Source organism: Varanus komodoensis, unplaced genomic scaffold (genome assembly GCF_004798865.1).
Source record: "Varanus komodoensis strain SLA01 unplaced genomic scaffold, ASM479886v1 scaffold33, whole genome shotgun sequence".
NCBI lineage: Eukaryota > Metazoa > Chordata > Lepidosauria > Squamata > Varanidae > Varanus > Varanus komodoensis.
Window position 1 is genome coordinate 5,404,275 of NW_025335817.1, and position 72,089 is coordinate 5,476,363.

Here is a 72,089-nt window from a genome sequence, read left to right on the forward strand (position 1 = left end):
AAAAATGGAAGCATAATATAAAGCCATACTATAAAAGGATACGTGGTGTGATAATATAAACCTGTGCAAAGATATGCAAACATTTTGCATATTTAAGATAACATTTTAAAATAACATTTTAAATATGCCAGAAGCAATTCACTGCTTGGAACAATCAAATGCAAACATTTAAAATGACCAATTTAATATTCTATTAACAATAATAATAAAAATTCCAGGCCCTGTTGCGGGAACCTTATCACATAGTGTCAAATGCCTGAGGTCAGAGGAAACTCTGAACCTGCCATTTGCAATAAAGCATGCAATGTTGGCAGCAGGTCTCACTGGGGAGAGCATCCCAGAATTGGGGTGCCACCACTGAGAAGGCTCTCTGCCTTTTTGCAGACTCCCCATCTTGCTTAATTATGTGAACCTCCCGCAAGGCGGTTAAGACGTCTCTCTCTTCTTACGGCATGAAAGGGGCAGGACAGAAGCATGGAAATCGTGCTTTCGCAGGCGCCCATCAAGAAACACACAAAACCTAAAAAGCAACCAAGCATCCTTTAATAAACCACATATTTGGAAAAGCATGACAGAAATCCTATATTTATCTGGCAGAAAGATCCATGGACTCACTAGGGCTTGCTTTTTCTTTACAGGCACAACCTGTAAAGCATCCGCTTTAACAAAACAGCTGTACCTTTTGAAATGCAACCATCGACTTTGGGTTAGAAACAGTCTTGCAGAATTTCAGTGGCAACGCTGAAGTATTGGAGAAACATAACGGAGAAAAGGACATCAGTGCCCAGTCTCTGTGTAACCATTTCCCCACATCCTCCATCTTCCCTGTGCTTTACTATTACAAGCAACAGTAAACGTGAAAGCCTTGCTGTCACCGCACTCATTCATTTACACACTGCCTAACTCAGTCTTGTGTATAGAGAGCCAGGGTGGCGCAGTGGTGAAGAGCACGGGGCTGGGACTCAGGCGATCCGGGTTCGAGTCCCCGCTCAGCCATGGAGCCAACTGGGTGACTTTGGGCCACTCACAGACTCTCAGCCCAACCTACCTCACAGGGTTGTTGTTCTGGGGATAAGATGGAGGAGGAGGAGGATGTAAACTGCCTTGAGCCCTTTGTAGGAAAAAGGCAGGATACAAATCGAAGAATAAATAAATAAATAAAATATAACAAAATCCCTGAGCAACAGATGATAAAAACAGACAGACAAAAGAATCAAATTACAAAATTAAAATATTTAGAATCGAATTGTGCCAATAATGCCATGACTGGCCAGTTGAGGAAAGCTTGTTTAAATAAAAAGTGTTCCACAGATGCTCGTAAAGGCTAAACAGCCTTGGTCCCTGCGGGTTTCGCAGAGAGAGAGCACTAATGTGCAGGTGCCATTGCTCAAGGTAGACTCCAAACAGACCACAGACTCATGCAGAGAACCACCGGCAGGGCCTCATCTGATGATGGCAGTGACTGGGCAGGCTGGGAGGAGAGAAGATACGTTCAAAGTCACTTGCGAATGACCCCGGTGTTCCAGTAGATCGCTCCCTTTCTGAAGACCGTCCCTGACCATGTTCCACCACAAGCCCCCTAAGGACAGGGCTAGCGTGACTTTAGGGCTGAGAGATACGCTCACTTTGCATGGGATGGAAGTCTTGTCCAGGTCGTGTAAGAGAAGGTGGAAACAGAGGGATGGTGCACTCGCCAGCACATATGAGAAACATTACTTTCATCTTTGGCATGCACTGGAAGAAGTGTTATTCTTGGATACTCTTTACGAGTACAAAGGAGGAAGGGGTCAGTGCAAGGAGCATGGCTGACGGAGGTCTGAATCACACAAACATTTTTATGTCTCTTGGTGAGGCATGTCCGAAACATCTTGGAAGGCCTTTGACGATCTTGATGGTGACTCACCGAGTCTTGGGAAGCATTCCACCTGTGCAAGCAGGGGTGAGTCACAACCCCGGGTGGCATGAGGGAGCTTCCATAGCCAGTAATCCCGGGATCCAGCATGCATACGCTGGAGAGGAAGTGCTCACCTGATCAGCCCCAACCACGCAGTCACATGATTCTCAGATACTCTGCTGTCGTGGGGGATACTTCTTCCAGAAGGGCCCTCCTGCTGGCTGTGCCTCCGGGCTGGATTATAGGCTGCCACCTGGCGTGGACCAGGAGTCATGGCACCTGATGGCCATGGGAATCAAGGGACAGAGTGAGAGGCAAACTCAAGCACCAAGCCAGAAGGGACTGCAGAATCCTCAAGAGGACACCACCATGCTTGGGAAGGCCTTGTTGCTCAAGCGAGCAGGGGTGCCGGGGTGCCAGGGCTCTGGGGAGACAGTGCCAGCCCCGTTTCATCAGAAGGGGTGTGGATGTCCTCTCCTACCCCTCCCCTTGGAGGGAGAGAAGAATTGGAAATAGGCTGTTTTCTTTGCAATGCAAATTATTTCATGGATTGACAAACTGATGTGTGCCCTTTATATACTGCTATGAAATCCCTAAGCAGGTTCCATACAAATACTGAATAATAATTAAGATCACCTTTAAAATAGAATGTTAGAACAATTGCAACAAGAACGATGCTGACGCTGGTGCAGAGCAGTACAGGAGCAGTCCAATAAATGAGCATCGTTCAATTATGGGCTTTGAAAAGCCTGAGAGAACAAGTACATTTTCTGCCTCCCTTACGGCATGAGGGAGTTATTTCCAAGAGTGGGTGCCACCCCCAAGAGTCCCCTTTCCAGTGGAAAGGCCAGTGATCTTTCCTCTGATCTTAGTAGATGGTTGAGTGTCTGTACAAGGGAAGGCACCCCGGTATGCTGGGTCTAAGGTGCTTCGGACTTTGCATGACAATACCCTGACCTTGATCATGGCTCAGTAGCTAAGAGGCAGTCCGTGCAGTTCTTTTGGTGCTGGTCTTGGCTGGGTGTTCCAGAGGGCACCTTTACTGCCATGTTTTGCCCCAGCTGCAGGGAGTTATGCACTGCAGTGCAGTGGCCTAGTCTGGAATGGCATGAAAGACTCATGTTTGGCCTCTGCTTGCTAGCATGGCAATGCAGACTCATGATGAGCACCTGCACTTCAAATCTAATGCTACACCTCCAGGAACAAAGGTGCATTGCAGCTGGAAGCCATCTCCTGCTCATTCCTGTCCAGAAGGAGCCAAAGGTCAATGCCGACGAGCAAAGGAATTCCTGAGTACTTCTCTGAGAAGCTACCAGCTGCAGTTCTGAGATTCAGCACTAGGAGGCACTAGACCTAGTTCTCTGCGAGCCCGGATGCCTGAAGTCAAGCACTCTCTGAAGGGCAGTCCAACCAATAGCTTGAGTCGGATCTGGCTAGAATCGCCTTTAAGCTTCTTCCTACAGTGCACTGTTAGACCAGGACTAAAGAAACTTAAGTCCCACAGCAGCATACCAGTATTAGACCATATCTCTGGCTTTGCACCAAACCTACCTTGCAGGATTTATATATGTATATTTAGAATGCTGGGGGAGAATAATAGTTCCTTGGGGAGAAGGGAGGAGGAATTGGATACAAATAAAGAAAATTCCCAATATGGATCCTGGAATAACCTTTCTTCACTCATCTGGGGAGGGATCACAGCCAGAACACATTTCTGATCAACTTCTTTCCATGTCACAGAGACGAGATGAAGGCGGTGTCTAAATTCTGCCGTTCTGATATAGTCACAGCCTTCTGTTTTTGTCTCCCACCCCACGTCTACAAAGAAATAATTTCCTTTCCCATCCACCCAGATCACTGTTGTTTCAGCTGAAGCAATATGTCTCTGGTTCCCCCGCACCCCTTGCTGCTGTCTTATTTTGCAAGCTTCAGATGTGTGGCTGAAGTGATAATGTGCCTTCCTGCCGGAGGAGAGCCTCTTTCCACCCAAGCATTGAATTCCATTTTGGAGAAGCTCCGGGGAGGCAGGGTACATCCCAGTGATGGATGAATATAAAGGGGCAGGACTAAAAATACTAATATTAGCATACTGTGGCATAAAGCTCTTAGTGCCAGTATCTAAATGTTAGCAGCATTTCAAGCTCTTAGAACAGAAAAACCAAACCAGCCCTGCACCAAAGCTGGGAAACCATCCGTGGTTGGAGACAGGGGAAGTGGGAAGGGGGAAGCCCTTCTTAGGAGACCCAGAGGTCCTGGCTGGGACGTGTTGAAGGCAGCCTATGGCCTCTGGTCTTGAGGTTTTGCATCCGTTTGCTTTATGGGTGAGCAGGTTCATCCAAGATTTTCTCCCAAGAGAATGACCTTGATGGAGCTTCAGTGGCTCCTGCCCCCTGGACCCTCCTGCCCTCCTATTACCTCTTCTGTGGGATCCTCCTGTTCAGAATCCAATGCACACACAGTCTCTTGGGAAGTTGATGCCATGAGCCGAAGTTCCTCCTTCGAGCATTCAGGAGCCACAGACTGTTTCCCTTGCAAAGTGTTCTTTATTGATACAAAAGCATGAATCAGCCAGAATGAACATCTGAGCGTGCACAGATGTAGTTGTTGACTAATCCAGTATTCACCTCCAGGAACTCTCCTTATGAGCATGCCTGACCCCCATCCCTTCTAAAAGTGAGCACACCACTGCACGCCAGTCCTCTAATCTGGCCACCCTCCTCTGCTAATGGGGCCAAGAACTGTGCTTGCTTCACCTGAGCCTGAGGACTGCCCCTGCTCAAAGTTCCCTCCCGCCGGCTGAGCATCTTGGTTATTCCCAGTCCACCTGGGGAGTCTGGCCTTGAGATAACATCTCATCTCATTGTTACAAGTCCCAGGCTTCCAATTCCATCTCACTCTGTTTCGCATTCTGATTCTGAACAATCCCAGCCAGCAGTCCTTGAGAGCAAGTGCCCAAAGCAACCAGCCTTCTCACGCCCGACAGGTGGAGAGTGAGCGCCTGGACCACTCGCTACAGGCCTTGGTCTCGCTGTGGCTGCTTTTGTGCGTGTGTGACTTTCCAGTGCTGGCCTCAGGTATGCCCCAGGTTTACCTGTGTTCACTGCTTCAACTGCGAACAAGGCCCTCTCTAACTGTATGGAGAGGGAGGTGCCACCTCAGATGCTGGGAGGTGGGGGCAGGAGGATGGAGGCAGGCATGCCTTGCCTGGCTGGCCTGCACCCCAAGCTATCCTCAGGTGTGATGGAGGAATGTCTCTGCACTGGCATCACAGGGAGATTCAGTGGGCAGGGCCATCGTCTTTTGTACATGGGGTGTGAGGAAGGGTGCAACCCAGTGAAGGACGCAGGCCCCAGGACCGGCTCATTCAGCCCCAGAGAACCTGCACTGGGACTTCTCAGCGACAAGGAAGGATGACTGTGGAAGGGTGGAACTTGTGTGCCAGTGGATCCAGGGAGATGCCGCGATCCAAAGCCCTTGGACCTTCCAGCGCGCAATAGAAGACTCTCAGGAAAAGGGGGCACAGGGTGCTTCTTTGGGGCAGGACGGACAGTATCGTACCCATTGGGCACTCAGCTATTTTGTGCCCTCCTGGTCAAAGGACACACGAGTGCCCAGAGGAAGCTCCAGAAGAGGTCCTTCTTCCATGCCGTTGCCATGATTTGACTTTGCCACTTTGACTTAACTCTTCCTGCTTAATCGGTCTTTGCTTATTGTGACTGAAATCTGCTTTACTGGCCTTGATCTGACTCTACAGAAGCCATAGACTGTACCTGGCACTCTTAAGTACATAGCCGTGGAGTGGGACTGAACGGGGACGTCCCGGGGAAGAGAGCACTGTCCGTGCTGCCATGGCCAGATTTGGTGATGCCGCACTCCAGCATGGAGCCGGGTCCTCAGGTGTGTGAACAGTCGCTTCGCACAGTCGCTTGGGCAACGCACTGCTGCCTGTTCCCCACAAGTGGCACTGCATGACTGCGAGTGCCTAAATATTCTTACGGAACTTAGAACTCCTTTTTAAAGGTAATTCTTCTGATTCTTTGACCAAATGACCAAAATGTGAATTGAATAGAGGTGTGCATGACTAGAAAATTCAAGGGTCCCCAGTGATCACACAGACAACTGGTAGCCAACTCTAGGGCTGTTAATTCCATCAAGACACATGTATCCACACGCAGCAGGAGATATATATATATAACACAATGTCTGGGTATTCTTCTCTCTTCTCATGGATTAATCCCTGCTCTTGAGTAGAAATTGTTGATGATCACTATGACAATGACATTGGCGATGGCGATGCTTACGAGAACAGATGTCCCATGGCAAAGTTCAAAATAAGAATAAAAGAACTTGAGCTTGCCAGTTCTTTTTTGAAGGGAATTCTTAGTAGAACACATGGAAATACACTCTGCTTATCAACAAAGAGAAAAATTATCATATAATTAAGAAGGCACCATTGCATTTATCTTGCTCTGTTATGGGGGGGAAGTTCTATTAACTGATTTGCTGAAGTGCTCATCATCAGAGCTCACCTCATGCCTCGAAAGTGTAATTAATAATCATTTCAGTGCCACGCATATCAAAGCACTTGCTCTGACCTTGGTAAAATGCTAGAGACCTCGCATTATTATCCATGATTTGTATATTATTATTGAGGTATGTGACATTTGTGGGCTAGTGGGAGCAGAAGATAACAGTACAAGGGCTCCTTGCTTGTGGGTCAGAAAGGTTGCATCAGAAGACCCTTCCAATACAGACCCTTGGTGATTACTTGCCAGGTGCCTGGAAAAGGGTCCAAACTATCAGTGATCCAAAGGTACAAATACTTAACACTGAATGCTTGGCTTGCCAATTGGCCGGGTTTAAAAATGGCTTGGCCTGCTCTTATGCTTTCAGCATCTGAAATCAGACCAGAATATTTATTTATTTATTTATTTAAAACATTTCTATGCTGCCCCATCGCAACAAAGCCTTGGGGTGGCTCACAACACATTATTCCAGTGCTGTCTTGAGGAATACCTCTGAAGTTGGCTTGGAAGCATCACTTAGTACAAAATGCTACTGCCCCATTGTGGGATTTTCCCACTCAGACTAGGGAATGGCAGCCTGGGAAAGTGGGCTGCACCTGGGACAGAAGTGAACAGGCCTGAAGGGAAAATCCCATTGGCCAAATTTGCCATGTGGGCCAGAGGTGACCCAATCCTGAGATAGAGGATGCTTTTTGCATAGCCAGAACCATGAAGGCAATCTTTCGGAGTCCTGTTGAGTTTATTGACCTGCTCCTTGTCACAATGAAAGGATCACAGGGCTGGAAGGAACCGCCAGGAAATCATGTAGATTAATCCCAAATCTCATTGCACTATTCTTTCCCTATTTATTCCTGCCTCCATTTCACTCTTCTTTCTCTGTTGTCTCCGTTATGATTTGTAAGCTTTGCATTCTGTAAAGTGCCACAGACATGCACGGTCACATGTTAATACTATTAACAAGCTGATTGTACTAATCAGAATGTAGTGGATGAAATCTGTCTATAAGTTTGGAGGAGATCAATAAAGAAGGCCTTTATCCAATCTCAGTTGCTTTCTTTTTCAGGCCCATGTTTCAATTTCCATTGGATAAAAATGGAAATGTGGCACCAACATTTGTGGTGACAAAACTCAGAGTGTGATTAGAATCTAGATTGGCAGGCATGTGGATTCAATCTGAACACCAGACATTAATTATTGATTTTTTTTCAAACCCATAATATACGGATTGAACAGCTGCTTCCATTAATTCCCATGTATCACCACCACCATTGCTCATAAAATGAGATTACCTCAAGAGTGGAATGTAATTTTTAGAGCATTTGCACCCAGCATTAATTAGATTCCCTGCCCTGAGATATAATCAATTTGGGGACTTGGACATTCAGTAGCACCATTATGACTATCCATTATCTGAGACTCTTTATTTAAGCAGACATTTTTCAAGTGTTGGTGTGGCTGGAGAACCAGCAAATTATGTGTGTCCCAAAATTCTAAGCAGGCACTTGAGCGAGTGGTTGGTAGATGGCATTCCGTTCACTTTGGCACGATCTTTTTGAAAGAGGATCCTTCTTGCTTGATCTGTGATCTCAAGATGGTACTGCCCCCAAAGCTGGTGTGCTGACATGGTGGTGCCATTGAACCAAGTGCACAGAGTTGTGTGAGGATATCGCAAAGCCAAGTCTGAGTGAGGGCAATAGGTTCTGCCTCACTCCGAATGGGAGAACGTTTTAATTCCATTCTGTAGCCTTGTGGAAATGGAGACGTGTTTCTAAAGTTGCATGTGATATATATCCCCAACCACCACTATTTCTTGGATAAACATTCCTCCTGCATCTCAGACTGTCTGTTTTATACTACCTCCCTTCTCCCTGCAGGAAAGATGTGTGAGAAAGAAGCCTAAAGGTGGGATATCCAAGAAAGTTCTTCCTCTAGTTCACACATGGACATGCTTTCTCCTCACTATTGCCCTTTACTATTTTAGTTTGTGCAAAGTGAAAGGGAAAAGCCAGGCCAGAGAATTGTGACAATTATTTTATATATTTAAATGGCACCAACCATGTCTGTGAAGTCCTGTCACAAGGCCCTTAGAGCCCAAAGAAGACACAGGAGAAGAGCAGAGGGGATGTGGAGAATAGAGAGAAGAAGCAAAGAAGAGAAGCATATGATTATTTCAATGGCACATACTTTGCATTTGTTACAGTGGAGCAGAACATTTTTCCAGCCTGAAGAGGATGACATTCAGTTTCAGAAAAGATCTTGGGGACCATTTCCCAAGGGAAATGGGAAAGGAGCAGGGCCAAACTATCAGCATATTTGATTCAGGATTTTGCTACTAGTAACTGAGTCTTACAAGAGGCATTCCAACTTCTTTGAATGGGGAAAGTCATGCAAAACTGGGAAAAGACCCACTGATGGGTGACAAGGGAAAACGGGGAGGGCCAGGGGAAAGTGGCACGGCTATCTGGGAACCTTGGAGTGCCAGAATGGATCCCACCTGGGCTGGATTTGGTCTGTGGAAAGGCCGACTTTCAGGGGCAACTTCAAGGAAGTTGGGAGGGGATTGAGCAGGGGTGCTCTGGGAGGAAGCCCCAGGCCCAAGGGACAACCAGAGAGAAGGGGCAGAATCATTTTAGGGATCAGGAGACCTTTGGGCAGCAGGCACTGGAAGGTTGTAGAACGGATGAACTAGGATACAGGAGAAATACGTTGTGGAGGATGAGGTGTGGAAGCCAGGAAATCCTCCAAGTTTTTTCTTTATAATATTTTTTCTCATATTCAAGTTTATCCTAGTATGAACAATTACGATACATGCTACCTTCAGACCAATTAAGCTGCAATCCTGTACTCATTTACCTGAAAGTAAGCCCTAATGAAAGCAATGTGACTTCTTTCTGAGTGAACACGCACTGTACGGTTCCTTTAATTCAGTGACAGCCCTAAGAGACGGAGGAATAATCTCGGTGCATTACTCCGCATTAGGATACTTTTGGACTTGGTTGCGGTGTTACAATGGGCTTTCTTTGTTTGATTTCCCCTTGTCACAGTCCTCATCTCGCTTCCAGAATGGAAAAGACACTTGCCCAGAGGGCTGTCTTTGAACCAAGTGCAGGGGAGAGAAAGACCCCTCTACAAAGATTTTTACTGCCTTTTCTTAACCCAACATCTGACAAGACTCCTTTGAAAAAGGGTGACTTGTACAAATGAGAAGGAGCAACGCTGGAGTTGCTTGCATGCATCCATGTGTGTGTAGGAAAGAAATGCTGTTTTCAGGTCAAACATTTAAGAGGTCTTTGACAAGAGCCATAAAACAGAAAAAAGCACATTGTATATCTTGTACTAGTCTAGTCGGTTTGAAGAGTCCCATCTGGCAGTTTGCTTTTTATGCTGTACTTCTATGGAATAGAGGATTGATGTGGCAATGTAGGAGTAAGAGAAACTCTTGGATTTTGGAGGGCCCACAACAACAACTGCAGAACAAACAGGCTGCTTTGGAAGCAGCTGCATAACTTCCCAGTTGGATTATGGTAATGCGCTCTATGTGGGGCTGCCCTTGAAGATGGTCTGGGTACTTCAGTTGGTTCAGAATAGAACTGCCAGGATATTAACGGGGACTGGCAGGTGTTCACATATAACGCCAGTCCTCTATCATTTACACTGGCTGCCAATTGAAGTCTGGGCCCAGTTTAAGGTGCTGGTGATGACCTACAAAGCCCTAAACAACTTGGGATACCCAAAGGAGCACCCTCTCCCCTATGTGCCCTTCCGCCCCTTTTGTTCTGAGGCAGAGGTCCTGCTCTGGGAGCCCTCCTTGAAGGCAATCGGGAGGGGGACTATGTGGAGGAGGGCCTTCTCTGTAGTGGCACCCCGACTATGGAATACACTCCCCAGAGAGGTTTGCCTGGTGTTGATGCTTTATTCTTTTTGGTGTCAGGTGAAAACCTTTTTATTTTCCTATCATTTTATTGTTTAATTGATTTTAACTGGGGTTTTAGTATTTTACTTGTTGGATGCTGTGGTGTTTTGTTTTATTCTACTTGTTTTTATTGTAAGCCGTCCCAAGACACTAGTGGTGGATGGGGTAGAAAAGCTTTTAATAAACAAATTAACAAATAGCCGTCATCTCACGGGTAGAGATTACCCCTAGCGCCATGACTGTATGGGAAGATGGCTGAGGAAGTTCTGACATCTCCCTCTCACATGTCCCCCAAGGATCTCGGGATGGAACGCAGGGATTGGATTTCCACACCAATCTCCAGGTGGCCTGAGAGATTGTGGGCCCCACTGAGCCACTCAGCTGAGGGGAGGTTGCCTGTCTCTACAGTCAAGCTGAGCCTTCCCAACTTGCTGCCCACCTCCTGATCTCTTGACTAAAGTCCCATCAATCTCCAGCGAATCCCTCAACAAATCCAGAAGACACCTGAGGGAAGGCTGTTCCATCCACTGCACCAGTACTTCACGCTGCTTTAGTGGTAAGAATGTTGGATTGGGATGTGAGACATCAGGGTTCTAGTCCCCACTCAGCTACGGTGCTCACTGGGGGACCTGGGGCCAGTGACTCGCCCCAAGTCTCACCTAAAGGTTGTTCCAGTGAGGATAACATGGAAAAGAGGAAAACCTAGTAAGCTGCCTTGAGGTCCTTGCAGAAGAGGAAAAGCAGGGCATAAATGTAATATAAATTGACGACGACGACAACAACAACCATGATATAGCTTTGTTATGTTGAAGCAGATGGTATAATCAACTTCTGGGTTGCAGAAGAACCCTCCAAGCTCACGGGGCAGAAGCATTTGTTAGTCCTGCACCCTGGGATCCTTTCAAGTAGAAATGCCAGGGTTATGACCAGCCTTGTGATCTTCTGCATAAAACCACACAGTCCACCAATCAGCTATGGAATCTTCCCAGTTATGGAAGTTGATCCAATATGCCGAGTGGAAGCATTGGTCCATCTAGACCGGCATTGTCTCTGCTGGCCCACAGCAGCTCTCTGAGCCCCACTTCAGCCCTAATGGCTGGAGATGTCAGGGGTTGCAAACAGGGTCTACTCTTTACAATCACGAGTTGCAAAGGGAGGTGCCACCGGGATTCGTGCGGATGTCCCAGAACTCGTAGGGCAACCACTGAAGAGCCAGAGGAACACAGGAAGCTGCCTTTCATACCAAGCCTGGTCACAGTCTGTATTGTCCACTGAAGGGTGGGTGACTCATGGCTCTCCAGATGTTTTGACCTACGAATCCTTTATACCTTCATCATGGCTGTGCTGGCTAAGGGCTGGTGGGAGCTGCAGGCCAAAACATCCAGAGGGCTACAAGTCCTCCACACCACCGAGCAGAAGCTTTCCAAGATTTGGGTTGAGAAGCTTTCCCAACCCTACTTGAGGAGACTGGTGATTCAGCCTGGCATATTCTGCAGGCACAGCTGGTTCTCTGCCCCAGAGTTACAACCTGTGCTCATATAGTCATCCTATCCCCCATATCAGAAGAATGATAAAATGGCGAAATACAAGCGCTTTCCCTGTGAGCTTGAGAGCAGCTGCTTTCCATTTAAATTTGGAAACCAGAAAATGGATATTCCCATGTGTGGGCATGGATTGACTCCATAAGATAAGGCTCAGCCTTGAATTTACAAGAGCCGAGCAGGGCTGTCAAGGACAGTGCCTCTTGAGGGCTTCTGTCCATAGGTTGCCATGGTTGGAGAGGACTCGATGGCACATGACAGCGACAGCAACGCAGATGCTGCTGGACTGAACAGATGCTGCTTTCTGACCTCGATTCCAGGTCTCCTTGGCACTCATAAGCTTATTTCGGTTCTGATCTGCCACTTGGACAAGGGCAAGCAAAGATCTCCTTCCCCTCATTTCGGACTTCATATGGTTTTGGTTTGATAGATCCGTTTTATTTCATTATTCATTCATCGCAGACATGTTCATAGTGACTTGTCTCCACTGTTTCAGTTAGTGTCCTTTTGTGATTTTTTAAAACTGTTATTTATATTTTATATTGTGGTTTATTGCATGTTATCACCCAGAGAGCTTCAGCTATGGAGTGGTATAGAAATGAATATATAAATATACATGTTTGTCATGCGTGTGCATGCTTTTTTACAGTGGCTGCAGATGTCTTTTCGGTCACTTCCTCTTGGCCTCCTTGGTTTGATTTATGAAGAGTCCCCTGGCCCTTGGCTGCATCATGCCAGATCTTCTCCCAAATCCAGAACCTGGGAATGTAAAGGGGTGGGGAGCCTCAGGCCTACAGGCCAACTAGGACCCACCTGGGACCTCATCCAGTGCTCTGGGGCTCCCTGGATGACACATCCAGCTGCTCCTGGGCCTACTGGCTTCCCCGCAACTGCTGGTTGTCGAGCGCTTTCCCAGCCTTCCTGCTTTCCTTTCTTTCCCCATTTGAAAAGGTAGCAATGCATCTCCTAAAGCAGAAACATTCTTGCTAAAATACGTTGGGGTTTGTAGCCCATGCTTTCGCCTCTGGCTGGAGGAGGTTCCCCACCCTTACTAGAAACCAGTTCCGTGTATTGATTTTATGGTAAGCCATTTTCATGCTTTGGGACCAGTTAAGGAATGGAGAGCTTGGTAGAGTGCGGCATCTGTGACCTCGGATAGGAGCTCGGTGAACCACACTGGGGTGTCGTTGGGCATTTTCGTATGGCTGCAGGATCGCTGCAGGATCACAGACAGCATGCCTGGGTGCTGGGGAACATCGACAAGAAGGCACAGCTGCACAAATATTCTGTTTGTAGGCCTCCTGGAAGAGCTGGGTTGCCACTCTGGAACTAGATGGACCTGCTTGGTTTCTTTTCTTTTGGGGGCCATCCAGTTCTGCTGTTTGAGAAATCTATAGCATGGGTGAAACATTTGCCCGGGCATCCCCTCATGCCTGGGGCAGAATGGGGCTTTCTTTTTACTGAGCTCCAGTAAAAATAGGGTTACGGGCATTCGGTCCTCCAACTTACTCATTTTAGAAGTCCTCACAATGTTTTTATTTATTTATTAAAACATTTCTATGCTGCCCCTTGCCGAACAATGTTATGGAACTTTGTTAAAATTACTGGTGTTCATGGCTGCTTGGAGGAATTAGTTGTGGGTTTTTCAAGTTTCCAGTAGGGGGTGGTCACAGGGCCTTTCAACTTTGATCTGCCCTGAAACCCCCAAAGAAGGCAAAGCTTTATGGTCTTCATCAGACCCACGTGCTACAATAGCCTTATTCAAGTATTTGAAATATGCCACATGGTAAGAGGGAGGGAGGGAAGTGGTCCCTGCTTCCCACTGTCCATGGGATGATGGAGGAATCCTGGTGACTGCGATTTGGGCCCATGGGCCACCATATCATGGGAGCTGTTTCTCACACCCATTCCCTTGCCCTGCAAAGGTGCACAGAGTTGGCCATCAAACCGCCTGGCTATAGCTACTCCGAGAAGACATTTTCTGGGGGGTGGAAAAAGAACCAGTTTAGTTCCAATTAAAGGACTCAAACATGGAGGACATAAAAATGCCACGGGAGGTTTCTTTAATTCACAAGTCAACGTCTGAGTGAGATTGGATGCAGTCTATTTTTTGGGTGGGGAGGGAAAGGATGACTGTACAACAAACCCTTTAGCGCGCACGCACACACACACACACACACACACAAGCATGTGCACACAGGAGGCATTCCTGAGCAAATGAAGAGTTGGCTTCCCTGAGGAAGGAAAAGGAGGGCAGTGAATTTGCAGAGCGTCCTGACAGCCGTTAATGAGTGTCGCCAGCTGCCTGAGACTTGAGCTTGCCCAAATGTTCCATTTTATCTGGGCTATAAAAAACCCTCAGCTCTCCATGTAATGATAATTTGTGTTAACAAGGAACAGATGTTGACTGGAACGCTGATCTGCCAAAGTGCAGAAAGGAAGTAAAGTACAGTGCTCAGGGAGAAAAAGGAGGCACCCTCAGATAAGGGTAAGCAAGGGACCCCCTCCACCCCCACCCCATCTTTCGGCCCACCGGGCCTGACTGTGGATGCCTGCCATGGCCCCTTCCTGACGAGCACCATGCAGCACCTAGTGGGCCTTTGGGAGCCACTGTCTACATTTCCTACAATGCCCTTGGGCAGTGCTTCAGGAGGGGATTGTGGGAAATTAAAAGGGCAGCTCCCAGACTTCCACTGGTTGCTGCCCAATGCAAAGCAGGGCATAATAGCTGCCCCTGTGCAATCCTTCAACACAAGAGGATGGTCACTTTGTTGAGAGTAGGGATGTGAAGGAAAAAACCCCCAAAAGTTCAGAAAAAGACTCCTTTCCTTTCCTTTCCTTTCCTTTCCTTTCCTTTCCTTTCCTTTCCTTTCGCTTTTTAAGGTCAGGCCTTTTCCCCTCTGAAATAAAACAACAACAAATAAAATCCAGGAATTTCCCCAACTCCCTAGAAAAAATATGTTTTTGGAGAGATCTTCCCTCATTTTCCTGGGCCTTCACATCTCCAAGGCACCCTTGATACCTGGAGTGGTTTTGCAGGAAAGTGTCTTGCATAGTGTTTTTAAACCTGCCTTCAGGAAATTCTCTACAACTTCTCTGCTAGATGACTTCTGAGCACCTGTTGCGTGACTCCTAATTTCTGTAAAGGATTCTGGGATCTGTAGTTCATTCAGGGTTCTGGCCAATCTTGCTAGGGTTCATTATTGCTGCTTTTTATTTGGGACAGGCATTTGCGCCTTGTCTTTCTATCAACACCATCAAAGAAATTAGATCACAAGCTGAATAAGAGTTCACAATGTGATGTGGCTGCTAAAAGGACAATTTTAGGCTGCATTAATAGAAGTACCAGCTCCAAATCACATGAAGTACTAGTTCCCCTTTACTCAGCACTAGTGAGACTTCATCTGGAGTACTCTGCCCAGTTCTGGATACCAGAATTTAAGAAAGATGCAGAAAAGCTGGCAAAGGTTCAGAGCAGGGCAACAAGAATAGTCCGGGGACTGGAAACAGATCCCTTTGAGGAGAGATTGAGAGAACTGGGCATGTTTAGCCTCAAGAAGAGAAGAATGAGGGGAAGTAGGATAGCATTCCATAAGTACTTAAATGCCTGTCACTCAGAGGAAGGCCAGAATCTCTTCTCAGTCATCTCAGAGTGCAGGGCATGGAATAACAGGCTCAGGTTTCAGGAAGCCAGCTTCTGGCTAAACATCAGGAAGAACCTCCTGGGAAAGCAGTGTGAAAATGGAACCAATTACCTTGGAGGTTGTGGGCTGCTCCACACATTCAAGACGCAACTGGACAGCCATCTGAGAGGGGTGGGTTTACTTTGAATTCTGCCCTGAGCAGGGGGTTGGACCTGATGGCTTCCTGGCTCCTTCCCACTCTACTCTTCTATGATTCTGTTCTAGGACAACAATAGCTTATATCTTAGGAAATAAAGGATGACCAAATAGCAAGCAAAAACGCACTGGAGGGCATGTACTTCTGAGTGCAACATTAATGTGCCTGGAGAAAAATGACCATCGAGGCAGAAAACCTTGTCACTACTTCTTGTTCTGCGAACAACTGAAAAAATGAGAGGGGAATGGAGGGTGATATGACAATTTAATGAATTTATGGGAGCTGGATGAGGCTGAGGGCCATCTCCTTTCACATGGTGTAAGCTTTATGGGGGAGTTTGGTACTTAGCCAAGATGTAGCCATGGCCACCTCTTTGGGTGGTTTTAAAGGGGACACTTGCTTGGAGGAAAAGGTGACCAGTGCACACTACCCTTAATGATCTCTTCAGGATCAGTGGTAATGGGGCATTCCAGATGTTAGGAAATTGGGAAGGAAGGTGCTGGGACGCCCATGTGCTGCTAGCAGGTTTCCCAGGGGCAGCTAGTTGGCTACTGCATGGAGAGAATGTGGGACCTTGCTCTGATCCACCAGGGCTCTTCTCTGTTTTCATAGATCACCACAACCTGGAAGCCCATGGTGGGCAAGAATGGCCCAAAGAGAAACAATTTGTGCAATCTCAAATGCTCTCTTTTGCCTGACTGCTCCCCTTGGATCGAAGCTCTACTCATCTTCAGTAAATCATTCAGTGAACTATCTGCATCTCTCTTCTGCCATAGCCCTGCCTGCTATGCCTCTGTGGAGGCATTCTTTGCAGAGGAGGAGCCGGGAGATAAACTGCATCCCAGAATGCCTCATGCCAGGATACTACAGAGCAGGACTTCTTCTGGAAGCTTCTGATGAGCTACCGCTCTACCTAGGTGCGGGCTGGGGGACTTGACTACACAAGTCTTCGGCTGAGACTTGCTAGCTCCTGGAACAGCTTCATTATTTCAGCTCTGCGTACCCTGAAGCCTTGCTTCCTTGGCTTCCTTCTTGTTAGGAATAATCTCTTGTGCTGCTGACCACTGGGTGCCTGCTAGGAATCTTTTCCTTGGGTCATGCTTAGTTTGGGCTGGTCACCTCTGCTTGACCTCAGCCGTGCTTTAGACCCTGCTTTGGACGGCCTCCGTTCTGGCCTGGCAACACTGCTTCTGGCTTCTGCCTGCCTTTTGACCTTGCCATGTGCCTTTGCCCCCCAGATTGCCCAGGATTGAGCCTGGCCAGACTTAAGCAGGATATGACCTGACCCCTCCCCTCCCCAGCTAAGCACCTCATCCGCAGTCCAATGCATCTAGAAGGCACCAAGGTAGCGGGTGGCTGTCTAGGCCTTAACCTACATGATGCTTCCACAGAACCGTTCCGCTGTTTGGGACTCACATAGGCACCAGCCACCTGATGTGTGACACAGAGTGTGGCATTGTGCGCACGTGTAAAAACGAAATGCTGGTTGCTAATGGAAACTGCAAATGCAGCATTGGGTTTCTCCAATGGTGTGTGTTTCCTATGCATGCTTTGTTAAGCTGCACCGTGCTGCAGTCCACTTTGGGGAGCTGTTTTGGTAAAGCCTCCTTGGCATGAGGCCGGGGCATTTGTATTCACTGCAAGCAAATCCATTTCCAAAACCAGAAGAGGACATGAACTTGCCCAGGTCAATGGCTCTCCAAAGCTGACAGCAGCCTTGTCTGCCGATCTGGTTCCAGAGTTGTATAATCTCCAGAACAGAGGCAAATTTGTCACATTCCAGCCAGTCTGAAGCTGAAAACCAGGTATTCTGTTAGGTAAACAAGTTTCCGTAGACAGCAGTCCGAGACGCATGGATGTCTCATCACATTCACTGAAGCCTGCTCTTGAGTGGGTCTGTCTGTGATTGCATGGTGAGGTTGCCATTGTGTGTGTGTGTGTGTGTGTGTGTGTGTGTGTGTGTCAGTTGATTACAGTGGAACTTAGATCTAGGCAGAGAATTGCACACCACACAGCTTCTTGAGCATCCACCCGTACGTCCACCTAATCTCCTTGAGCCTAGGGGCCAGATTCCACCTTAGAGAAGCTCTTGGGGGATGCATGAGCTGGGTGACGAAATACCAGCACTGCTGAGTTGAAATCTCCACCCACCAGCAACCAAGCCTTAGCAAAGACACTTAAAGCTTCTCAAATGGGGAAAAAACTGCACAAAAGCCAGAAAAACACCACACCGTGGGTGGCCGGGAGAAAAAGGCATGGGATCATTTAAGGAGCCCCAGAAAGAATTTGGGCCCCAACCAGGCTGGAGTTTAACCTGAACCCCTGTTGTATTCGTTACAACAGACACCGTGAAATGGAAGATTCTGTCTCGATGATGCTCAGTCACTCACTCACATACAGTACAGCCTGAGAGGATTCTCTGGAATTCTGTTAGTCAAGCACAGCTGTGAAGAGCCTGGAAAAAAAATATTTTGAATTCCTAGGCATAAGGTCACATTTTTTAGGGTCCAGTATGAAATCCTGCAGGCATGAGCTGTGCCCAAGGTTGGGGGAAAGAAAAGATATTGGCATTCCTGCATAGCAAGATCAAATCCTAGACCTGCATATCAGCTGCTGGTTTTGGCTAAGGGCCAACCTAGACAACAGGTTAACTGCTATATGTGGCGTGTCTGTCTGCAGATCTCGGACTCATGTCAGAATTGCTGCGTATGAGGGAGGGGGAAAGTGCCACCCAGGGCTTGTGTTTCTATCTCGCAAGACAGGTACTCTCCCACAATTAATTCTGTTCTCTTCCCGCTCTTGCAAGCCTTGGTATCATTGCCACCACTTGGTCAACTTTTCGCCTCTTGTTCAGTGTTGCTCAGGATGACTTTTAGTTCTTCCACTGCAGGCAGTCCTCCAGTCTCATCCTTGAGCAAATGAAAGCAGTTTGGAGTTCCACTGCTTTCACTGGTGCCAAACATCTTCTAGTTCTTCTAGTTGTTCTGCACCTGTCAACCTTTCCCAGGAAGTTTCCTCCTCATTTTCCCTTCCTTCAGGATTCTCCTTTTCCATCTCAGCTTCTTGTTGCAGTTCTAGCTCCTGTCCTCTTCTTGGCTGTTGCGGTTCCACTGTTCTGTCTGAAAGCTCTTGTTCCCTTCAGGGTGGACACTCGCTGCTCTAGTGCTCTCACCTTTTCTTCTATCGGTCTACTAGCTTGCACTTCTTGCACGTGTCGGCCATGTTGCCCTCAGGCAAGAAAACAAACCTTGCACAGACATGGCAGGTCACCACCATTGTGGAGTCTTCCAGGTCCATTCTTCCTACTGTCTTTTCGATTTTTTTTTTAATTTTCGATTTATATCCTGCCTTTTTCCTACAAAGGGCTCAAGGCAGCTTACACCATTCTCCTCCTCCATCTTATCCCCACAACAACAGCCCTGTGAGGTAGGTTGGGCTGAGAGTCTGTGACTGGCCCAAAGTCACCCAGTTGGCTCCATGGCTGAGCGGGGACTAGAACCCAGATCCTCTGAGTCCCAGTCCCATGCTCTTAACCACGCCACACTGGCTCGATTCTGCCTTGTTGGGCCTGTTGTAACAACCAGTGTTTTCTCCTGTCTTCCCTGAAGGTTAACAACACAGATCAACCAGTAAATGGGAGTGTGTTACAAGGAAGAAAACCAAGGGGGAAATACTAAGGGGGAAAAAAGAAAGCGGGGACTAGAACCCAGATCCTCTGAGTCCCAGTCCCATGCTCTTAACCACGCCACACTGGCTCGATTCTGCCTTGTTGGGCCTGTTGTAACAACCAGTGTTTTCTCCTGTCTTCCCTGAAGGTTAACAACACAGATCAACCAGTAAATGGGAGTGTGTTACAAGGAAGAAAACCAAGGGGGAAATACTAAGGGGGAAAAAAGAAAAGGAAAAACAGTTAGGGACCTCTCCTTTGGCCTCCCTCACTGGACTCTGCCACCAAACGTCTGTTTGCGCTCCATGCGCACTTGCTCCCTGGGAGCTCGGCTGCTGTATCCCAGAGTCCGCGGACCAGCTGGGGCAGCTTCCTCTGATCCACTCAGCCAGGAGTCGGAACCAGAAATACTTCCATGCATTTCACGTACCCTTCAGTTTGGTGCACTGAAAAGTTTGGTTCTGCTTAAGAAAGAAGAAAGGAAACTTGCGGTCTGTTAACAGTTTATTGGATGAACTCATCCTAAAAGAACAAAGAAGGACATTTTGTTTCATTTCTAATTTAGGCTCAAGCAAGTCTTTGTTAATGAGTTGGAGACTTAAAGCATCCCTTATGCATGTGATGTTCTTTGTTTTGGACAGTTTAGGAAAGCTGTTTTCAATTAAAGATGATCAAAACAGGAAAATTGTTATCTAGTGTCGTGTTCGTGCCGGCATGGCGTTGTACATGGAATAGCAAAGATGGGAAGGGTCAATGTTTTGGAATTTTCAAGAATACAGATTACTAATGAATGTGCAAAGGGTGGTCATGAAAGCAAAGGGAGAGCAATGCAGTGCACTGGTTGTTCTTGCTCTCAGCTAAGCTGACAAACCCTAAACGAAGTGCTTCTCTGGCCCGCCATTGATCTGATGGAGAAGTTGCCATCAGCCATTGAATCTGCCAGTTCCCCATGATGAGGCCTGAGTGGTGTGGAGGCAAGTCCAGACTAGAAATTCATTCGGTTCAAAGTCTGATGCAAGATTGCTGCATGTGGTCTGGAATGCCATTTTTGTGGACATACGTTTCTGAGTTTGCGATGAGTTTGACAAAACACACTCATGCACACAAAAGTACGTGCCCAAAATATGCAGAAAAGCATATACACATGTGCAGAAAAGTATATACAAATTGTAGAAAAATGTGCAGAAACGTATGTGTGTGGAAAGAAGCTCCCAATCTAAGGGGAACAGGGATGGGAGGTGCCTCGCAGCAGAAAAGCGAGACTCTGAATGCTGCCCCTTCTCTAGATACCATGTTTTGTTGGGATCAGGCAGATGCAGCCAGGATGGCAACAAAATGTGCTTTTTTTGGATGTTTACTGATTCTCCCCGTTATATTTAATTATCACCTTTTGAAATACAACCTGCTTAAATGTACAGGGTTAGCTGCTTTGGGCAGACATCTTTTATATAAAGGTAAAGGGTTCCCCTTGACGTTACGTCCAGTCATGCCTGACTACTGGGGGCGGTGCTCATCTCCGTTTCCTGGCCGAGGGAGCCAGCGCTTGTCCGCAGACGGTCTCCGTGGTCGTGTGGCCGGCATGACTAAACACCGAAGCACGGAACGCTGTTCCCTGCCCACCGAAGTGGTACTAAATATGCACTATTTAGCAAGACTGGGGGCAGCTGGTGGATCAGCCAAAAGCTGAGGGAAACAGCATCCCAGGTGTCGGGTGCGGCCTGGATGTCCAGAGGCAGAGAGGGACCGTTGACTGCCCTGCCCTGCCCTGCATGCCTGGCCCTTTAAGGGGAGTGTAGCATCTGGGGACAGTATGACATGATGTGCCCCATGACTAGCTGGGTTGCCCCCCCTGTCGTACTGTCTGTCGCCCAGGCAAACCCTCTTCCCAGTGCAGGAGGCCCCCGGCTGGCCAGTCTGCCCTTAAGTCCATCCAGCAAAACACACCCACCACCTCCCAAGGCAGCCCATTGCACCTTAAGCAGCTGCGGCTTTAGGAAGTTTCTCCTTGATTTTTGCCGAAATCTGCTTCTCTAGTTTCCACCTGTCCTGCCCACTGGAGCAAAGGAGAGGTCAGCAGCGTTTTCTTGCTTCATTTCTAAGAGGAGTGAAAAATAAGCAATACTGCGTTGGAGCTGAGCAGGCTGAACTAGCTGACCTTTCTGGTTCTATGATTTTATTTTCATAGAGTGCACCGCATACTACTAATTTTATTAATCTACCTTAATGCCCAAAGTAATGCACTTTATTTTGTCATTTATTTCATTTGTGGCTGAGTGTGGAACTCAATTGAAGGAAAATTTAATCAGATTTTAGGGTGACCTAGAATTTATGGGTAAACTTTATAAAGCACCAAATGAGTGGATGGCCAGTCACCTAGTATCACAATCAATGGCATTCATGCCAACAGAGCTTAACGGTCTCATTTCTCATCAGCCGGGCTATGGAAGTGAACCACGTCGGCTGCCTTCATTCACTCTGCTGCCTTATTGGCCGGTGTGCTGTGGTTCCCTGACTGGCTAGATTTATTGTGTGCTTTGATGATTGCATGCTGAACTTTGGCTCCCTGGCTGGTTGGATTTACTGTGTGCCTTGAAGACGGCATATTGGCTTTCAATTTCTCTCTTGCTTTTTTATGGAACCTGCAAGGAAGGAAATTCCCTCCCTCACCTACATTTTCCTTCCCTCACCAAACGCTTTTAGTGGAAGCTTGTCTGTTTTTGGGATCTTTTGGTTGACCTAATAAAGGTAATTGATGAACGGAGGTTGTCTTAACTTGGAAATTTACCAGGACTTGTTGGCCTATTTTTATACATGCATGAAATTTACTTTTTTTTTTTTTGTCTAGCTAGGAAGTTCTCCTGGGTATTTAGAAACCGTACTGCAGAAATACTATGAGCAGCTTGCTTCCAAAATGACTGGCTCCTAACTATTCAGGTTTGCTCTTGGAAGGAAAAAAGCTGGTAGTATGGCAAACAGCGTTGTGCATCCCGAACCCAAAGAAGAGAGCTCCATTCTGGGCTGCAGCCGGCCTGGGGAGGAGCCATGCAGTCCAAAGCTTGTCAGGAGGAGGGGCGGAAAGGGGGCAGGGGGGGCACTCATCCCCTCTCTTCCCCATGAGTTCTTCAGCTGTGGCCACAAAAGCAGGTGATGGCAAGACCTTTCCTTGAGACTCTGGAAAACCTCTGCAAATCCAGGTGGGCAACCTGGAATTAGCCAGACCAGTAGCCTGGCCGGCTTCTCCTGACTCTAGCATGGCAGAGGGACAAGATCCAGCCTGCCAGCTTTGTGTGCGAGTAGTTTCCTGTTGCAATAAGAGGAGTGGTGGCGAGTGGGCAAGTGAGAAGGTGTCCTTCTCCCCTCCTTTCCTCCCTCTTGAAACATCCTCACTGGGCATCTCTACACAAGGTATTTTTTATGGACTCATGAGCCCTCACTCACGGCAATTGGCAGGTCATGATGTTGTCCTTCCTCCAGCCATTTGGGCAGCCCTTTGCCTGCAAGGATAATGAAGTATTTTCTTGGATGCCACTCTTAATTGCTACAGAAGCCTAGTTCCTATTTAATCTAGCCTTATATTCCTATATGTCTAGGAACGCATAGAAAAGTAAGGAGGAAAACCCATGGGGAAAAATCCTCATGTAGAAGATGCTCTAATCCACCCAACTTGGTACATTGCTGGGTTAAATACTTCATGCAAAGAGAGCGGAAGTTCCTTCTTCTCCCATTAAGCACATCACAGAGCTGCCTTGGGTTCATTGCAAGAGGAGGAAAGGTGGGATATTAATGTCATAAAACTCAGTAATAGCATTCCCACCGAATGTTGCCCACCATCATTTAAGTCCTCAAGCATCTGTAAATCCAGGACGCAGGCATATCATTCTCCAGCTGCACTTCATTTCATTACTTTTTCTTTGCTAAATCATCTATTTCTGCAGACCTGGGAAGTCCTATGACTATGGAGAAACGGCTATCTTATTTTTGGCTGGCCCCGTTTTTGCTTCCAAACTGGCAGGCCCTTAATTACACCGGTTTGCTAGTAGAAAAGATGATTTAGAGATTTCCTGTGTGCGCCATCTGCTGGCAGTGATGAAATATAACTTTTAGACTTCGTTCTCCTCCTTACAGGCCTTCAACAAGTGATGCAGAGAGCTCCTTTTGCTTGGCTGCAGAGGTTTTTTTTTTTTTTTTGCCTGAAGTCATCAAAGAGGCAGCTGCCTTTAAGCACCCCAAAACAACTGCGTTAAAATAAAAGCAATCCATGTGTGCAGGCAAAGGACCCTCACAAAACTCCATATCTTTCCCACCATTTCATCTGCATCAATTCAATAAGTTGTGGGAATTCTGTTTTTCCCAGAAAAAAGAAAGATATTTGTTATGATTTTGGTGCATTGCATTTGAAAGCATTTCTTTCTCCCCAATTTTTTTTAAAGAACTAGGCTTCATTGAAAGATCTCCCTCTTCTTTTATTTCCTTTGTTCGTCTGTTTTGTAAACGTGTTTCCCATGTTTCCACCAAATGGTGCTCCAAGGGGTGAACAACGGTGAAAGACAAAATACAGTGCCACAGAACCACGTAAAGCATCGAAACAGAGCTGGTCAATAGAATCAATGAAACTGATCCAAGCAACAACTAGGAACAAATGGAACAGTGCCTATAACCGATCAACCTGTGAGGCCAAATGTCCAAAGAGAAATAGTTTTGCTTGCTGGCTGAAGGTTGCCACCTAATTTCCTCCATGATCGTATGATGTTCCCAGAGCCGGGAGCGATCAGCAAAGGGGGTCCTCTCCTGAGTTCCTGCCAAACAAGCGTCAGATGCTGGTGAGGCAGTAAGAAGACTTCTGCCCAAGATCCCAAAACCAAGACAAGCCACTATGAGAAAATGCAGTCTTTCAGAAAACTCATTCCTGAGTGACATGCATCACTGCAAAGACTTTGAATAGCCTCTAGGAAGTCTGCAAAAGCTACCGCAGTGGGTTATCACATGCTCCCTTGAAATGGACATGGTTCATATCAACGTACCAGTGAATCACAAATGATTTTGAACAGTCTTTTTATGTCACTTTGCAACACAGTGGAACCAGATCAAAGTTGCCATTCCACATAATTTATACATTGTCCCATCGGCTTTGATCCGTGCGATGCAATCGCTCTGCAAAATGGTGTCATTCAGGAAACCACAAACATCACACAGGAATTGATCACAACGACGCAGTGTTCAGATCTAGGGTGAGACATGAACTAATGCCAGAAAGAAAATTTAGACAAACACGTGTGCATGCAGAGTTGGTGGGAAAGAAAAATCCATGGGCCTCAGTCTTCTGAGCTACATCTCCATGAAATCAATGCAGAGTTCGGCATGAGCATGTCTGCATTGATCCCAGTTCATAGATTGCATTCCCTATGACTGTCAGGATGGAGCAATGGCTACAGGGAGTCTAGGAGAGGATGCGAGAAGCCCTTCTCACTAGGATGGTCGAAGGGCTGAGTTGCCACCTTCAGGGATAATCAGGCAAAGATCGCTTTGCAGAGAAGTGTTCGGCCTTTTTTTTTCTCTTCTCAGTGCCATATTTCCATAGAAAAGATGCTTTGCATGCAGGGACCATCCAAAGTGACCTGAAAACTCGTATCTGGAGGAGGAAAAACAGGGTGAGGAAGCTGTGGTGGTGGGGAAGATAGTTTTGAGACTGGCAGCCAGGTTGCATGATGGGTAGGCATGTCTGATGAAGGCCCACGCTCCAGCAGGGGCCACTGGCAAGATCCCACTGGAGTTGCTGCTTCTTTTTGCTACTGCAGCCTCTTCTTTGCCTGATGCCTTGCTCTAGACCACTAAACAGTGGTGAGGAGGAGCAAGTTTCTAATCCTTATCCCTTTCTACACATGAATTCTGTGTGTTTTCAGTAAAGCTGAGATGCCTTCTGCATTTAATTTTTAAATAAATATTATACCTCTTTGCACCCTGCTGCCTCACTTCATTTTTAAGTAAATATTAGACCTCTTTGAACATTGCTGCCTCCAAGATCTCCCAGCAGTTGCAGGTTAGGCCTACTGCAAAGCACAGAAAAATGTGTTTGCATGTCACTTATCCAGAAATGGTTTGAAATACATGGTTGCAACAATTTGTTCTTTTAAAAACCATTACATCAATCACATCAATCTAAAAATGAATGAAATATCAATGAATATTTTGAGTTCTGACTGGCAATAAATAAGATATTTATGCAATCATGGAAGTGTTTCTTTTGCACCTTGGCCACATGATTTCCTTGGACAGTCTGGCAACACATATCATATATGTTACCAGTTCAAAATATCTCTTCCCCACAGCCCTGTCCCTCATATGTCATTGAGCACAAACGTATATGGGTGATTCTTCGTAGCAATTGGCCATATTTCTCTCAAAATACAGCCTTCTAAAGGTGAGCTGGATGAAGAAGAGGCATGCCTAAAATGCCAGAGTTAATGAGCAGAATTATCCAAGAGGCTGATGAGAACCAGGCCACCTCTGGTTTTGGGGCTGACACTATTGAACAAGGAGGGTCAGAGGAGGAAGGGTGTAAGTTCATCCACCCAGTGTTTCATCATCAAACCAGATGAGCAGACCCATTAAGTAATGTCTGGTGTTCCCACTGTCTGACCCACAAGCAGCATGAACCTTCCTGAAGGCGGAGCCAACCCCTTTTGGAGAAAAAAGGAGGACAGGGAGCCAGTTTGAAGTCAACTGCTGCCATGGGCAAGAGCCAACTCCACCAATCACAAGCATCAATACTTGGTACATGCTACTTGTGAACCACTTTATTATTCACTCTCTATTGCCAAACCAGCCTCGCTTGTTAAAGGTCTGTATTTTGGAAGCCTTTAATCCTGATCTGCTGGGAAGGGAGAAGAGGAGAGCTGTGCTCATGCAGTTCTAACTGGCATGAGGTAATGCATCTTGAGAGCTCTGAATTCAGGCCTGATGGAGGGCAGTAGTGGAGGGAATTGAATGGGGAAAAGTAGTATTTCAAACCAGAAGAACGTCTCCCTCAAATCCCCATGAGTGAAAAAAAAACAGTTCTGCTTTTTTCTTGCATTACTCACAGTGAGGCAGAGGACTTAGCATGATAGCCAATGAGGACAGTTAAATGAGCCTTCGATTACATTCTTATGGTATTGCTCTACAGAGTTATAGTGCTCTGTGGCTCCAAGAAAGCCTGATCTGTAGGCCATCCAGCTCCAAAATGTTATTTCTGCTTCCCAATGAACTCTTGCAAAAATAAAACTTCATGAAAATGAAAACCAGCTCCTGAAATGTTTCTTGCATGGCCCAGCTCACCTCTGTGTACCTGTGGAAATGCCAGGTTCTTCAGAACTTCTGCCAGAATGTAATGCCCATTATATAATTCCACATAAATGGGATAACTTTGTAAAGAAATCTGTAGGTTTGCACATCTGCATGTGAAATGTGAAATGTGCAGAAATCTGCACATGTTTATTTACTTGCTATTAACAGCTGCGTGTATACTTCAAATACAGCTCTGTGTCTGGGACCTGAGTTCTATCAAACGTTGTAGCATCAACAACCTATTTGGAACAACAAATACTTCACTGAGTGAGTGAATGGATGCGCCAGGGATGGATGAGAGTTTTTCAGTTGATTGAGGTGGCCCAACCAATCCATTCTGATTAGGGTGGTCCAACCAATCAGCTTGGCATAAGATAGCCCGAGCAATCAAAGTTCTGGTGTTTCGTGGGCTGTTTTATTCATCGTGACAACTTTTCCCAAGGTTACTTCTCGGAATGAAGAGGATCTCCAGCAGCGGCTGCGTTTCATTTGGATGCAAAGACAAGTCATTGCTTTTCGGAATGTCATCAAGGCCTTTGCCTTGTAGAGTCTGGATGTGCCACCTCTTCAGGAGAGTCACCAGGATTGATTTCATCATGACCATGGCAATGAACTTCCCAGCACAGCCACGGGGACCAAATCCAAATGGCTGAAAGTAACGGTGGGGGACCTGCACGAAATTATTAGGAAATGTTCATTAGCAAAGAAAGTCTGAGCAGCATTTGGTAAGGATCATCATGAAATGATGAAAAAAAACCCCTATGAAAAACTGGGAGAGATCTTCCCTTCATCTTCCTATGCCTTTATTCTTCATCTAGTTTACCCTTTCCTGCATTTTGCTCCTCCTGAGATCCAGCTCAAGTAGAACATCTAATTTTATGTCTAAAATTCATGCTGAAGGGGGAGCATGCTAATTTGCTAAACTGCAGGTACTCTGTATCCCAGTGGGGAAAAACCAGACCTCAGAGAAAGAATGCAAAGCACATTCCAGACAGAACCCCAATTTATGCACTTCCCCTCTCTAAACCAGAGCCTATGATGACTGACACAGGGTATTTAGCATAGTAACCTCTGGTGGTCACCTCTTCCATTGATGCCTCCACCCCCATGAACCTGGCTGAAGGAACATTGTTATAATGAGCAATGGACAGACTGGAAACCATCATCCATTTATTCTCATAATTCCCCAGAGCAAAGCTCATCAGGAAGTGGTCTGGTGCATGGTAGGAATTTGGAATTTCAGTGCCAATATGTCTCCAAAATAGAGGGGTTCAGGTCGAAGGTGGGCCCTAGGTCCTGAGGACACCAGGTGGTCAATTCTGCCCTGCACGGTTGGGTCAGACAAGGACTTGCTCCTGAGATCAGACAAATGTGTTTCACATTGAAGCTAAACTTTAAGCAATTAGGTTTCAACCAATAAGCAATCTTGAGCAATGAGCATAGAACATACGCTTTTCTCAAAGTTGTCAAGGGAGAATTCATTTGGTTTTGGGAAGAACTCGAGTCTATGCATGCGCCCGATGTTGAGAATGATGTTGGTTCCTTTCTTCACAGGGTAGCCATCAATGACATCATCTTGCAAGGCCTTACGCATGACCAAGTCCACAACGGGCTGATACCTCATGCTCTCAAGAATAAAATTCTCAACCACTTTTAGCTTCGGCAAGTCACCATTTTGGATATCTCGGTCACCTGCAGTTAAGAAGTAAGCAAAGAAAGCTGCATCTGATTGCCTGCAACTGAAGTTCATACTGGAAAGGCACTTCTGCACAGATCTGGTATGTGCTAAAACGCCAGATTTATTTCTTTAATTTTTACAATTTAGCATGCAATCCTACTGCCTCCCAGACCATGTCATAGGATAATTTGGAGAGCCAGGACTGTGACCATGCAACCTTGGAGGCGAGACTCTAAAAGCCAAACCCCAGCCTTGTCCCTCTTGCAGGTGAAGGACTGTGTCAGCTCCCCGCACCCCCCAAGACTGCAACCAGGCCTCAGAGGGGGAAAGGGTGCATGCTAGAAGCTGGGGAGGGGAGGAGTCTGGGGCCAGGGAATGATGCTGATTTCTCCTGGTGCCCAGCCTGATGCTTCACCTAGATGGCAGAGAATGGCTGTCTAGAAGAAAAAATTAGTACATGGTACAGTGTCTGAGAAGATCACTAGCAGTATTCCTTGTGCCAGGCATGTAAACCTCAGAGTCTGGAGGCCCCGGTGCATCATGCTTGCCAGGCACAGAACTGCAACCTTAAATGCTACGTATTGAGTTTTTTTTCCTCTTAAAACCTTTTAATCTTGCCGATCATGTCTAAGAAACAGAATAGTCAATGGGCTACCTCACTTAATGACTCTACTACACTTCAGAGGGAAAAATGAGAGAATTGAGTGGTTGGTAGGAATGGATGCATCTGTCAATTTCCGTTTCTCTCTGTTTTTCATTTTTCAGTCTTAATCCCCTTCATCTTAAATGCAGAGAATTTATCCTATCCTCAGTTAAGTTCATCTGCAGCACTAAGTTGTTGGTTTGATTAAGTCTGTATCCAAATTCAAAAGCATCTGGGTGTACTTTTCTCCTAATGCATGCAACAATTTTACCTAATGTGCAGATTTTATAAACAATTTTCCTAATAGGCCTTTAAAATTGTTAATTTGCCTAACGCATGCCTTTCTGTATGGATTTTTTTTTTTAAAGAAGTTCATGGAGAAATGCACATTTTAAAGGATCATTGAGTTTCACTTCATGTAGAGGTTCAAAAATGTGACATTAGGTAAGTGTGCATTAAAAGATGAACTAATTGCTTTTCCCCTGTCCCTTTTGATGGGACTCTTCCTTTATGCTGAAAACTTGCTGTACATTCAAAACTATGCCAGAGGAAAAGCTAGAGTGGCTGGAACGCTTCTTCCAATCGGCTTTGCGTGTTTACAGATACCGCTGTGCATGGGATCATTCAGACACTAAATCCATCGATGCAGCCCGGTAGCCATATCATGTGTTTCCCCCCTTTTGGATCATCCACAGCACTGAATCACTGGACCTCAGTGCTACACTGCAAGGCACCGGCAGCCCCATGGGGTAATTTAATGCCCTCCTTAAATGGGAGGCCCAGAATGAAAAGAGCACTAATGAAACCTGGCCAAGGTGGCTGGAATTTTAAGCTTCCTGTCGCTAAATCAACTGGAATTATAGGCTCTGAATGATGGGTGCTGGAAGACAATGCGACCATGGCTCTTTGGAATTTAAATTTCCAGGCTGTTTTCAAAGACTGTCTCACAGATGGAGCGCTGCAGCAACCCAGCCTGATTTCTGTGTGTGAAGCTGCTGTTAAGGACACGAAAGCAGATCGTGCTGTGTTCAGTTCTGGCCAATTGTAAGACTTGGGAATCAGTGAGATTTCAAAGACATGTACAGACACACACGTTCCAAAAGCCAAGGCAAAACACATCCCTAGTACCTTGGATCCAAAGCAAAAATTAGACCACATGCCCCTAGCATCTTCTCTTCTGTTGTCACTGGGCACTTACCCATCACAGTCTGTATTTCCTTCATCATGGCCTTCTCCACTTGAGGATGTTCTGCAATCAGCACTAGCATGAAGAATACTGTGACTGAGAGAGTATCAGGAGCAGCGATCAGCATCTCCAGGACGCACTGGTTTACATTCTCACCAGTTAGTTCCCCGCGGCTCTGTGAAAACGGAAACAGGCAGAGGGTGACTACCAAACCCGGGGGCCAGCAATACTGCAGAACCAAACTCAGATCAGCCCAATTTGGCATCATGATGTGCTTGGTAGTACAGCAAATCTAGAAGCAACACTCACAAAGCCGGTGACACAATGTGGCACAAAGCCACAATATCTTAGGAGTGCCTTCCTCCAAATATTCCTGCCCATTGCCTACGATCATCAACAGGGGCCTTCCTAGGAGGTCCTCTCCTAAGGAGGCTGAGGGAGAGTTTGTAAGAGGAAGAGCCTTCTTTGTGGTGGCACCTGGATTCTGGAATGCTCCATCATCAGAGATTCGTCAGGGGCCTGCCTTGCTGAGCTTTAGGTGCCTGACAAAAACGTTTCTCTTCTGGTGCACCTATGGCACCACTTGGGCTATTTATATGATTCTGCACTGGTTTTAACATATTAACTTTTATTTGACTATGTATATGTGATTTTATCCTGTTTATTTATTATATTTTAATTGCATCATTTTATTCATGTTACTTGTTGGTACTTTTATGGTAATGGCTGCCCAGAGAGCATAATGCTATTGGGAAATTTCCAAACAACTAAATAAAATAAAGTAATAGAACATGGGGAGCATAGCTTGGTTGAAGAGAATTGCAGAAGGCCCCAGATTCAGCCTCTGGGAACTCCAGGTAAAAGGCTCAGGTGGGAGATGATGGGGACCCTGAGTTGCTGGGAAGCCATTGCTGGACAAAGGAAACACCACTGGGCCAGAGGAATCAAGATGCAGATCTGGGCAAAAAAAGCAAGAAAACTTGAGCGGGGTGGGGGTGGGGGTGGAGGGGGAATTTCTGCACCAACAATTACCTGTGCGAAAATCAGCTGTGATGCAAAATCCATGTGCTCCTCAAGTGTCTCCATCCTGGAAAGCTTTTGTCGTTTCTGCTCTAATAAGAGTTCAATTACTTTTTTCAGGTCCTTCCTGGAACAGAAGGAACGGAGAGCTAAATACCTGCGGTGCTTCCGTGTCTGCGTGTAAGCTCAGGCCTGCTGCAGAGGCTTCACAGAATCGGGTAACCGAACAGGAAGGGACTGACACACTGTCTGCTGGAGCTGGGACCTCACGTGTTTGTACAGCGAGAGGGGAGAGACAGAGAGCAGCCTTTTGTAGGTTAATCTATGCAAAACACGCCAGGTTGCAGGCAGGATGTAACGGTGTGGTTCAGCTCTGTGGCTGAGTCCTATTTCATACTTGCCAGCCCCTGTTCAGAGAAGAAGCCCATGCCTGCTTTCTCCACCTGCCAACTGGTGTGGCGACGTGGTCAAGAATGCAGGACTGGGACTCAGGAGGTGTGGGTCCTAGTCCCCGCTGGGCCGTGGAGCCGCCTGGGTGAATGTGGGCCGGTCACAGACTCTCAGCCCACAGACTCTCCGGGTTGTTGTTGTGAGGCTGAGATTGAGAGCAGCAGCAGGAGGAGGAGGATGCAAGCCGCTCTGAGTTAGGTTAGGTCCCCTGGGGTGTGGAATGGGCTTCCATGGGAGGTGGTTGAAGCCCCAATGGTGAGGGTGTTTAAGGATAGGCTGGACGTGCACATGGTGGAGCGGACTGGTGCCGGGGGTCAGACTAGATGGCCCAGGAGGACCCTTCTGCCTCACTCTGTTTCTATGTTTCTATGAGTTCTTTGTAAGAATGAAGGTGGGATAGAACCCCAATAAGTAAAACAAGCTGGAAGCTCTAATGTCAGGGTGGTGGGGTACCTAGGTTTCTGTCTGAAAGCTTTGAGTGCCTAGCCACATGCTGAACGTGGACTCCCAGTTCATTTCAGCATCACAGCTGCTCCTTTAAAGTTCTCAGAGGAACTCCACACGCGGGCAGCATAACTCATAAGAGTGGAATAAGTCTCTACTGCTACTTACGCGGATTTCTCGTACTTCTTGTACAACCACGAGATCTTAAAGAAGATGTCTGGTTTCAGCAGCAGTGCTTGCCAAGCATCAAAGTAGCTCTGAATTTTAACCACGATGGCATGTTCTGAAGCAGAGCAAGACAGAGACGAGTCAATGGAAGAAATTCCCACAATGCCCCTTCCAGTTTACTCCTCTGGGCCAATCAAAGAGACCAGCTGCAGTTACATGGGCCAAGCCTCACATCACCAGGGAGGAAAGCAGGGAGGGGTTGGGTGCCTCTGCCCTGGAGAAGAGACAATTAAGAGGGCACGGGAAGGGTGGGAGCTCAGTGGCACATCGCCGGGTGGGAATGCCTATCTCTGGGAGGGCAGGAAAAACCTCTGCTTGAAACTGTGATTTCTGCCAATATGCATGGATGATTCTGGGCAATTTACACATGCGAAAAGCCTGGCATGAAAAAGAAGGTTGCTTCACACTGCATTGCTGGGCAAATAGTTTGAGGGCTCTCACAGAGCTGATGGAGCACATTGGCTTTCTGTTGCTCCTACTCACACCTTCTAGGGAATAAGCCCCATTAAACTCCATGGGCCTTACTCTTGAGTAGACATTTGTTCTGCTTTGCACTGAAACCAACCTCCAGTTACAAGAAAGGGGATTTGGGGTGTTTTTCAACCATGGGTCCCTATCACAATCAAAAGACATGATGCACATATTCTGTTTCTCTTGCCCCACCTAAATGATTCCTTTTCCTGATAAGGAAAATACAGATTTGTTGTGAGCAACAAATGCAGATGGCAGTTGCTGCCCCCGTGGAAAATTCCTTATTGGATGTAAGGTGATTGCAGAGCAAAAGGCGAGTCTGGGAACATTCCCTTAACTAAACATAAGGGGGAATCTCCTCTTGGTAGAAACAGTTCATCCTTCATCTGTGAAGCAGACTGCCTTGGAAGCTGGCACAATCTCCTCATCAGTGGTTTTCAAGCAGTGTTCGCATTATACTGCAGGGATACTGTGGCCATAAATTTCCTGCATTGCCAGAGGGTTAGATTAGATGATCTCTGAGGTTCCTTTCAGCTCTCAGATTCCACCATGCAAAATGCTTGTGGAAAAGAGCAAGACAACATGAAATCCGGAAGAGGGTAGCTATAGCTCTCTGACCTGGAAAGGAATTTTCCCTCTCTGTTTGGAGGAGCTTGGCCTCCTCATCGCTTCCCTACAGCCCTGAGTCTTGTTCTTGCAGCCATTGTGCAAAACAGAAGTGGGCAACCTCCAGAGGTCTGAGGACCATATTTGACCCCTGTGCCAAATGCAAGTGCCCAAACAAGGAGATGCAGAAAAATAAAACCAAAATTGCATCCAGAGCTGCTGTGGAGCACAGAAAGAGTAAACATCAGCACACAAGCCCCATGGAGACGTTGCATTCACTAGGCGACTGAGTTAAAATGCTAAACCTGAGGGGTGGCATTCACAGATTCCTGCCAGAAAAGCTTTGGTTGATATTTTCACCCCATTTTGGATGCTTAGGCAATCTCAGTGCTGAGCATCTCATTTTTATAGTTAGGTGTACTGGAAAAGCCCTCCTCTTGTGTCCAGACATGGACTTTGCTCAGATCATTTGGGGTCGAGTGTGGGTTGCTGGGACATGGATGGTTATTGAAACATGGCTTATGGTGTTTGAACCTCCGGGAGATAACAAGTCATGGTGAACAACCCACAAGTTACAACCCATCAATAAACCATGGGTTCTCTCTATGGGTTGTTTGTGGTCCACAGGCTGTGGCTTGTCTTCTCAGCTGTGTTCAGATAACATGCTAACCCACATTCAACAAACGCCATGGCTCGGTGACAACTCACACTCAACCCATACTCAAACTTTGAGTGTGGTTTATCATGTGTCCAAATCTGGCCATTCTGGCCATGGGTACAGTGAAGACAGTAGAACTGTATGTGATGCCTCTGAGAAGAAACCAGGGGCAGCACACAAACCTGAGTGCTCTCCAGGGTCTTCTAATCCCTCCCTCTTCTGCTTGGATGGTTCTATTTGGCTATAAAAGATCTACCCTCCTTTCTGCACTTGGGAATGGTCATGCAACCTCTGAGAAATAGTTTAGTACCATCAAGAGGAATCCCAAGGAACAGTTTGTTGGACGTGTCCAGCATGATGCACCTCATAAGATTCAGGCTGGCCATGTAGCTGTGCTTGGTGGTCATTTCCTGCATCCGGTTCAGGTGTTCAATTGTTGACTCGGTGCAAATTTTTATCATCCGCACAAGGCCTGGACCTGACAGGGCTGAAATTTCACAGATGTCCTTATAGTCTGCAACATTTGGCACTGAAACAGTAGATGCTTTGGCGAGGATCATCCAAAACAAGCCCATTTTGAAATGAAAGGGAGTGGTCTTGCAAAGTAACTATTCGTTTTGAGTAGGGCACACCCAGGGCAAAGGAGATGTGATAGGACCACTGACTTTGCTCAGTATTCACTAGTTTCATTCTATTTCCCTTCTCCTTTACCTATTACAGAATAACATCTTATATTGGGGTCATCAACCTTTTTGGTCCAGTGGGATTCTGAGGGGTCGTTGTGGGTGCTCTCACAAAATGGCTGTTACCGAGATGGATTTAACCATTCATAAAATGGAAGCCATGGTACATTTGGTCAATCACAAAACACTCATGTCCCAGAAGGCAAATCAAATCAAATCAAATAAAATCAAATCCATGGCGTGGAGACCCAGACCATGGTCAGGTCCTGGATCAAAACCTGCCATGAACCATGCAGTCTAGGCAGCCTCACAACATTGCACCCCTTCCTGAAGAGCTTATTGACTCAGGGGTGGGACGGTGGGGCTAAGTGGGCACTCCCAGTCCACCACGCAAGGAGAAAGATTATTGTCTGAATGGGGGCAAAGAGACCGGCAACAGGAACAAACCATTCATATGAGATGGAAACATCATCTGCTTTGAGCATGAGGGACGGAATTTGTGAATGATTTAGGAGCCATTAGACTCAGAGATAGGATTGCTTCCAGATGTCATTCTGACCACTCAGGGCAGCCCCCAGATGGGGGAGCACGATAACTACTCCCCACGACCCTTGTGGTGAGCTCTGAATGCTCTTTCGCTTTATCCTCTTTATCTGCCATTGTTACAGACTCTCATATAGATTCTTAAAATGTCCTGTGTCACCCATCAAAACCAGACATAGATTCCATGCCGAGGAAGTAAGCACCAAAGTTATGCCACTTACCCTTGGTAAAAAAGGGCCGAATTTCTTTCCAGAGAGCGGGGTTATTATTAAATATGATTCCATTTTCATGCATGCCAATGCACTGCAGGCCAAGCTTGCTTCCGAACCTGGAGATGTAGTGTCCGTGTTTCATGATGTGAAACATACTTGAAGATCTAGGAAGTGAAGGAAAGAGAACTGCATCAAGCGATTGTGTGTACTTTATAAGCACCTGGGTACCAGGTTAAGATCATTTTGTCTGCTCTGGCATTTCACAGGGCCTGTCAGGAATGTGGAAGCTCTATCAGCTGGAGGGCTGAAGTGAACTCCTGGGGTGGACTGGGCAAATTCAGAAAGGGTTGGAGCAAAAGCAAGGAGTGGGAACAAAGGCAGAGGGCCAGGCCAAATTATACCCCACCCACCACATAACTCAGATTTCTTACTGCCACTAAGTTTAGGGCTGCTGTTGGGGGAAAGCGGGGTGAGCACATTGGACACAACTCAGAGGGCCAACATGGAACCGCAGGTGGTCATATTTGGCCTGCAGACCTGAGGTGCAGCACTTCTGGAATATATAAGCATTCTGCATTGTTCTGGGGTTTCATTTGCGCTTCTCGTATGAGGCATTATGCTAGGTATGCCACCGGTTTATTGTATTCTGCCATTCTCTGATTTCTGCCTGAAATTCTCTGAAAGGCAGAATTAAATGTTTTACATTGATAAAAATAAATATATTAGCTGGTTGCAATATTTTTGTCAGTGATGGACCATTTGTTGCCCTCCATACGGTTTGGGCTACAGCACCCATCGGCCTTGGAACATATTATAATGGGTTTTATTGAATTGAGTGCTAAATGCATTGCTTGTTTGCTCTAAATTACAGGGCCAGCTTGGCCACTTTAAAATATTTCTTGACAGGATGCCACAAATAAGCTTTAAAAACCAACATTTGTATTGCATGACACTGATTTTATTCCTATTTGCTTTTTCTACTGTGCTGTCCTTACTTAGAAGAAAACTAAACTAACATGACAGCGAATTTCCTTTAGAGGGAGCTAAAAGCTTAGAAATGTCGTTGCGATGGACTCCACAGCTCGGAAAGACAAGAGGTTGCGTTGAACAGATGTTTCCTAGCAGAACACGCCTGGGATGCCGAGGTGAGGGCTTCTGTGGTACAGAGCTAAAGGTAGGCCAGGTTTGCATGCCATGCAACCCACGTTACGGGTTCAGCATGGCTTATGTGCTGTTGGTAGTATATGCAGTTGTGGGTGGTTGGTACATGCGTACCTGCACTGTGACCAGCTTTCTGCATGGCATGCAGAAGGACTGTAGGATGCATGGAAGACCCAAGGAACAAGGGCGGGAATACGTAAAGGGCATTTACAAGGAGGCGATGAAATGTTACCCGCTCAAAGATGGAGTGCAGGAAGAGCAGCTTTGGCCCAACCGAAGAGATTGCTTGAATATGGTTTGCCGGTTTGCCTTAAGCATGGAAACTGAGCGTATTCCGCACTGACATTATTTGGGTGGCATGCAACCTCTGACGTTCCCCATCATGAACAAACATGCATGCATAACAAACAGCCCATTTTCCCATTATCCAATTGTTCCCCAACCAGCTTCCCAAACGAGCATTTCCCGCAGTGACACCTTTCCCCCCAGCTGCACATTCTTGTCCAACTGCACAGTAAAATAAAGCAAAACAGGCCAAGACAAAAACCTCCCATGGGAGACAGAAACTGCCATGCCTCAGAACAGGGACCTCAAACAAATCCAGCCCCCTGGGATCTCCGCCTGCTTGTCTGGACCCCACGATCCACCAGACACAACCAGGTTAGTTCAAAAAGTCTGTGTGGGGAACCGCCGAGTACATTCTGAGCCCAAGCTCTCTCCTGCTCAACAACCTAATCCAGAAAGAAATGATAACATAGGCTGTTGTTTGTCATCTGGGATTTTGCCAATGCCTGTCCAAACTGGTGGTTGCCACGACTGCTTGCCTTGGCATCTAAATTCTGCATGTAGACACATCCCATAAAACTCAGAGGGTCTCTTAGTGGGCACACATAGGAGCACGTGGTATATGTCTACTGTGAAAGTGGGACAGGGTGGGTAAGAACATGGGAACAGCCATGCATGGTTTGTCTAATCTAGCATTCTGTTCACACGGCAGGCACGGAGTTGCTGCAGGGTCTCCTAAGCCAAGTACGAGGGCAACAGCCTTGGCATGCAGAGACAGGAGCCATCAGGAGTAGAAGCCACTAATTAGAAGCCAAATTCCTCTTCATGAACCTGGCCATCAATTCATCCATCCATTTTGCTGAGTGGGGCTCCGGACACCTGCCCCCAGGGCCTGTCCCGATGGCACCACTGCCTTTCCTAAGGTCATTGGCAACCCTGAAGTCCATTCACTAGGAACCAGTGCAGAATAATCCCACCAGAGGGGAGAGTCACGGAACCAGGTGTCCTCCTCCACCCTGCTTGACCGAGACCAAAGATTTACTTGCTAATAATGAGGGTCTCTTCGCCGCTGATCCAGACTCTCATGAATTCACCGTACATCTTGTTGTAGTAATTGCAGGCACTGCCCAGTCCCATCCAGAGGAATCTCCCGTGAGAAATAAGGGGCCCAATTCCCATACAGTATCCAGGCCCTGAAAGGAAATAGGAGAAAAATATAGATTTTAATGCAAATGTTTAGCTACATAAGCATCTGAACACACACTCATACTTTTTCACAGTTCTGGAGTGGGAAGTATATGACATGAACATATTTAAATATGGATTCAAATAGGTATTGTTGGAGAACTGTGGATCAGCAGTTCTTTGGAAGAGAATCATCCCTGGATTTTCTTCCAAATGACATTAGAAGATCCCTGATGGATCAGACAGAAGGACCATCTGTCCAGGAGAGGGCAGCCTGCACCCCCTCATCCCAATTTCATGCAGCCCACAGCCTATTTCACAAACCCTGTGCAGGTGATCAGTCCAGGCTTCTGACAAAAGTGATCTGTTCCTTTTCTGGAAGTCCATTGCAAGATGGAGGGGGAGAGAAAATGGAATGGGAGAAAAAGTGACCCATGATTCACAATAGGATTTCACTGAACATCTCTGTCATATGTGTAGATCAACCTTCTCCAGTTTGGTGCCTTCCAGATATTTAGAACTTGACATGGCATCAGCCCCAGTCAGCAGAGCCATGGTCAGGAATCCCAGGAGTTACAGTTTTATAGTTTGAAGAATCTGGTACTTAGCAGGTTGGGGAAGGAGGGCATGCCGCTATTTGGCTTTGAGTGCATAAGATCATACTTGTAGCACATGGAAGCATGGTTTGCTATTGGATCAGACCAAAGGTCCATTTCATGCAGGCTTCCCCCGTTGTTTTCCAGATGTGCTGGACTATAATATCCAGCCATTATGGGAAGTGCAATTGTACCACAACACATCTGCTGGGATCCAGAGAGGAGGAAATTCCAGCATAGCAACCTGTTTCTCATAAGAACCAGCCAAATCTGGAAAGTCCTGCAGGGCAAGCCCCCTTTGTTTTCCATTGATCTAATCAGAGGATGCACAAGAATGTCACTCATGCTTGCAAATTCATGCTCTCTATCCCGAAGCAAGCAAGAATGGCCAAAAATCCTACCGAAATCCTACAATATCCAAATGTGGACTTGTGTCTGAAACATGTTCATTTTTCAAATGCATACAATAAAAAAGCTCTATGCATTTGATGCTGAATTGAGCATGGGAAGCTGAGGCAAACGCTGCTGAACTCCAAGGTGGTGTTCAGAGAACCTTGGTGCTCACAAAAATCACACCATTCATACCATGTTGCCCATTTTATATCACACCAGATAGGCATGCAAAACAACTTTAGAATCTCCTCCAGAATTAAAATTTGGAATCTGTTCTTAAGCAACAAGTGGGGCTGGCTCCCAATCCGGTGCAGCTCAGCTATTTTGGGTGACAGCGCCCACCATGCTTGTCCATTGGCTATGCCGGCTGGGCTCATGGGATGTACAGTCCAAAACATCCACAGGTGCCTAGGCTGGGGAAGGAGCCAGGTGCAAGCAAAAAGACACCGGAGGCTGTGGAGCTGCAGAGCAACATACCTCTAAGCAGATGCTCAGCCCAGGAATTGCTTAGCTCTCAGAAACAGAGCCTTGTGCATCAATCTTTCCAGACACAAATCACAAATCTTGATCTCAGCAACCTAATTTAGGAAGGTGGTGGAGGTGGAGAAATTCTTTCAGGGATTGCTATAGTGAAACCATCAGGAATATGAAATTCACGCTGATTTCTTGAAAGTCTCCCTGGAGATCCTGCTCTGCCTTTTGCCTTGCATTTGACTTGCATTGCTGGCACAAGACAATTCAAATGGGGACGCATTAAATATCAAATTCATTAAAAAGGGAGGCTCTTTAAACAGTTATTATCAGACCAAACACCCCCAGATCTACTGAATTCAGTGGGAAGCCTCCTTCTTAACTAGCATTAAATTCTCCCTGTGAAATTTGAAAAGGAGATTACCTTAAGGAATGACACCTCTCTGCTGCCTACCTATTATCAGTTGATCCCTTCATGGCATGTAAATGCCACTGTTTCAGAGGCTGGGCAAAAGTGTGTCTGAAACATGGCAAAAAGGGCCAACATTTCAAGCAATAGCAAAATATATGTTCCCGGTTTAGTGTCACTCCGTGCATGTGCGGTCCCATGCATGCCTAATCATGGTGCTTAATGGGGTTATTGGAACATATGTGTGCACCTGGAAGCACATCCCGTATAATTCAGAGGGTCCCCTGGGAAGATGCACATAGGAACAAGCTGCATATGTCTAATGAGAAGGAAGAACGGAAGAAACGCTAATCTGGGACTCCCACTAGCCCAGCATTCTGCCTGCACAGGGCACAACGCACTGCAGACAGGATCCTGCACAAACAGCCCTCCCCCCGCCCACTTTTCCCAGCATCTGGTGCACATAGACATTCCTGCTGTACCCAGGGCTATACAAGTAGCTTGGCAAAGGAGCGATGGGTTTATAAGGGGACACCAAGGGAGGAAGATCTTTTGTAAGCCTTGACAACGCGACGTGCTTCCAATTCCTCTATCGACATTATCTGGATCTGCCATTCAAAGCTAAAGTTCCAGCCTCGTGTAGTTCAACACAGCCTGTCTACTTGCCACTGCTAAACTTCCTTTGCCCCTCACTGCTCCTTCCCCCAGAAGGCTTTCCCCCAAAATCGGGCTGCTCAGACACAGCTTTCCCAAAGAACTTACCTGGGATTGAGGAGGTTTCTTCGTAAGTCCAAACGAGGAAGAGGAAGCCCACGATGAGCAGGAGGGGCACGGTGGCTGCAGGCATTGTGTCGGACACCACGCGGGAGATGTTGTACTGCACCGGGTTCAAGGTTTCCATGATCATCTCGTCCAAGTCAGTCTAGAGGGCTGCAGCTGGAAAGGAGAAGGCTGAAGTGTGGAAAGGTCCGGCACCTCTGCAGAGCTCCAGCCTGAGCGAGCAGCCCCTTCTGTTGGTCCCACAAGCTGAGAATGCCTGTTCTACTATTCGCTTTGTTTTATAACGAGGTTGGAGGCTGAGATTAGACAACCCGAGTGACAAGTCAAAACAAGAGCAGAGAAGATACCCTTTTTTGCCCTCCCAAACAAAGCAATTGCTGACCTTGGTATCGAGCTCAGGTTGCTTATGGCTGATAAGGTTACTATCTCTCCTGCTATCCTTGAGTAGTCAATCAGGATGCAGACCTGAGGCCTGGAGCCAAATTTCTAATCAAGGCAAAAGAAATTACTACTCTTGGCTGTGGGGAGAGGGCCCCGCATTCTTTCATTCACGTTACCTTCCAACATCTGCTGCGAGGGTTTAGGAACGTCCTGGGATACTTGAGTGCATTGGAAGGGAGCAAGAACAGCAAAGCTGTGCCATGATTCAGGAGGATGTGCTGCTGTGCTAATCCATGGATTGTGGAAAGTGCTCCTGGTCACTGGCTGGACAGCAGAGGGAAGGGCTGGCTCAGGTCCTGAGTCTGCTCCCACCTGCAAAGTTCTGCTCAGAGGAGGCTTCCACCGGGATCTCCCCCCGTCCTCCTGGGGATGCTGGGGACTGGAGGTGGTACCCCTTCATGGAGAACATGTGTAGTACAGTACTGCAGAATTATGGGTCCTCTATTGCTGCTTCAGTCTCGAACACATTTAGTGCAAATGCATGCATAGCATCTAGATACATGCATAACGTATATACTCATAGCATCCTATATATGCATAGCATCTTGAACCACCTGTGCTTAGGATAGTAGGCGAGGTGAGAAAATGAGAAATCACACTGTACACAGTTTCTGACCATAAATAATGCCAAAGCCAACACGTTCAGGGGGGTTGAACCTCTTTCTTTCCTCTCAGGTGGCTGTCCAGCTGCATCCTGAATGCCTCTAGTGTGGGAGAGCCCACAATCTCTCTAGCTTATTGGTTCCATTGTCCTACTGCTATAACAGTACCTGTAACCTGAGCCCATTATTCTGTGTCTTGCACCCCGAAGTGACTGAGATCCTGCCCTGCCTCTTTGTAAGAGTACTTACTAAGTACTTGTACAGTGCTATCACATCTCCCTGCATATCCAGTTCTTTCAGTCTCTTAGCATGAGGCTTTGTTTCCAGATTGAATCTTCTTTCTGCCTTCCAGGGTACAGGCTATCCCACCCAGTTTTGTGTCATCTGCATATCTGATAAGCATTCCTTGCACTTCCTCATCCAAATCATTTTGCTTCCTTTAGAATCAAGATTTCAAGTATGACAGAGTTCCCAGAGTTCTCCCAGAGTTCATGTAGCTTTGTCCACCAGGTCATCTCATCCCTGTTGGTTAGTCTCATGTCAAGGATAGCTGATTTTGCATTCCTTCCTCCACTTTCTGCTGGAGGAAGTTGTCAGCAACACATTTTAGGAATCTCTTGGAGGGTCTGTCTCGGGCAGAATTTGTCTCCCCACAGACATCAGGGAAAATGAAGTCCCCCATGGCGACAACAACAACAGTATGCTTCCTGGCAATTTGCTTTTCAAACATTTCATCTTCATCTTCTCCTTGACTGGGTGGTTGGTAATAGGCTCCAACCTGCGCTCCTTTTATTCATTGCTCCATTTATATTAATGCAGAGGCTCTGAATGGGGCCACTAAGCTCATCCCCCTGTAGGACTGTGCAGACATATGTGTCTTTGACGTACAGCGTGACTCCCCTGCCCTTTCTGTGCCTTCTTGAACAGCTCATATCCTTCCCTTGTTCCAATTCCAATCGTGGGAGTCTCCCACCAAGTTTCAGTTATACCTACCAGGTTTCATTAGCCCTGCTGCATTGAGAGCTCAGGTTAATGGCGTGTTTCCCATACTCCAGGGATTAGCATATAGACAGTGAAAACCACGTGCCTTATGCTCTTAGCTTTCTGCTTACGTTTTTTGGAATACCAATATTGGGCACTGTTTGAGCTGCTCTCTCTGTTGTGGTGCACAAACCTTTGTCTGTTCTTACATCCAGGATTACTTCCCCCTCCCCTGTAGGATTCAGTTTAAAGCCCTCCTGATAAACTTCTTCCAGCTGTGGCCAAACACCTTCTTTCCAGTCCTTGCAAGGTGCAACACGTGCCTTGCCAATAAGAACTTGTTGCTGTGCCGTTAAGTCATTTCTGACTTCTTGTTTCCGAAGACCCGATGGCCCCTTCTAACTCCACCATTCTATGATTCATTTGTTTAAAAATATCTGGATGCCCACTGATTTTGAACTCCTTCAACTGGAATACGTTTATCTTTTGGCATTTGCCAACTCTTCACATTGTACACTATGGTTCTTTTTTTAAAGTGCAGCAAAGTCCAAATATCACAGGATGTGTGCACAGAAATATCGACATTAGTGAAAAATGCATACCAAAATGTATGATTTGAGGAGAAATGGCTGGCAAAAATGCATGTTTTAGGGCAAATTGTGTATATTAGGAGTTACATGTATGAGAATGCAAACAATTTGTGTGTGTGTTTAAATGTTACAAACTAATGTGGGAATGGAACAAAACAAACTTACAACTGATGGAATCATCTACCCCTACTTGGGAGTAAGCCATATGGATCTCTGTGCGACTACGTTTCAGCAGATATGTAGGGATTCCATGGTCAAGTTTTTTCCTCCAATGACTGTATATGTAGAAACAATTTGCAATATTTAATGATTCAAAAGCACTTCATATATATTATATTATTATTTTATTTGTACCCCATCTTTCCTCCAAATAGGTCAAAATGCTGTGCATGATTCTCTCCCCTCCCATTTTCCTTCACAAGGAACTTGCCACATGGGTTAGGATGAAAAATAGTAACTGGCCGAAACCGAGTCAGGGAGCGTTATATTTGAGTGCAATTTGAATGCAAAGCTCACTGGTTTTTGTCTGCCTCTCTGGCCTCCAAGCCATATTGAATCTCGTTCTTACATCAGCCTTCCAAGGTAGGTCAGTGTTCTGGAGAAATGGGGCCAAGGAGAACATCTAGGCTAAAATCACCAGCAAATTGGTGGCCAAAGTGAGATTTGTCTGGGGGGGGGGGCTTTTTAGCAATTACCAAACATTAACACCTAGTTAAGTTACTCTCACTGTTCCTTTGCTGTCTAAAGTCTGACAATAATGCTGAGATATTGCTTCTTCGTGAATGCCAGGTAGATACTCTCATATTGAGGAAGAATTGTGGGAGTTGAAGGAGATGTTTTAAACTTAGGGAGAGTCCATTTAGCCTGTAAGTCTCTGTGAAAATTACATTGCAGGACAAAGTGTTCTAGGTTTTTGATGTCAGAATATGAAGATGGAAGACCTCTGTCTCTGCAGTTAATAATTTAGCTAAATTTGAACATAGAGAAAGGTACATTCTGAAACCCTTTAGCTCATATTACATACTCAAACCAAGTTCTCAGTGCTAAAAGAACTTGGATTTTGTTTTAACCAGGGAAACATTTGGCCTGCTTCCCATTAGCTCTATCTTTCTGTGCTGCAGTGGATGAGATAGCAATGCATCCTGGGTAGCAAGCCGTGTTAGTTGTTCGTTTATGATCCTGACTTGTTTGGGTGCAATTAAACTAGAAACTTGGGTTTGGTCATCAGTGCCGTTCGAGGTGTTTGAAGGCCCGGGAGCATGTCAACTGCAATGGTCCCCCTCCTCAGCCTACCTTTTCAGCACCATGGTCACCAGCTCCTCTTGCTCCGCCTCCTCATCCTTGTGACCACTTCCTTCCATGATAGGCAGAGAGCCAGGGAGCAAGAGGGCGATGGCATCTGCTGCTCTTCCAACTCAACACCACTGTGGTCCAAGCCAGAATAAGATGCAGGTAAACAGGGAGGTTGCAAGAGCAAGTCCAGAGGCTCTTGGTGGGATCTTGCTGCAGCACAGGACTTGGGTTAGCGCCCAACTATACCTACGCTTGAAGTGGTCCTCTCAGGTCTCATGAAGCTCTGCCTCTCTGGTGATGCAGGAGCAAAGGGGTGCCTATCCACATTCTGATTTGGGGAGACACAATTCATGGCTTAGGGAGCTTCCCCCAACCCTGTCACTTTCCGATGTGTTGGACCCCAGCCAGCATGGCCCTTGGCTGGCTTATAGGGATGGATGAACAGGGACAAAGATCAACCATTTGATGACCAGCAGTTGACTGTGAGACCTGCCTCCTCCTTGGGAAGCATCGTCTTTGAGGGTTGGGGGGGAATGGACTTGGTCATGTGAATCAGCCCTTCACCCTTGTGCAGGGATTAATCTTCTGCTGCTCCAGATAAAACTCTCCAGATATGCCAGTGCCCACAGCAGCCACCCTGTGAGATATCAGTATCTCGTTCCTTGTATGATCCCCCTGCTTAGAAAACAGAGGGTGTTCTCCAGGCTAGAGCAACTACTGCAAGGAGCCAAGTCAGGCACGGGCGCCTGGAACTTTACTCTCTCTGTGATGCATCCATCCAGTGCGAGGAGCAGGCAGCTCACGGCTGCAGCGGATTGCCTGTTTAGAACCATACTACCCCCGCTCCTTCTCTCTCTCATTCTTGCACTATTTTCTCCATGAAGAAACCGCAGGGAATATCCTATCCAGTTCCAGACCCAGACCTGCTCCGCTTTAGCAAGTCTGTTGCATGGCGTTCCTCTTTGCAAAAGACTTTGCATTTTCAAATGATGCATGGCCCCCCTCGATGTTTCTTACTGTGGAGGAGACTGGTGAAAAGGGCTATTGCTTGGTGGTAGAGCATGTGTTTTGCATGCAAGCAGGTTCCACTCTCCCACATCCCCAGTATAAACTGGGAAAAGCACTGCCTGAAACCATGGCTTACTGCCACCAGTCAGTGATGGAAGTGTGCACACGAGATTCAGGGGTGTGTTAAGAAAAAGGCACTTGAAGACACCCACAAACCTTCATGTGGAAAACACTGCAAAAGTCACAGTCTGATACAGAGATAAGTTGGAGAGGGTTTCGAGGGAAGCAGAGAACTTTGGTAAGCTTGAGTTTTCCTGAGCTGCAGATCCTGAAGGTAGCTGACTCCTACCTGTTCAAAGTATTTGGCCATTCAACAAGTATTGTATGCTCTGGTTGGCAGCAGCTATCAAAGATGCCAGCACAGATGGACTGTCCCATGACTCTGTCTCAGGGGTGGGCCCTGTGCCATCCTGTGGAGTTTTTGCAAAATGGAAGAGAAGATATTCTCAGGGTCCTGAAATCCTTCCCTCCACCCTTTTATTATTCCAAACTTGCTTTGGAATGGACTTTACTTCCTCAGGGCCCCTCTTTTCCCTTGGTGTTTTAAAACAGAGGAAGCATTGGAAATGTTCTTTGCAGCATATTGAGAAAAGATACATGGCTCCTAAGTAAGCAAAGACCTTCCTGAATTGCATTGGACATCATAAAAAGTTTTTTTTTTTCAATGAGCAAAACTTCCATTTTGGCACATGTAGCTGCTTTCTTCTCTGCTGTTTCCACTGATTGCTTGACCAGCGTCGAGCAATACTATCCAGCTAGGTGTGCAAGCAGATGGAAAACTCGATTGATCAGAGCTGTTTTTTCAGCCTTAGCCAACATAGCCGATGGTGAAGGATTGTGGAAGTTGGAGGCCAAAAGCACCCTGAGGTACACACATAATTTCCCCCCTGTGTACTTGGAACTCAGTGTGAAAAAAATGAGCTATACCGTGTAAGATTACGGCAATGGACACACTGGCAGAAAAACATTGCTGATGAAATGGTTAATCCATTTAATAACTGGACACCAACACTGGACAGTTGTTATTCTTTTAAGTCTGCTGTTTTTTTCAGCTTTTGTAGTTACTCTTGACTAGATAGCAAAGATGGATGGAGTAGGGTTAACAAAGCAAGTTTTTGCATGACAACAAAAACATTTTACATCTGACTCAGCACATGCTTTGGGCTTTTAGGGTCAGCCCTTCCCATATTTTCATTAATGAATAACAAGAATAACCACTAAGACTAATCAGAAACAAAAGGCAGCCCCAGAAGAACAATTAGATGAATAATGAAAATTATAGCAGTAGCAGCAGACAGACAGACAGACAGACAGCCTCTCTGTAAGCCTGTAATATGTTCAGCAGAGTTGAATGGGCCTGTTGGATGTTGCCCAGAAAAAAAAAAAAAGTAATGCAGAGAGTGAGTGTTAGGGTTCCGGTTCTGGCAGCCTGACTCCAGCAGGTGGGCAGTCCAGACCCATTGGGTTTCAATACCCTACTCCTTAATGTGTTATAGTCAGAACTATTGCTTTGATATCACCAGGGCTATTTGATGTAGCTACAGCTATATTGAATTAAAATCCTTACTTGGGAGAGTGCCATTCCAAACAAATGGGTTTTTCTGCTCATTTAAGGACCTACCAGAATCATTTTACCAGAAAGTAAGATCTGATTTATTGTTTCTTCCCTGGACACCATCCAACAGGGCCATTCCTTTTGCCCTGGTTAAACTGGGCTTAGGGTGCGCAAGGGCTCATTGGCACAGGTGTCCTGAGAACTTCGATGGGCCACCTGAGCTGTTCCTGTCCTTCCTGGCTCAAAGGGAGCTGTGCCCAAAGGCCTTTCTTGATGAGCAGGCCGGGCTGGGGCCCAGAATCTGTCTCCTGATGGGGTGTGCAGCCATGTGGGCAACTCCATACCTGTTGCAGTCCAGCCTGCTGCTCCTGGATCTCAATGGATTCGTAACAGAGATAAGTCCAGTCTAGGAAGCTTTCAGGAAACAGAGCCTGCGAAACGATGAAATCAGGCATTTTCCCCCGGAAGATATACCAGCTCATGTCCTGAGAATGCATTCGGCCTGCTGGGTGTCACAAGACTTGAACTGGGATGAAGCAGCTCTGGGGGATGATGGTGGGAACCTGGAAAGCCACTGGGTGTCTGTTCAGCAAACCCATCTGGAATGTGTGTGCCAGGCCTTAGCCCTAGTTCTGGAGGGACTGCAGTGGTGAGCAGAGAAAGCTGCTGCAGTTAGGAAAAACCTGTCTCAGGTGGACTCCTGAGGAAAAGAACCATCAGCTTGGGGTTGGGAGAAGAAACCAGGGGAGCTTAACTCCCTCTCTTCCAAATCTGATATTTTTGGTTTCTTTCCTGACGATGAGCCGTTGCTAAACACTAATAATCTGATCAGGGTGTTTCATGAGTCTTGTGAATTACCACAGTGTTATATGGTTGCATTCTGAAGTATGGTGTTCTGCCTGAAAAAATTCCAGGGATATTATTATGTTTGAGCATTCACTATTTTGAACTTCTCAAAGTGCAGTGTATCAATTTCATACGAATGCTCTTTGGAGAGGGCATGTATATTCAAACATATTCAAGCATTGGGTTTCCCCATTCTTTTATCCGTGATGTTTGTTCTTCGTCACAGGAGAAAAAAGCCAATTTCTACTGCCCTCTCATTCCTTTAGGAATGTAGCAGCAGAGGATGCTGGTATTTGATGCGTAATACTCAACCCCCCCTCCCCATTTTAAATCCCCTTTTGCAAAAGCAGATAAATGCATGTTTTGTATGGCAGTGAAGCAGAAGGGTTACTTGCTGCTGGTTTGGTGTGTCTCTGGTGACTGTGTGTTGCAGGCAACTCTGTTGTTGGAGGTAATGTAAATAAATCCCAAATTCAAGCCAAAAGATCTCATGCGCCCACAGTGTAAAGGTAAGTTGGGGTGAGTGCGTGGTGGGACTGAGAATAAAGTGGCAGGACAAAACTCGGGATCGGAAAGACGTGCGGGGCTACATTTCCGAGCACAAGCCTTTCGTAGGCAGTTCTTCAGAATATTCAGCCTGTGGAGTCCAAGCTGCGTGCAAAGCAGTCGCCTCTGTGACCCCACTCCCTGAAGCTCCCCTGCCAACTCTCTCACGGGGGGACGGGGGACCCCGGGGAACTGGCTTCTCCCATGGCCTGCAGCCCGGCCATATGCTTTGGATACGCCACGTCTTGGCTCCTGCTTGAATCCTGGGTCTACACATTCTGTCACATTTACAGAAACTGTTGCATAAATGGGCTTTTTCCACCAGATGGGAAAGGAATCCGTTGGGTATCTCCTCTCCCAGCCTTCTTCCTTCCCAGTTCCTCCCTTTTGCCACTGGAATGTATCCCTGGCTGGATCCTGTCCTAGTACCACTTGTTTGTCTTTCAAGAGCCGTTAGCCCCGTGGCATCACGAAAATCCACCGGAAGACTCACCTGGCGCAAACCGTCTTGTTGTCTTTTCCAGTATCAGGCCAATTCCTCCATTTTATTTGTCCAAGCCTCCTGTTCGAATGTGAGCGGGCTAGTTAACTGTGGTTCCTCCCTGCTCTGCGCGCTCTCTCTCTCTTTTTAAATGCTGCTGCTGCTGTTTGATGGTTATTTTTATTGTGATTTTTGTATGAATATTTTCCATCTATTCTTCAGTGCCACCCAAACTGTTAAAAAACAGCCTAACCACATTTTAAAGAGAAGAAATAAATCATGTGCAAACAAGCCTTTCATTTGTACTTTGTAGTCTAGTTCTTTCCATCCTTCTTTCTTCTTCCCCTCTTTTCTTGCAACTGTTTCCTTCGCTTCCTGCCCGTCTGTACTACCAATATGCAGAGAGAGGTGCTTCTGACCACAGATATGGGTGAACACTCACTTATTTAATTTTATTGCTATCTTTTACTGCCAGGAATGGATAGGGATGGTTTTAATGGAAGCAAAAGCTGTTCAGACCAAACCAAACAATTTAAAGAGCGATCAAATACTTTAAAGAAAACTCCTATGATATTATTTATTTACTTGTTGCATTTATATGACAACCTTTCCTTCCAGGAGCCCGAGGCAGTGAACACGATCCTCCTTCTCCTCGTTTTATCTTCACAACACCCACCCTGCGAGGTAGATTAAGCTGAAAGTCACATCCTGCAAGCGAAGTCTCTCACTGAGCTTCAGAGCAATCCAGGCAATGCAAGTTGCACTGAGATTCCTTTGAAATCGGTACGGACACTTAGTCATGCTTAAGGCATGAATGGTCAGGAGGTCAAGCCACTTTCAGTGAGATGTATGTGCAATTAACTTGGCATTTGAAGTGCTCTGGATATTTGGGAACACAAACCGAACATCGCTGTATGATGAGGCTTGTGCATTTGTCTGCCTATGTTCTGGTTTTGATAGATCTTCTCAACACCACACCATAATATTACTTTTGAAAATGATGGGCCAGCGATGGACCCTTTGAAGCAAGGATATTTTTGTGTGGTGGGATACACACCAACACAATTTCCCAAATCAGAAATGGATCCAAAATAGGAACAAGTATTCATGGAATGAGAAGATGGGAACTACCCATAGTTAATTAGGATAACTAGAAAAGGAGGGTCAGATTAAATGACATACTAGTTTATAACAATATCTGCTTTTTTAATGTAATATTATGCTCTAGGTGGGGTGTTTTTCATCAAGCACCCCAGTGTATGGGGAGAGGAAGTTTAACAGGATGGCAGCTCATGATTGACAGGCAAATGGTCAAGGATCATCCAATTGGGCTGAATGAATTCAAATCTCCAGGGAACAATGAATTCCATTCTGGAGTTATAAAATTGCTGGTGGAAGGACTCTCGGAACCACTGTCTATTATCTGTAAGAAATCATGGAGGGGAAGTGCCAGGTGACTGGAGAAGGGCTAATGTTCTCCCCATCTTCCAGAAAAAAAGAAGAACCTGGGAACTACAGACTGTTTATTTATTTATTTATTTAGAATTTTTGTATGCCGTCCCATTCGCATGAGCCTCCGGACAGCTTGCATACTAGTCAGTCTGACACCAATCGCTAGGAAAAGTTTGGAGTAGATTATAAAGCAATCAGTCTTCAAACATCTTGAAAAGAATGGAGTGATTACTGGAAGCCAACATGGATTTTTCAAGAGATCCTGCCAGACTGGTCTGTCTCCTATTTTGATAGGGTAACCTCCCTGGAATGTTGTCCATGGGTCGGACACAACTTTGCGACTAACAACAAAACCTCCCTGGTGAACTATGGGGATGCTATGGACACAATCTGTCTTGCCTTCAACAAAGCTTTTGACAAAGTGCCCCACAATCTCCTGATTTGCAAACTAGCTAAAAATGTCCTAGATGGAACAACAACTACAGAACTGGATTGGAAGAGTGCTCATCGATGGCACCTTCTCAAACTGGGGAGAGGTAACAAGCTCAGTCCTGGGCCCAGCCCTCTTCAACATTTTTATCAATGAGTTGGATGAGGAAATGCAGGGAATGCTTATCAGATTTGCAGATAACACAAAACTGGGAGGGCGAGCTAATCCCCAGAGGCCAGAAAGAAGAAGATTCAAGATGATCTTGATAGTTTGGAGCTCTGGGCTAAAAACAACAGAATGAAATTCAGTTGGGACAAATGCCAAGTTCTGCACATGGGGAATCAAATGAACCATTATGAGATGGGGAATACTTAACAATATTGCAAGTGAGAAGGATCCTGAAACTGTTGTAGATCACAAGCTGAATAAGAGTCCACAATGTGATGTGGCTGCTAAAAGGGCAAATGCTGTTTTAGGCTGCGTTAATAGAAGCACCACTTCCAAATTCCATGAAGTACTAGAATTAATTAATAGAATTGATTACTAGAAGTACCAGGTAACAAATCACATGAAGTCCTAGTTCCCCTTTACTCAGCACTGGTTTGCCCTCATCTGGAGTGCTGTGTCCAGTTCTGGGCACCGCAGTTGAAGAAAGATGGGGGCAAGCTGGAAAGGGTTCTGAGGAGGGCAACAAGGATGGCCCAGGGACTGGAAACAAAGCCCTTTGGCAAAAGATTGAGAGAACTGAGCCTAAGATATTGTCATGGGTTTCCCTTGGAGCTGGGCTGGATCGCAGTTCTGCTCTTCAGCAAACGTCAGTTCAGGTCTGAAGGTCTGGTTTGTGTTGCTCCAGAAATAAGTATGAACGGGCAATAACTGGTACAGGATGGCTGCCTGCTTGCTGCAAATACGGGTGGGATGTGTGAGCCATCTGGAGTAAGTTACTCATCTGCTTCCCAAACTGGAGGGAAGGGGAAAGATTGGATTGTGGGGATGTAGGAGTATGGAAAAAGAAACCAAAGAGTGGCCACAGGTTTTAGAACAGTGAAACACAAAGATTCAGAGGACCATGGGCTGAATGGTGTGGTGGTGAACTGCATGCATCTGGCTGTGTGTATCCGCCTCTTAGGGTTCCATGAATCCAACAGTTTGGGCTTCTCAGACATTTGCATTTTTAAAATCTCAAGTCCTTCCTTCCTCCCTCCCTCCTCCCTCCCTCCTTTCCAGAAAATGGGGCTCTTTCTGTCCCATATATGAAAAAATTAGCCAAAAGAAAGAAGAATTAAATTGAAATTTTACCTATTAGCACTGGCCAAAGAATATTAGTATAAGTATGAGTAATTATCTGAATATAATGAAGATGAATAAAGATCTCTGGGCAGTTTACATCAATAGATATAATTATTCCCAGCCTCGAGAGGACGTGGCTGTCCCTGCTATGGAACTGCTGAAAATAAGGACCTTGTCAGAACCAAAAGCCCATCCTAATTCAGCACCACATAAATCACTGAACACAGAGAGCTCCAAAGCTAAATACAGCCTTGATTGAGAGATTCTTCCAGATTCACAGTTTTTAAAGTTCTTCAGTTGTTATCACTCCTGCATATATTTACACCCCTTGGGAAGTTCTGCAAATCAGTGGAATTCTCACCCAGGAATCTTACGTGGGGAAGCAAACGAGGTGGTTGGGCGAGGGCGAAGAGGGTGGTCATCATGGAAGGTCACCTTGCAGAGTTCCAAGCACTGGGGGAGGCAGCCTGTGTTTTATGATCAGAAAGTCTCTGGCTCAGTCTCTGGTATCTCCAGGAATGGGAGAGATTCCCATTGGAAACCTTGCATTGCTGCTGCCAGCCAGCATAGGTAAGACAGGACTGTGTTGGAGGCAGCAAAGAATTGGACTCAGTGTCTTTATGTTCCTAAACAGGAACCAACTATTACAGCTACACCTTCTCTCTTCTCCCAAAAGAAACCAAGCCTGAGAAAGGTGCCCCCACCCCCCAGGTGAAGTGGGGAGCATGCCATGAAGTGGGGAGCACGGCATGCTATTGCCATAACTTGCATCTCCTGAGCAAAGTCAGCGTTCCAAAAAGTCAGCAATATTGCAAGGGCAATGAGCTGCAAAACAGTCTCCCCAGACTTTTGGAATTTGGCTTTTGCCACTGTCTCTGAATTTCCAGCTATGGAAACAGAGCAACAAGCAAGCGAGTGAGTGAGTGAGCAAGTAAACAAGCGATGGGAACTGTGGCTCCCTGAAGCTGAGTGCATTTATTATAGCCCACACCTTCATAAAAGCTCAGACCATAATCACTTGATCGGTCACGTAAGAGCTTGGTTGCAATAGCTCGTCCTTAAGATGCCACAAGACTCTTTGCACTTGTATCTGAAAAGTTCTTTTGCTCTGACTACAAACAGATTATATTACACCATCACTTTCCACCACATGACAATTCCAACATAACGCAAGGGACTTGGAGTTGTAAAATAATCAGATTGGGGGAACAGACATCCTTTCCTTCGAAATAATAACTTTTGGCTCCATCCAATGGTTCTGGAGCTGCTTTAATTAGTTCCTGCCATATGAAACCAACTGCACTCGTTAGGGCAAGAAGGAAAAGACACTTCAGAGAAGCAAAACTCAGCTTCCCTTTGAAAGCAAAGAAGAGTAAATGTCATTGAGGAGGCTGATTGGGCAGTGGGTTCTGACAAACTGAGTAAGTCATTTTGCCTATTTTGCCCATAGCATAAAGCTAGGCCTTTGGGCTCCCTGGCTCTGTGAAGAGTTACCCATATAGTCACCTCTCAGTTTCAGCCATAGGCCATTTTTTTGCCTGGCAACTTTTAAAATTCTGCCACTTGTGCTCCTCTTGCAGAAACAGAATTCCCAAGCTCTTGCTTCATTAGCTCCTTTCAAAATTCCTTTTCTCACGAGCAATGAAAAACCATCCAGAAAGTTTCTTCTGTCTCACTGCTAAGGCACTGAATGCAAGTACTAATGAAGACGAGATCTAAGTTTGCCTTTGACAGGAGTCACCTCGTGGCTCAGGAATGCCATGCAGCCAAAAGTTACAGAAATAGTGTTTTTTTTTGCTGCACTTTTAGCTCAGAAAAATCTGAATCCAAAACAAGCTCAGAGCAAACTCTGAGAATGAGAGAGAGAGAGAGAGAGAGAGAGAGAGAATGAGAGAGAGAGAGAGAGAGAGAGGTGGAATACACTGAGATCAAGACAACCTAAAAGCATCTACAAAGAGCCTGACATTTTTTGCATACTGTCTTTTCATTCCACTGGACATATGACAAATATTAAAATAGAAAAGTTTTCTTAAAAGTTACCTGCTCCTTTTCTCAGTGCTTTAGTTTAGATTCTTACTCTGGAAGTCAGCTTCTTTGCTAATGATGTGGTCCTTTTAAAGATCAGAAAAGATTTCCTGGTGATCAGTCTTTATGTAGCATCTTCTTTTTTATGAAGGTACTCCTTGTTGCTAAGAGATTGGTTGCTAAGAGATTTTTTTTTCTTTTTCTGGTAGTGGTAGTAGTGGTAGGTCAGGGGGCTTTGTAGCCAAAAAGGGAACTTGTAATTTAACCTCCATAGCAGAATGTACCTAAGCCAAATATGCAGTGATAAAAGGAAAAAATAGAATCCAATTGAAAAGAAATCAACCTGTTCAAATGCTCAGAAGCAAGAGGATGCTGCAAGAGGAGATGTGATTGAGAACCATGGGTTGTTCTTAGATTGTGAAACACTCTGATGTTACACATTGTGACATGAGATAAATTCTAGAATTGGAAGATGCAATACTCAGATGGTTCCCACTGAAAGCAACAGCTCTGGCCACTCTGACCATGCTAATGGAAGGTGGTGCAGAGGCTGTGATGCTGTGGAGTGGCATGTATGAGTAGACATTACCTGGAGGAGAGAGGAGGAGGAGGACATGCAGGTGCTCTTGGGAAAAAGTGCAAGTGAGAGAGGGAAAAGTACTTTACTTACAGCAACTCACAAAGTGACAGAGGAGAAGCAGCTGTAGGGAGTGGGTTTCTTCCCAATCTCCTGCCCGGAAGAATGCTAAGAGCCGCTGGCCCAGAAATGCATCCTGGTCCCTATGAGAAGCCAAGGGTCTGTTGAACCTCAGGTGTGTCTGGGTGTCATGGACCAGGGCCCCAAACCCTCATCTGCAGAATATCCCGAGCACTAGTCATTCATTCATTCATTCATTCATTCATTCATTCATTCATTCATTCAAAGTCCATTACTAAAAGTCTCTGGATGGCTTTCAAAGGAGGAGGAAGGAGGAAGCTCCAGGGGGAATGGAAGAGGACTTGACCATGGAGAGGCACCTGGTATTTCCATCTCCCCAAGACTCAGTTCTCCAGAAGACTCCAAGGGGTCACCTCCCCAGCATCCAGACCAAGCTGTATTGCCATTCTCAGGCTCAGCTGATTTGGTCCCTGAGGGCAGCCATGGAGACTGCTACTCTCATGGCATGGAAGCCTAAGACAGAGAAAGCAGGCTGGGGTCCTTGAAAAGAGAAAGCCTCAGCATCCATGGAGGCAACTGAACTCTTACTGAAGGCCTAGACTCTGTGTTGGGCCAACTGCAGAAAAGATGGACTTGATGATTTCCATGGTACTCTTGGTGTTCCTGAAAACACCCAGCCCTCCAGAAACCCTGCAGTCTAGTCCCAACTGACCCTAAGCCCTTGCCAGAGTTTAGGCCAGTCAGAACATGCAGTACCAAACTGGACTTTAGCATCTCCAGAAGGCTACCCTGTTCCCCCCGACTCTACTTCATTCCATCAACTACCAAACGTTTGGTGCTTTCCTTGCCTTTGTGTTCCTTCCCATCTGAAAAAAGTGTGTCCTAAAGTTAAAGAAAAAGTTTAAAGCAAGAACTTTAAACTAAAATAGGCTGCCTCCACCTCTTTGCTCTGGGACAGATAATGCCCTTCTGAGATTAGGAAGGCAGGAGGGCCAAATCTGGTGAGTGGGCATGAAGTTCCTCGTCCCTGTTTCAGAGGCAGGCTGAGCAAGTTTGGGAGTGAACAAACAGCAGAGAGTTTATTTATTATATCCATACCCCATCTTTTTTCTTTTCAAGGAATCAAGGCAGCTTCCATCATCCTCCTCCTCCTCTCGGTCATTCTTCTCAACAATAACCCTGCAAGTTGGTTGGGCTGAGCGTCTGTGATTGGCCCCAACTCACTCTGGTAGCACTATGGTAGGAGAGTCCCCCAAAATGGAGGCACCACGCTTAAGGGCCTTCTCTGGACAGGCGCCATATGGGCCACAGGTCCATGAGGAGTCACCATACCTCACAGGATGCCCTAAGTCACCAGGCATGATGGAAAGGGGAAAGAGGGTCCCTGAATTATCCCAGCCCTGTGTTGTTTATATGCTCGTACCAAAATGTTCATCGTGGCCTGCTAGCGGATTGGCCACCAGTCCCTTGCATTTCCTGAAACCTTCACTGAACCACAAGCTTGCATTTCATGGCCATTTGTCCCCAGTTCTTGCAAATCCTTCCCCGGGTATCCGTCAACTGTATCCTGACCACTAATGCATGTGAAGATGTGGGTTCCAGCCCCAGAAAACAGATAAAAACAAAACCAGTCAGGTTGTCTTCAAGTGCCAAGTGCCACTCTTGCATCTTTCGTGAGGTTTTGTGGAATAGCGCTAAACGGAGCCGTCTTGCCATTATTTCTTCCCTGGCCCTTACCTTCTGGATCTACCCAGCAGGAACAGCTGACTGAAATCTTTTCCAAAAATAAACCGTGCAGCAGGTGTAAGAAAAACTGTTTAGTGGTACTGAATAAGTGTTTGTCTTGCATTCCTTCTGTCTGAGCTCTTCACTGACTTATCAAACGATTTTGAATCCCTTTGAATGGACCACACACAAAGTTAACACCAAAGAGGGTAAGCAACATACAAACGTGTGTGTGTGCTTGCACACGCGCATGCCCCTGCATGGGTGTGAGTGTGTTTAATGAAATTTGATTTGGTACAGGTTTTTTTCATGCAAAAGAATCCCTGGAACGTTCAATAATAAAACCAGAATAACTGCCGTCATTGTTCACAACAAAGCTCCCTAGTTAAATACTAAAAATTCTTCAGGCTGTGGGCTCTTGAGTGAATTCACAAAGTTCTTTTTGATGCCGTTAGAAATGAGGTAGTTCTCTTCTGTATTTACAATGGACTGTTGTGGTGGAAAGATGCAAAACGCTTTGTATAATAGTAAGGAGACTACTTCTCTTTCTGCATAATACTTCTTGGTTCTTTACTGGAACACCTAAATAGAAGCCTGTTTTGATGCATGACTACCCTTGTTTCACGTCGCTTGCATTCCAGGCGAGGTGGAAAGTTCCTGGCCACCAGCACCTGACCAATTTCCTCCAAGGCACAGAATGCTGTAAACATAAAAGTAATTTTTGCAAGATCTGCTTACTTACAGATATATGCGCTGAGAATGGAGGAGCAAGAAAGCTTCTGGGCAGATGTGCCCATCCTCAGAATAGCAGCAATGGTTGCTTCAAAAACAGACTGCCTACACTGGGAAAATGTTCCAATCAATGCTGCATTGTCTGGCCACTGCTTCTCTTCATCTAAATAGAGGAGGGGTGCCATGCTTGGTGGGTGCTACCTATCAAACACCATTGTGCAAGCAAAAAGAGTAGTACCCTTCTCCTTCTCTTCCTCCTCCTCCTCTCCTCCTCCTCCTCTTCGCCTTCTCTCCTCCTCCTCCTCTTCTCTTTTCTTCTCCTCCTCCTCCTTCCAGCTATTAGCACCTTTATTTTTGATGATGCAAAAGATCAAGGCCATGTCACTTGATGGCAATAAGAGTGCCTCTGGCACCCTACCATGAATTCTTCTATATTTTTCCATCAGTTTCCTGCTATCAACTAATAATGTATTTGAATACGCACCGTCATAGTTCTCGCTGCACCATGCTTTAAACAGGCCATCTGTCTTGCTCCGTTTTAACTATAGTCAAACCTGCTCATTGGCTTTCTGTTCCTCTAAGATGTTATCACAAGGAAGACTGAGAGAGATGGGTCTTTTCAGCCTTGAGAGGAGGAGACTCAGAGGGGATCTGTTAGCAACATACAGGTACATGAGGGGGTGCCATGCAGAGCTGGGTCACGACCTTTTACCCCCTGCAGTGGAGGGCAGGATGTGTTCCAGGGAACCAAGATTTAGGGTGGATGCCAGGAAGTACTTCCTGATGGTTAGGACCACTAGAGTATGGAATAGGCTTCCACAGGAGGTGGTTGAAGCCCCAATGGTGAGGGTGTTTAAGGATAGGCTGGACATGCCCATGGTAGGCATGTCATGAGTGGAGCCGGCTGGAGCCAGGGGTCAGACTAGATGGCTCAGGAGGCCCCTTCTGACTCACTCTGTTTCTATGTTTCTATGTATTTCCACTCTGAACCTGTCTCTACTGGAGTTTGCAGTCTTTTTTACCATCAGGGAAAAATTATTGATGCCCCTGAGCTGCTGATCTTCAGTTTGAATATGTAAATTGCACTTTCTTTGCCTTGTCTTCCATTTCTTCAAAGTTGTTCCACATGTTATGAATAAAAGTGGAGAGGGAAGAAAGCCAAAATCAAGGCCTTGATTTTGCAAGAGTTTGTTGACACAGTCAAATCTGTGAAGAGTCCTGTACCAAAATACTGCCATAAAAGATACTTTGGAAGTTTTCAGTACTTCTCCCCTCCCAGCCCCTAACTAAGGAGTTTGCTTCTGATTTAGCCACAACTTTCTCTTTGGAATCACTGACAATCTATATTAAGTCTTCCAAAATATAGTCAAAATACATGCCAAAAGTTAGTCTGACATCTTCTCTACAGGATCACCTTATGTGTGACAACTTTTTCAAAGATATCTTTGCCATTTTCCTTTTTTGTCCTTTTTGGAATAATGATTCATTTTTGGTCTCAAAGTGTTTTTCATCAGTGGGTAGATCCTGAAAAGAAAGCATATAAAGCATCAAGAAATTTGAACTGCATCGCTTTTTAATGGCTTAACTTCCATATTGCTTTGCTCAGCTATGCTCAGGAAATGACCTGTGCAATGTACAAGCACAGCATTGCTGTTCGTATTTTTAATGCAAGCTTGCAGACCCAGCTTCGATCATTCATATTCCTTGCATTCTTTTATCCCTGACCCTGGAAATTCAATACCATAGTTCCGAAGATAGTGGAAGACAGTTTCATAGATGCTTTCTCCAATGTGTCTTGTCAATTGGCACAAAGCAATAGCTTTGCCCCTTCATCTCTCCATTTAAACAGTACCGATAAACAATGTAGGACTGATGTGTATAAGAAAATCTTCTGCAAAAGGTTATGCTGACTACACACCTTTACCATTTTAAATCCACACCAGTCTATACTATATATAATAGAGCAAAGATTCCAATTTTTAGGCTATAAGATTAATAAGGAAACAAAAATTGTTCTAAACTTTGCAACAAAACAGGAAGAGGAAAGTATAAAAAAGATTTCAGGATTCAAAATAACCTCAAAGCCGGTTAAGTATTTAGGGATAAATGTAACAGGACATAATGATACACTAGTTCAAGATAATTATCAAGTAACATAGATGAAGATCCAAAAAGATCTACAAAATGGACTAAACTAAAAATACCATAGTTGGGAAGTATTTCCATTGCCTAAATTGAATTTTGTATTTCAGATGATACCAAGAGTGGCAAAGACAACTAAATACCTTTATTTGGAATGGGGAAAAGCTGAGGTTTAGATTTAAAATCCTTCAGGAGAAAAAGGAGAGAGGCCTTCAGGACCTAATTGAAAGCTATACTTCTATGCAGCTCACCTGGTTTGGATTGCAGATTGCATCATAATGCTAATGTTAGTGAAGTTAGAAATAGTAGATCTTGAAGATGGAATACACCACCTCTTATGGGTTAAGAGTCAGTTAGTAGGGTCTTGATATCAAATAATAATCATGCATTAAGAGATGGCCTTATAAAAATTTGGTATTCCATGAGAAAAAAATAGTCCTTCAATCTCTGATGTCTCTGCTTGAACCATATGGAAAATACTTAAGGAAAAATAATGATTTTACAATTTACGGGAATATGATTGACCAACAAGGATGAGTCAAATCTTGGCAACAACTAAAACTTGAAGGAAAAATATACGATGTTGTTTATTTTTTAAAAAGATCACCAACTGGTTTCAAGGTTGAAAGGGGAAATATAATCAGGGAAAGGTACTGTAAGATTTGACAAATTTTTGAAAAGTTGATTGCACAATGAAATGGTCATTTATTAGGAAGACTTTACAAACAGCTACAATAGCAGGACACTGAAAATCAACAAGACAAGAAATGTACGACAATTTGGAAGCAAAATCTTGGAGAAGAAATATCACCTTGTCAATGGGAAGCTTTATGGAAGAAAGACATTAAATTCACAGCTAGCCAAGCACTAAGAAAAAATTGGTATAAGATGTTTTATTGGTGGCATATCCAAAAGATATAGAAAAAGTAGATAACAGCTATAATGTAAAATGTTGGAAATGTAACAGGGTGGAGGGGACTAATTATGTAAACAGAAGACCAATTGAAGAATTTAATGACAAACGGGGATTCTATTATACCCAGTTACAATTAATAGGATATGAAGGAAGCTCTTTACAGAGTAGTTGATTTATGATTGGTTTGAAGTTGCTGAAAAATTTGTCAGTATATAGAATAATAATTTCCTTTTTTCTGAACTTCCATAGAGTACTGAATGATAGAAAGATAAATATTTTTGATCTGAAATTTGTGGGCTTGAATGTTTTGGTTATAATTACTTGGCAATTTTATTTGATTTTACATTTCTATATATAGTATATAGTATACGACACACATATAAACAAAATTATACACACACACCCTTCTTTTTTCTGTATTCTATTTATGTCAAGAAAATAATACAAATAATATTAAAAATGTGTGGTGAAGAATCAACAATAAGAGATTGCCTCTCTTCTGTCCTGAATACATGCAAACTCCATTCCCCATCACCACATCCCACATCTTTGAAAGAGATGTATAAAATATGACCCTTTCTTTTATGTCGGTATTTTCTCCAAGTGTTGCTCAAGAAAAGAATCCAATCTGGCAATGCATTCCAAGGGCATTCCCACTGGGAACTGATTCCAAAGTTTGGTTGCCAGTGTTGGAGGAGATATCCTCTCTGCATGAAAGGAAAAAGCAGCAGCAATACATGTCAGTATTTCTTTCCTGCTTGTGTTTTCTTCTCACATCTGGCTATCAAAATGTTTCTACACCACACCCTTCTTTAAAATTCAGGCTATTGGTGTGGAAGGGTGTTTTCATGATCCTTGATTTTTTCCTTCACATTTTTCTCTGATTTATGCTATTGGCTTCCATGAAGGCAGTTTTCGGCACTCCAGATGAGTGAAAAAGCTGCATCATCAGAAGCCGCTGTAATTCTCTGTTTTCGAATGCTTGCAAATATGTGAAGAATAAGATACTGATTTGCAATACTCTGGTGCTGAAGCTTCACGTTCCCATCTATATTCTGAAAATACACAGACTCTCTGCTAATGCAGAAAGTTTGCCTTTCCTTCAGGGAGTTCTGAAGGCCATTTTGCAGTCTCTCTGTTTGTGGAAGAAAAGGATGAGATGTTGTCCTGGAATGAAGCACCCAGGGATGCTCCTGGGTTTTGGAATTCATGAGTTCTGGTCCACTGGGACCTAACCGTCTTGAGTGGGTGGCTGTGGCAAGCTGGGGGCTGCCATCCACCCTGCCTGCATCTCGCTCACGCCGTCATGACAAAGCGACACTGCCTCCAGGAGTCTCTGTTCTGTGACTTTTTCCTCCATGTGTGGGGCACTCCTCTTTCGTGAGACCAGAGACAATTACTTTCTGTGCCCCTTCTTTAAAAAGACCCTACTGATAAACAAGCCTTGCCTTGCTCCTCAAGACTGGCACAAATCATCCACAAAGGATCCTTTCCTTCGTTGCCAAGTTTCAGATCTATCAATTGTATAGTGCCTTTAAACCCCACCATTCTTCCTCTTTCAAAGAACCCAGGGCAGCTTGCAAGCTTTGTCCATGTCACAACAACCCTGTGAGGTAGGCTAGGCTGAGGGTCTTTGACTGGCCTGAAGTCCTCCAGGAAGCGCCATGGCTGAGGAGGGACCAGGCACACCCAAGACTCCAGTCCAGCTACCCTGACTCAAGCTGTTAACTCAAGGACACCTATTTTTCCAGTCTGAATCACGGACCCTACAGCTGAGTATAATAACTTTTATTTAGCCAACTCGCTTAAACTGGGGCCACATTAGGAGCATCCACTTAACCTTGCAACTAACCCCCCCGCCCCGAAATATAAAAGTGCGGAAACTTTTTGAAGACCTGTCATAGACAGACAGACAGACAGACTATGCGGAAGCATATAAATGCGATAGACAGACAGACAGACAGACAGACAGACAAAAATCCAGCTGACCTGGGAAGTGAATAGGATTGTCGGGTAGCCAACACTGCGCACACTGCACTAAAGCTCCCTTCTTTATGGAGTGAGCGAGGTGTGACCCCACCGTGGGAGGGTGGGCAGAGAGGCAGAATGGGACCACGGCAAGAGTGAAGGGGCTGGAGCACCACTGCTGCAAGGAAAGGTCCCTTTGGGTGCTTCCCAGATTGGGAAAGGAAAGGCAAATGAGGAGCATGCAAAGTTGGAAGAAAGCAAGGCGGATGGTGATGGAGTTGTAGAAAATCATACACAGACTCGGAAAAGTGAACCGGAAGGTTTTTTTTCCTCCTCTCACACAACATTCGATGCCAGAGAGTCATCCTGTCAAACTGCGAGCGGCCGAAGGTTCAGGGGAGATTAAAGGAGGTGCTCCTTAGCACTGTACATAATTCAAGAAGTGGTGCTGGTCCTCATCTTGGAGGCTTTACGGGGTATTAGGCGCAGTCATGGCAGCGAAGGCCACCGGTGGTCCTGACCGGTGGGCGGGATGCATTTTCAAAGGCAGGCCCTCTTGGCAGGTACTATGGCTGGGCCTCCAAGGGGACTCCCCGCACAGTCCCTTTCAATGAACCAGTTTTTGGAGTTTAGATCTCAACCAGGTTCGGGTGTTTTGAAAAATGAATGAGTCTTAATTGCCCGTTCAAGACAAAGCCACCCTGAAACACTTTGCATTACACCAAGGAACAAATTAAGCCTCTTCAAAGAATACTGGGCAATGTCAATTGATGAAAGCACCGAAAATTCTGTTTGAAAGCTGCAGCCCCAGCTCGCATCTCATAAAATTACCGTCCCTACAATCCGCTGGGAATAGGAGAATGATGCTGGCTCCAGCCCGGAGGACAGATATATTCTTACAATAACTTCTGATTGCTAGTTTGTGGGTTTATAACGGCACTTCTGCTCTCAGCTGTCTATTCTGGTAGGAGGATGAGCAGAGAGAGACAAAGCAACCTGTAACCTTTCTCTTCAATATGTAAGGGATGAAATCAGAATTGACATTTTATTACTTTCTGTTTTAAAAAAAAGAACAAGAAAGTGTTGTTCAGCGCAAGAGACATACTCCAGTGCCTCATTCGAAGAATAATGGAACTCCATCAGTGCAAGGAAAAGCAAATTGGGTGAAATTGACTTCTTTGATGTCTTTCTACCCTAAATCAAAGTTAAATGCTTCCTTTCAGGGGAGAAGTTAATATATCATTATGATATATTGAATCATTATGTGCTATCTTTTCACTCCGATGGACATCTAGGCCCATCTCCTACTGAGCTAACCGACCTGTGCCTTCAGACTGAAGGCAGGAGTTCCCATGACCAAACGCTCTGTAAAAACTTTGCCAGTGCATAAAAGATTACTGGACTTCTGCTTCTTAGCATCTTGTTTTCTACAATGGGGGAACTGGAGGCTATGTGTCCTACAGTAAAAGGGATAGTCCTCTTTCTGATAGGCTGCCAGGGGGGAGTCCTGCATGAAGGCATCTTCTGTCTGAAAGGGCTGCATTGTTTAAAGACAGAGAACATTGGGAGCAGAAGCAGGGCTTGCTCAGGAGCCATTAACACCTGCACAGCAAGGTGAGCAGAGGTAACCTGCCGTGATGTTCTGCCCTATGCTGAGATGCACCTTATTCTTACCAAAATCATAGTTCTTAGTGCTGAATTTTCATGGTCACCTATAAACTAGTCCATCCCAATTTGGGCAATGTTTCTTGATCTGTCTTTTCCTGTTTCAGTGATACAGAAGTGGTACCCTATGTGACATGGAAGCCCTGGGCAGAGGTTCTCCCCCGTGGATTTAAAGTATCATAACAATAAGAGTGGATATGCGTGGGAAATTTCCAAATGGGGATAGAGGAGAACTATGATTGGATCTCCTGGCATTTTCTTTTGAACTTTGAAAACACCCTTGTTCATCTATGTGGAATTAGGAACATAGAGAGCTTCTTTATACTGAGGCAATCCACTGGTCCTTTTAGCCCAGCGTGAACAAATGGCAAGGGTTTCAGGCAAGAGTTGTTCCAGCCCTAATTGGAAATACCAGGGATTGAACTTGAGACCTTCTCCACCCAAAGCAGGTTTCCTTTCATCAAGCTGAGGTCCCACTTTGTCTGTGATAATGCTTGGAAAGGTTTATTGCATGATGTGATGACACTACACTCAAACTCTGGGGCAGCTCTCCAAGAGCCAACTCCAAGAGAGGTGCAGAAAGTGACAAGGTGGAAGGCTTTCTTGGTGGTGGCCCCCAGTCTATGGAGTAGCCTTGCCATTGTGGCCTGGCTGGTGCCAAATCTGTCATCTTTTTGGTACCAAGTTAAGGTGGCCCTCTTTTCTGAGGTTTTTAAAGACTTGCTCAGCCACCCACGAGCTTGAGAGGGATCTCCTGGTGTTTTGTAGAGTCTCTTTCTCTCTCTTTTTCTCTTTCTCTCTTAATTCTTTGTTATTGCCAGTTTTTATTATCTGCTTTTAGCTGTTCTAAACTTTTGAATGGAGAAGACTCCTGAGAGTCCCTTGGACCGCAAGGTGATCAAACCGGTTAGTCCTAGAGGAGATCAACCCTGACTGCTCTTCAGAAGGCCAGATACTGAAGATGAAACTCAAATACTTTGGCCACCGAATGAGAAGGAACAACTCACAGGAGAAGTCCTTGATGCTGGGAATGATTGGTGGCAAAAGGAGAAGGGGACGACAGAGGTTGAGGTGGCTGGATGGGGTCAGTGGGGCAGTGGGTGTGGGCTTGGGTGGACTCCGGGGGATGGTGGAGGGCAGGAGAGCCTGGAAGAATGTTGTCCAAGGGGTCATGATGCATGACTTTGTGACTAACAACAAAAACAAAAATTTTGAATATTTTTCCTAATTATTTTATTATACTTTCATTATCTGTTTTTATGGACTGTGTAAACTGGCCAGAGAGCTTCAGCTGTGGGGAGGTATATAAATGAATGAAGAATGAAGGAAGCAAGAATGCAGGAAGGAGAGAATTCTGCATTCCTGCAAGCAGCAGTCTAAGCTCTATTTTACCAGTGGTCCAGGCACAGCAGGTAGAGTGTTAGACTAAGATTAAGTTGGCGTGGGTTCATATTTCTCACTGGGTGACCTTTGGCCAGTTCACCATTTCTCTTCCTAAGCTACTTCACAGAGTCGTTGCGACCTAGAGGGATGGGAAAGCAATGCCTCAAACATGGTGAAAAGCTGAAATAGGCGAATGGGGCGGCATATAAGTCTGCTAAATAAATAAATAAATAAAAAGATTGCATAGAATAAATAAATCTTAATAGGAATTCCTGGGATGGGGTAGAGCAGGAAACCTGAGGCTGTAGCATCACACTTTCCTTGGATACTTCTAGAATACTGTCAATTCTGTATGCTTGGAAATGGAGCTTTTTAAAAAATCTACATTGGTTTTTGTTACCTCATAACAAGCCCAGAACTATATTGAAAAGTTCTCTGATTATTTATTAAAGAGTTCAAATACCAAGAAAAGAAACACATTTCTAGGGCCGAAGCAATTTTCTTCCTAGTATTGTATGAGCAGCACTTGAAGAACAAGGAGGCCCTCTTCAAGATTTCAGCCAAGTACAGTTAAATCTAACACACCCTCAGAAAACCTACTTGCACCAATTTCTCTCCTCTCCAATCAACTGTTGGAAAATTCAGGCATACTTCACATGACTTTTATTTTACCAAAATTGAGGAGTTCACACACTCCTGGATATTTGGCCCTTTGGTATTTTTGTTCATCTCAAGAAGAAAATGATCACAATTGTTCAGCCTCCTGTCCAATTGGAAGTGTGTTTAGTTTCCAGTCGTGGGCCATTGTTTTCTCACTTACTTGTTCTGGATGTCTTTGTACTTCATTGGTGTGATGGAGGTCAAAATGACCCCTGCCTAAACTTAATCAGGTACACATGCAATCTTGTCCAGTTTCTATTCCTCTCTTTCCTTCATATTGCAGACTTGGTGCTGATATTTTGTATGGAGAAGCACTTTTTTAAAAACTGGTGTGTGCGCGCGTTTGTGTGTGTGTGTGTGTTGATACGTCCCTGTATAATGTCCCATGTGGTATGTAAAAGGCTCGGCTCGGCTATTTTTATGGTTTCTAATCTTTGTAAACCGCCTAGAGAGCTTTGGCTATTAGATGGTACAGAAATGTAAGAAATGAATATGAAATGAAAACAGGGGGTGCCCTGCATTTCAGGATTTATTTCTATAATCACTGAGAATGCACGGCTGGTTTCTTTTTTAATTTAATCCTTTAATTCTCTTGAAGTTCTGATTTATTTTTATGGCCAATTGGATAATTCAGTATTGAAGTTCCTTCCTCCGACTGATTGCACATCATTCACCCTCCGGTCAGGTCACAACAGCATCCTTATTTGGTGTGCTTTACTCAGTTCCCCAACTACCAGGAGCAATATTTCCCTGGCAAAACTGGAGTTGTGGGGACAGACTGCAGTTCTGAGATCCACCAAGAACAGCCAGATGCAGAAGAAAGACGCTTAGCATTTAAGGCATTTTGAAAGCTCGCATCCTATATCAGAAGGCAGCTCACCAACTCCCCCTACATAAAAATCCACTCCTGATGACGCTCAGGTTTCTTCATCTCACCAGTCAGTGACCATTCTGCTCACTACCCACAGAGGTAGGTAGAGACCTGTGGAGGGCAGGATGTGTTCCAATGGTGCAAAGCTCAGGGAGCCAAGGTTTCGTTTGGATGCCAGGAAGCACTTCCTGACAGTCAGGACCCCGAGGGTGTGGAATGGGCTTCCACGAGAGGTCGTTGAGGCCCCATCGGTGCGGGTGTTCAAGGATAGGCTGGAAGTGCACATGGTATGCATGACATGAGGAGTCAGGAGTCAGACTAGATGGCCCGGGGGGCCCCTTCTGACTCGCTCTGTTTCTATATTTCTGTTTCTAGTTTGGTGGATCCACCTGGATCCCTTGTGCTTCTGCTACAGGTCTGCATTATCAAGTCCAGCAGCATCTTGGTGAGCTTAGCAAAATCAAGATGCGTTCAGAGTTATTTCTGCATCACTCTGCCCATTGGTTGGGCCAGAAGAGAAGCCAGGTAGAAGGCGGTGGAGACCATGTTTTAATAGCCAAGGCAGACAGACCCAGAAGAGGATGCCCAAGCAATCCTGGTGTTGGGCTTAATTTAAGCCAGGGTTAAAAACAGACAGACAGCTGGGAGTCTGCTCTCCCTATTTGGTGGGTGTAACTGAAGATGAAAGTTGAGGTGTAAGTTTGTCAGTCAACCCAGCTCCACATCACATCTGCTGACCACACACACTGCCATTCGCAATCTATGGGTGTAATAGTGTCTTCTTGTTGTGCTTTAGATAGCATGGCATTGCGCATTTTGTGACCTCAAGGAGGACCAGGTGATGAGGGACTTCTACCAGATTTCGTCACCTAAAGGGTGCAAGGCATGTGCTCAACTTCCCTTGAGCACAGGCCTGGCCTGCTTCCAAGGATCAAGGAGTGTGGCAGGAAAGGACGAAAGCATTGCCAGGATGAAGGTAGCTGGGGCAAAACTGCTTGGCTCAGAGCCATTGGAAACATTGGAAATGCTCCCAGGGATCAGAGAGAGCCACTCCATCCTTGGTCTCCAATTGTACCTGATTGGACTGTGTGAATGACTGGAATAGATGGGACAGTTTATTGTCCCTTGCAAAACAAACGTGCGAAGGCTCCCGTGCTCTCACAAGGGCAGAAGCTGCAGTGAAAACTGGCTGATCGCTCAAGTCATGCATCTTCCAAGGGAATGGCAGCAGTCAAAGATGCAGCCAAGGCTTGTAGAAATGGGTGCCACATGCGTCCAAATGTTTATTTGATGCTGGGGAGCGATGGCAGATCCTGCCGACAAAGAGGCATGTCAAGAGCAGCTGGAACCCTGGTTCTGCTGGTGAAGCAAGTGTACATTGCTTCGCTGGGTCTTGGCCGATAGAAGCAAAGCCTTTGATTTTGCTCCAGGGACACCTGTCCTCTTGTGCCACCACTGCCAGTCGCTTGCCAGACAGATGTTCGGCAGCCTTTTGGTTCCAGGCACAAACTCTGCTGCATCTGTGCTGCTGACCCGGGGCGGAAAGGCTCCCATTGTCATCTCCTGAACGCTTCTCCTTTTCCAGTTCTCCTTTGCATGCAAGAATTCTGACATTTTGCTTTTCTTCTCCTGCTCCAGCCTCTTCTCGGTGTAACTGGCAGGCAGGAGGAAAAGTTGACACACAAGCTGCCTTTACCAGATTCTCCCTGCCTAGAAGGGGCTGCCGCTGGGACTTTGCAGCTGCTAAGACTATGATGTTCAAGCCTAGCAGCTGTAATCCCACCTGCAGGAGTAAAAAGTTTGCCCTTTCAAATCCTTCTCTGTGGTCCTCCCTTGCTGAACCATTTGTCAAAACTTGTTCCAACGGCAAGGCAAAGCAAAGCAAAGCAAAGCAAAGCAAAGCAAAGCAAAGCAAAGCAAAGCAGAGTGCTAGACTTATCTCCTTGGGTAAGGAGCAAACAATCAACATGCCCCTCCCCATCATTAATGCTGAGATGCAAGCAAGAGTTGATCGAGTGTAGAAAGTATTTAGAGGTCTATTGATTACAAAAAGTGCCTTCTGAGTACCGGAATATTCTCCCTGATGGGAGAACATGAAATGAAAAGAAGATGCCCTTTAAGGAACTCGATGGTACGTCTACACAGCTGGGATGCAGGGACGGTCCTCTAGGAGCACTTTAGCACATTTTTGTTATTGCCGAAGATGAGCTAGAGAGAGAAAGTTGCTCTGGTTTTGCTCGTTTGTTTTCCTCTCCTGATGACTCTTCAGGCTGGCTGGCTGGGCCTTCGCTCTGTGTCATGTCCTGCTCAAAGTTTTGGCTGGTGCAGCAACTGCAAAGGAACACTCAACCCTGTCTTCCTACCCCCTTTTTTTAAGCCGAAGCAAGACGAGCTATGGCTTCCTGCAGCGTGGCCTCCTTCCACAATTCTGATTGGCCCCATCCTACCTCTGGGTCTGCCATCCCACACCCCCTTCCTAAGGGCAGAAGAAGCTCAGTTGGGAGAGGAAATCTGAGCAGCAGGCAATGAGGGCTAGCTGAAGAAGGGAGAAACCTCGTGGATCCCTCTTCCTTCCCAGAACAGAACGAAGGGAATGCCGTTGCCACAGAAGTGGCATCTTGTCCAATGAAGTTGACAGCAGCACCACACTGGTGGTCTTACTCTGGGGTTGAAGAAACATCTCATGGACTTCTCCTCTCTTCAGCAAAGTCCTTCACTGCCTGCTGCCTCAACCCTCTTCCTCAGATTGAGTGCCCTGCACCTTAGGGTGACCGGTTGCGCTTTGCCAATTTTTTTTGAAAGACGTACATATTCTCCTGCATATTTTACCACCTACCTGTCAGTCATTGCTCACTGATGTGTAATCAAATGAACCTGATCACTTGGAGAGATGAGATTACCATTTACTTTCACTTCATGTTTAGCAAACAAGACTTTCTGGTAAGTGGCAGCATTGTCCTTGCCCCACGGCAGGAAGAGACAACTATTTAGCCTCATTCTACCTCATGGCTTTTCAGACACATCCATTTCTGGTATCTGGTATCTTTCTCCTTATCACGTGGCAGGATGAGCTCCATTTGATCACCTATTTTCTACCTGATGGAGAGGACTCTTGCGCCTCCAGGTGCCACGCATTTTGGCATACATTTGTTCCCAAGGTGTGATTTTGAGCTCCTTCTCAAGATTGTGCAGCTGTCTGCATCTGCGGAGTGAGTTCACTCACCCTGTTTGGGTTACCTTTAGGGTCTCAAACAACTATCTTACTAAGGGGTTACATGCATATCATAAAATGCTAGTTCTTGCTGGCAGCGATCTGTAGCTAAGTACATCCACGTAATGACTTTTTCTGCAGTCTGAATAAAGTCCAGTGACAGAGCACAAAATTTAATGGTGTCACCTTGGGGTGACTTCAGACCTGGGTCCCAGTCTTCATTCAGCAACATATCGTTACGCTTCTTAGATTCATGTTCAGTGACATCTGCTTGAGCTGTTGCTTTTCATTAAAACAGCAATTCCATTTCTTAGAGTTTGCTACGTGAGTGACTCGGTGTCTGCCCAAGAAACGTGAAAGCGGTGCAGATCACTTGGACACACAAGAACAAGGTGCCCAACTAACTCGGGGCCATTGGATTGAATTCCAAATTTAATCCAAAACGATTATAGACATTATCTCTTAGGAACAGCTTTGCCACATCGCCTCTCAGGAAACTTTAGATGATGGAGGCTTTTGTCCTCCTAGAGAGTAAGAAAGTCGAGTGTTGCCATTAAAATATAGCCTAGCCTCTGAGGACTGTGCATATGGGGAGGGGGAATCTTAAAAAAGAGTGAACAAAATCCTGATAAAATGTGATCCCTCGGAAAGATGATATTGGTCCCCTGCGGAGAATCATCTCCATGCAGTTTCTGCCACATCCTCACCAGGGGTGGGGAAAATGCAGCCCTCCAGATATTGCCAGACTGCAAGTTCATCATCACCCCTGAACACTGGCAGCCCTAGCTGGGTTCATGGGAATTGGCATCCTGCAACATCTCCGTGGCCACAAGTTCCTCATGGTAAATTCAGCTCTTTGGGTGCTGCTTCCTATGCAGCCCAAACCTCCCAAGAACATGAAGGAGGAACCAGCATCGTTAGGGAACAGTCCAAGGAGGACTGAGCATCCTCGGGGAGCACAGACTGTTGACGGCCTGTTGGGAGGGAAAAAAGCAGAAACTCAGTTGGAGGGTGGGTGTAATGGAGTATTGTTAAGGAGGGCATGGCAGATTGGCTGGGGCACTGGGCCCTTCGGGCTTTTGCTTGTGGTCTTCCTCTTTAAAGAGCGATGCATTTCCTCCTGCTTCAGCTGTTTGTTGCAAGCTGACTGGAATGTAATATTTGCAGAAACAGTGTGCAAGCCATGTCTGTATGTGTGTTTCTGGATGAAGCTTTGATGCCTCCCACCCCATTCCATTCATGAATTTTACAGAGGGAGGCAGATGTCATCTTCTAGTAACAACTTTCCTATGTTTTCGTACAGTTTTTGCCATCTTTTTTCTCTGTTGCAGAAAATACATTAAAGAAAAAAGAAGAGGCATACAAGGCCTTCTAGATGGTCCTGCTAGGAGACTTCCATCAGGAAGTATCCTTCAGAGTATTTTGTGACCCATTTATTCCTCATGTGTAGCAAAGCTCCCCATTCTTGGAAGGATGAGCCAATCATTTTAATACACACCTCCTGAAACATTATAATATTCATATGTGGCAGGATATGTTGATCTGTTTACTATGCATTTAGCATCAGAATCTCACTGAATATGTGATAAAAACTCTCCTTATCACTTTGCAGTTTGGACAACTCTTTCACTGTGTATTCTTCCACACATTTTTTTCTTTTTGTATCACTCAGCTGTTCTTTCTCACTACATTGCAGGGAAAAAATTTACATGCAACATGGAGCCTGAGAGGAAAGAATCTATAAGTCATCCC

General features: G+C 45.7%; 1 protein-coding gene across 1 annotated transcript; it reads right to left on the reverse strand.

Annotated features, from left to right (window-relative positions):
- Positions 1–27,119: 27,119 nt before the first annotated feature.
- Positions 27,120–40,933, reverse strand: LOC123027699 (aromatase). The gene is made up of 9 exons (XM_044438817.1): positions 40,789–40,933; positions 38,015–38,165; positions 35,536–35,690; positions 34,399–34,575; positions 32,294–32,408; positions 31,244–31,358; positions 30,224–30,386; positions 28,155–28,396; positions 27,120–27,374 (listed from the first exon to the last, which is right to left on the reverse strand). The coding sequence occupies exons 1-9, from the start codon at positions 40,931–40,933 to the stop codon at positions 27,120–27,122; spliced, it is 1,518 nt and encodes a 505-aa protein (XP_044294752.1).
- Positions 40,934–72,089: the final 31,156 nt, after the last annotated feature.

Bases quoted from the DNA above. Each gene is read 5' to 3' on its own strand.
- LOC123027699 (XM_044438817.1), bottom strand. From the start codon at position 40,933: ATGATCATGGAAACCTTGAACCCGGTGCAGTACAACATCTCCCGCGTG. The intron at 35,691-38,014 runs GTAAATCTTTGG...TTCACTTCCTAG, and splicing joins GAGACCCTCATTATTAGCAA to ATCTTCAAGTATGTTTCACA. The intron at 30,387-31,243 runs GTAATTGTTGGT...CCGTTTTCACAG, and splicing joins CACAGCTGATTTTCGCACAG to AGCCGCGGGGAACTAACTGG.